Here is a 59,283-nt window from a genome sequence, read left to right on the forward strand (position 1 = left end):
ATATGAAAATCTTGAAAATGGACGGTCTAGATAATGTGTTGCATGATGCACTATTTTTGGGACTCAAAAAATATATATATATATATATATATATTTGGATATTCATACATCTCGATGTCGAGATGACCAATTAGAGGGTTTTTCAACACTAAAACAATATTTTTCGATGGATTTTTGAGATGCACATGTAATTCTACATTTTAAGGTTGCAATCTTATATAAACTTTTTCTTTTAAATATTACAACTACAAATATATAGTTATATTTATTTTAATATTATTTTAATATTATATATTAAATATTATTTAAATATCAATACTATTCATATCATGTCCGTGTCGGGTCTACATGGACCTGGGCCTAGACACGAATAGTATTCACGTCCAAGATTTGAACCAAAACCTGGCCTATTGAGTCAAAAATTTGAACTCATATCCGAACGTAGGTTGGGTATACCTATCGGGTGCCAAGTCGGGTCCGAGTCCCCGTCGACTAACTTAACAAAATTACTTTTATATGTCACGGCTATATTTTATTTTCTAGCCTCGTGTCATGACAATTCATCATGTTTCGATAAGAGGGACCCCTTTTTCTTTTTTTTTTCGATAAGAGGGACCCTTTTTTTTTTTTTTTTTTTTGAATACTATCCAACACTTCATTCATTTCTTGACAGTTCTTAATCTATGTTGAATCTTGAGAACAGCCAACCATACAAAAACAATATAAATTTTTAAGGATACGGTTTATACATACATCCAAACCCTATCGGAAGACGCAATTTGGGTGTAAAAATCCTTACAATGACATAAAATCAATTTCTACCCCGAATTAGGAAACTTAAAGATAAAAAAATAATGTATGTCAAGCTGATCTATAAAATTTTTAAAATCTTGAAAATTGACAGACTAACACAATGTGTTCAGCTACACCATTTTTAGGACTGAAATTTTTTCTTTTTTCGGTATCCATACATGTCGAGAAGAAGATAATCAATTTGAGGGTTTTCCAGTATTAAAACAGTAGTATCAAGTAGGTTATGAGGTATACCTTACCTTTATAATATAAAGATAACATGTTAAGTAAGTTTTTCAGTTTTTAGTGTATGATTAAAACAAAAGGAAATGTATATAATGATGCCATTTACTTTTAATACAAGGTGGTCACAATCATCATAGACTATTAAATTTAAAATCGGGTGGTCGAGGATGTATCATCGTTTATACACAAACTCCAAAATAAAATTTCTTGAATATTATGACACACTTTCATCAATTGGATTTCACATCCAATAGCTAAGAGTGATTGTGATATATTTGTATTAAAAATAAATGATCTCATAGTATACATGATACCAAAACAAAATTGGGGATATTTTTGCATTATCTCTCTATCACCTTCCAAACCACTTGTTGTGATTTATAAAAAGAACAAGTTTATACAAGGTGTTAACTTATACCATTGAAGTAGGATGCCCCACAAAAATAATCTAGAAGAAAGTGTTCCGGTATTGGAAAATCTTCTAATTTGATCATCTTGAACTCAATATATATTAATATAAATAAAATAAAAGATTTCAAATCCTATGAACAGTACATCTCGTCGCAAATTCTCTACACCATCTATTTTTAAGATTTTCAAGTATTGATAAGTCTACTTGATCTGTACCATCTTTAGAATTTCAATTTTGGATAAAAACATGTTTTCAAGCCATCATAAGTTTTTTGACATAAAAACTACATCTCTACACAACTATCATATGTTTCAGACATCAAAACTACATCTCCAGACTAAATTTATAGGTGCGCTTTATTTCCATACCTCATGAGGGTCTTATATGGACATAATAAAATTTCAGTATCAATTTTAGTTTTTTTAACAAAGACATTATATAAACTTTACCGTTTATAGAAAAAGTAAATTTATACATATCTATTAAATATCATATCTATTAAATATAATATTTTATTAGAAAATTATCAAAAATATCTTACGTCAAATTTTATTGAAAAAAACATTTTTTTAAAAAAAACCTTATTCGCTAACACCTTTCACGGTTTTGTAAGGACCGTGATCTTTTTCACTGTTCATTTATTTAAAAAACCATCATGGCACTAGTCGAAACGTGATGCTTTTAAACCACAAAGTGATCACAATTTTGTTAGAGTCATGATCGTTTTAAACTAAAAAGCCATTACAATTTTAACAGGACTGCGATCCTTTAGAACTTCACACTGCAATTTTTGTAAGTGGACGTTCCAGAGCATCATAGGCTATTTAAAATTTTTGAAAATGGACGATCTAGATAATGTGTTGCAAGATGCATTATTTATGAGATTTAAATTTTTTTTATATTTATACATCTCGATGATAAACTAAAGGGTTTTTCGGCATTAAAATAACCATTTTTGATAAAGTTTTGAGATGCATATTTAATTATACATTTTAAGATTGCAACCTTATATAAAGTTTGTCCTTATTTAAAATATGGGATTGTATGCAATGAGACCATTTAACTTTGTTATAGGGAGATCACAATTATTTATAACCATCCAATGTGAAATTTGAGAGATTAGGTATGTCACAAAGTTCGAGAAAATTTCTTTTGACTTTGAGCTTAGGCAATGAAATAAGTGCCACCCAATTTTACATCCAATGGTCAAGATTATTTGTACCAAAAGTTAATGGCCTCTTTATATATTTTCCCTTAAAATATGAAGACTTTCTATATGACCCCAACAACATATATATGGTATCCCACTTATCAATTGTTCCATCTAAATAGAACGGTTACGATTGTTCATACCATAATGTCAGACCAAATACTTATTTATTTATTTTTTATAAAATATTTTTTAATGAAATTTTGAGAAACCGATCATAAAATTAAGATGAACTGGAAAAAATAAATGATCAAAATACCTCTAAAATTTTAAGATGTATTCTGGTAATTTTTCATAATAAAAAATAATTTGTTTTTATTTTTATCCTGTGCTCTTGTCAGATCCATGCATATTCCAAAATTTTGGCTTAAAAATGACTTATATAATAAAAATTTAAAATAAAAACCTATGGATTGTCCGATTAAGATCTACCGGTTAAAAGCTAGCTTGTGAAATTGTAACTCAAGCCATCTACTCAGATCCGACGGCTGTGAGATGAGGGGTCATGGAAAAGCTAAATACCTCCCTGCGCTTGTCCGCGCCGATGTGGCATTAATTTATTATCTCCGATCCGAAATTTCGGTGTCATTTTGACATCTTGGGACTGTGCCCGAAATTTCGGTCATTCCGTGCAAGCTCTTCCAAAGTTTCAATTTCACGCTCGTCACCCTCGCTACTTCTCACCTCCAACCATGTCCACTCTTCGCACTCTCCTCATCCACCCCAAAACCAGTCAGCAAAACCCTAGAAATTTCTCCCGACCTACAAGAAATTTCCCCTCATGGAACCCCCACGCCCTAGAAAAATTGGGAAACCCTAGAAAAACCCTAATTCTCAAGGCCACTGCTATGTGTCTTCGAATTTCAAGCCATGGTCGAACCTGAAGTGAAAATTTCAGTGTGTGAATCTCAAAACCCTAGAAGAAGAGAGGATCTCTATCATCTCCAGCTCCAAACCCTGGAAGAGAACGTTCCTATTTATCTGCAACTCCAAACCTTAGAAAAACCCTGACAATGGAGGCCCTAGCAGTGAATTACCTAACTTTCTGATGGATTGCAATTCTCTGAATCTCTGGACCATAGGAGAACCCTTAGACAAGAGTTTCTTAGTGCTATGCTACTTCATACCCCTACAGGAAAGGGAATTGGCGAGTCCGATGGAGACCATGGATCCGTGGAGCTTTATACTGTGAAAAATCCAAACTCTGAGAAATCCATGTAAAGTAACAGCCTTTCATACCATGTTTGCAACTTAACAATCGCCATGAACAAAAAAAGCCCTAAACGTACATAGCTTTATACTCTGAAGCTCCAGACACTTTAGAAAATTCCTGCATAAGAGCATATAAATTCCCTTTCAACTCCAAAGTCTGAACCATAAAAATTACCATGAGCAAGCTCCACACTTTCTCTTCCAATACCCACCCCCAATTGCCCCCCTCAAAAACCCTAACCCATTTTCACCACTGCTTCTCCCTCTCTACTAGAGCACCAGGCCACAGAATCCTCTGCTCTCAAAACCCCCAACTGCAAACCGAAACCCAAACACTATCCCTAAGTTCCATTCTCACAGCGATTACAGGCTGGGCAGACCAGATCAAAGAGAGAGGAATGCGAAAAGAGCGACATTTATACACCCACAATGACTGGATTCAACATCGAAGCTCTCTCCGCCATGTTAGGCACCTTCTCTCGAGCCTTTCATCGAGAGTAGTTCTCTCTCTAGTTCCACCCGTATTGTTCTTCACAACTGTGGCTGCCGTTATAGCTTCATATAACACTGCGATTTTGATGAACTGGGTCCCGAGCTTTTTCCCTCTTCTTAGGGCTTCTTCATTGCCATATCAACTCACTGCACCAGCATTGGCCCTTCTTCTGGTTTTTAGGACCGAGGCTTCATATTCTCGGTTTGAGGAGGGGAGGAAGGCATGGGGTACGGTAATTACTGGGGCTAATGAGCTTGCGAGGCTTGTTGGGGTTTCAGTGAGAGAACCAGTTGATAGGAAGATGAAGAGCGTACTTATTCGGTATATCATGGCGTTTCCTGTTGCACTCAAGGTGAATACTCTCTCTCTTACACACATACACACACTCTCTCTCACACACACAGCTTTCTCTTTCTCACATTTTGTTTTCTAACCTCATGCTATTGAAGTATTCTCTCATTCTCTCTCACACACAAACCTCTCTCTCTCAAGATTGGGTTTTTATTTTGATTGAATTCTTTTCTGGTCATGCTCTCTCTCGTACTTTTGCACTGATGCCCTCTCGCTCCCTCTCTCTCATGCACAAAACTCTCTCTCAATATTGGGTTTTAATGTTATTGAATTGTTATTTGGGCCATGTTCTCTCTCTCCTCAAATCAGATTTGCTAACCTTATGCTATTGAGTCGTTTTATGGTCTGTGTATCTCTCCTCTCCTCTCTCTCTCTCTCTCGTTTATTCTGTCCCACTCTCTCACTGACAGACACACACGCTCTCTCTCTCTCTCTCTCTCTTTTTCTCACTGGGTTCTCTGGCCTTGTGGTATTGAATATCATTATCTGCTTTATGCCAAGTTACTTTTCTGATATTATTATGATTTCTGGGTTTTTTCTATTAATTAATTGGATTTTATTTTGTACCAAAATAAACCTTTTTTTGGTGGGTATATTGTTCCGGGATTATATAGAATGATATCATTTGTCTTTGATGCAAGGTGGTCAATTTCTTACGACCATCCAATGTAAAATTTGATAGCTTGGATGTGTTACAAAGTTCGAAAAAACTTAAGTCTGAGCTTGGTCGATAGAATAATTACAGCCAGCTAATTTCACATCTAATGGTCAAGATTAATGTGACGGTAAATGATCTTATTCTATACTTTCCTTATTGTTTTTAGGAAAATTACGTAAATATCCATTATATTTATCGTTATTACGAAAATACCTATGAGTTTTATTACACTTATATTTGTTTTTTCATCTTCGTAACATTTTAAAAAAGGACAAAAATGGTCAATTTTGGTTTTTCAAAAACAAAAAATAGACCCAATTCGATATTTGGAAAACCGAAATGTAGGGCCGTCCATTTACCTCCATCTTCCCTGTGTCTCTCTCGTCTCTACAATTTTTCGGCTCTCCCCTCTCTCCATTTCCGTGCCTCTCGCTCTCTCCTCTCTCACAAGAGATCCCATTCTAAAGCTTGGACTAATTAGTTTCAGTTATGCCCCACTTTCCTGAGGATCTAAGGCAAATTTGGTTAAACATGTGGTTTAAGGCATTAATAAGCGGATTCCTCGTTCGATTTCTTCCTCCTTTTTTTTCCTTCTTGTGGTTTAACTTTAAACCATCATGGAGAGGTACATGATGTTTCATTGAATTAGCTATATCTTCTGGCGGTAGCATCCCCACACCCAGTTACCACATCGTGGTTACCCCTAATTAACACTTTCAAAATGTAATTCCCTAATCAATTGAAAAAAAACGGATAGGGGCATGTCTTCCCCATTGAATTACCCAAAAAAAACTATATCTTTTGGTGTTGACTTACAATCCAAAAGTTATCATATTCCAACCTAACCAAACTTCAAGCAGAGGTCCACATGGCAATATGAGTGGTGAGAAGTGTTCAAAATGGTAACGAATGGCCTGTTAGCATACACCAACTTAACCAATCACAATCACCCATTACAATAATTGGCCATTCTATCTAAAACACGTTGAAACTGAGTTTTTGATTTTTCAAAACCAAAAATTTGAGATTTTAGGTTTTTGAAAAACTGAAAATCATGATTAATTTTTAGTAACTTACTGGAAATTGAAACTAAGTTTTCAGTTTTTCAGAAACCGAAAACGTGAGATATTCGGTTTTCACTATTTGAAAAATCGAAAATCATGGTTCATTTCCAGTAACTTACTGAAAATTGAAATTGAGTTGAAAACTGAAAAAGTGAGATTTTTGGTTTTTGAAAAATTGAAAATTTTAAAAAATTCAGTTTTTGAAAAATCGAAAATGGGCAATTATGTCTTTTTAATAAAAAAAAGTATTATGTAAGTTGAAAAAACAGATAGAGGTGTAATAATAGGAACTTAAAAGTATTTTCGTAATATTGGTAAATATAAGGGATATTTGCATAATTTTCCTTTGTTTTTGTTTTCATTTTTTCTCTTCATTGCTATTTGTTACAATCTATTCATCCACACACATCTGTCACACTGCACTATCTCGTTTTCTATGTCCACATGTTTTTTAATTAATTTATGGTCTATATCAAGCTAGTTTTCTAGTGTTCGGTTGTTCTTTGTCTTATATTTCTTCTTCTTTTTAACTAGGATACTTCTTTGAATTATTGTTGGGCATAATTCTGTCCTCTCTCTTATACTTTTTCTTCATTTGATTTATTGTTGGGTATATTTCTTTTATTCTCCTTTTTCTGTTTGTGACTGTTTATTTTTTCCTACATCCTATTCTTTCTATGTGGACCTTTTAATTTCCACATTTTCTTTAAGTTTGTGAAAATGTGCAAATTAGAAGGTCCACATAGGAATTGGGATAAGTCTTGGATGATGATGATGATGATTTTCTTTAGGTTTATGTTATGTCCAAGTGTGATTGGTCGTACATTGATCTGTTCATCTTCTTCTTTGTTGTTTTGTGAATTATGTATGTGCAATACACATTGCCCCACAGCATAAAATTGAGCAGATATCAATCCCTATAAAATTGTCTTAGGGATCAGTTGAGTGGCAAGTTTAATATGTGGCAGTTAGACATAGTTAGCATTCATAGCTGATTAATTAAATTTATAAATGGCCTGATGACTTTACTGAGTGTTCATCTAAGTGGAATAGTTCCCATAATACTGTATCATGATGGATGGTCTCTTGCAAAGCCAGTGTACATCTAACTGGTATAGTTCCCATAATACTGTATCATGATGGATGGTCTCTTGCAAAGCCAATTACACTGGTGCTACACTATCAATTCATAATAGATTAAATTATCCTACTTGATCAACACCTCCTAAGGTCGATTCTAGGTCATTTAATATGTACAATTGGTATCCATTACTTTTGGTTTTGCGGGGTGGGTGATGTTTTACTACTTCATACATTTACATTATTTTGCAGAGAATGGTGCCTATGGTTCTGATTGAGTCTCTGGAATTAGGTACTCGAGAGCTACAATACATATGTGAGCAACATAGAATGCCATTATGTTGCTTGTTTTTTATCCATTTAGTTTGAGTCTTATTGTGCATTTACACTTCATCACATGCCATCATAGATGGGGTGCACAAGAGCTACTGTCAACCATGTAGGTGTTGGTGAAGACCTTATAACTCATGCTGTTCTTTGGGTCTCTAAACTCCATATTCCAGTAACTAACTTCATTTATAGGACCAAAGGATGGCATTATGTCCAAGCAACTTTGGATTTAGTATAATTTTTGGGGATGATCCTTTGTATTTTCAATACCCCGTCTTACCTCGTATAAGAGTTATTTTACCCTTTCTTTTGAGAAATAACTTCTGTATATTGTACCCTCTTGTAAACAGCACCCAAAACCCTCCATTACCGTCCCCATGCATTCTTGACCTCCCAAAACCGATATCCAAAACCTTCTCTCTCTAACTAATATCCTCGTTTTCATCTCAAACCCACCACTTACATATCCTTTTGCATGCATTCTAATGCCCTCTTAAAGAAAAATTAAGGGAAAATTATATTTTTTAAAGATATTTTATTGATACTTTTTAGAGAGATTGAACCTTGAAGACAACACTTTCAAGACTGAACAAGAAAGGGAGCATGAGCTCAAGCGATAGAATTTTCAGGGAGTGTTTCATTGTTCTTTCTTATACCTGAGGTTCCTGGTATTAAAAACACACCTTGTTTCTTTAAAAACTAGTGAAGAAATGGACCTTCTCTTCCTTTCGCTGTTCTCAAATAAGCCTCCGCCTTATCCACTGCCCTGGAAAAAATGGTGAGTTGGGGTTTGGAGTTTTTTTATCTCTCTTCTTGAATCAACTTTGAGTTGGGTGTAGAATTTTCCACAACACCATTTCTCCCCCAAAAAATACTTGTCCACGGTAATCTGCTTGCCGCTTGCTGCCTCTTAACCTTGTTACCGAAGCAGAAAAGAGAAAGGTAAACACCCAACCTGCTTTTCCTCTTCTTCCAGGAGAGAGGCGAGAAGAGAGTATACCTTACCCTCAAGTATGGATTTTTATGGAGTCATAGGCGCCAAAATATGGAAATTGGGTTTTTCTTCCTTTAGTTGTTAGGGTTCTCACATTAGGACAGTTGCAATTCTTGCAGACATTTTCTCCCTTTATTTGTTTGCATGCTACAGGAGAGTTGTCAAACAATCGACTTTTGGGGTATTGAGTTTCACAAATTCGCATGTTGCGCAAATTATAGAGAACTTATAGGTTTGAAAGGTCTGTTAATGAAGCTTTCCTTTTTCCACCTTGTCATCATTTGCAGTGGTAGCAATGGCAATTCTCATGTTCTTCTTATGCTTGAATGGCATCACTGGAGCCAAACATGAATCATAATATGTGAGGCAAATTGAGAGATTCAAATAACGTCTAAGAATTATATATACAAGGTGACAGGGGTGACAGCGTGAGGGTTAATCACCATTGCTATGGAGAACACGGGAGACGGAGAGAGACGAGAGGGTGAAAGTGACACATAGAAAGGGGAAGGGTGAAAAAGTGTGGCTTTGAACTAGGAGATAGAGAAGGGCAAAGAAGTAAAAGATATTTCACTTTAAAAAGAAAAATTGATGAGCTCTCATTTCCTCGGGCTTGGAGATTTTTCAATGGGTGGAATTGACAGCCAAAAGTTCAATACACCTAAATATGGTGTATTAAAAATACATATGATCGTTCCCCTTTATTTTAAAGTTTACCCATTATCATTCCCCTTTGTTTTAAAGTTTAGCCATGATGATGATTACTTCTTCATCATTCATGTTTGTTGCTCTTTGCATAAATAATTTTCAAATGAAATGCAAATGTGAAGGCCTGGCACTTGGAAATTTATTTTTCCCTATTCCTCACATTTGGTCTTCACATTTTTTCACATTTTGTGAATTGCCTCTACTTCTACTTAACTTACTATTATATGGCAGCTACTACAAATGACAGTATTTCAATCTTCAAGAATTGTTTTCCCTTTATAATCAATTACTAGTTTTCCCTTTATAATCAATTACTCACTGAATTTGTTTTCTATGCAAATTCAAAGAGACAAAGAAGAGCTCGATTTTTTTTATTTTTTTATTTTATAAATTAGATTGAAAATGAAAAAGGAAACTGACAAGCCAAGCTTCAATGGCTCTGCAAATTCACTAGAATTATCAAAGAGCTATGTTCTTAAAACGATAAACAACTCTGAAAAAGAAATTAATGAAACTCCTATTTGTAGACTTCATTTGGACTCTGTAATCCTTATTCAATGTAACTAGAACTCCTAGTTAGAATTGAACCCTATTTCGACACTTTCCCCTTGAGTAAATATGGAATGAAAAAATCGTCCTGAGAAAACTCCTGAAAAGATACCCTGACTTCATGTGGGCATAACAAATCACTATTATGACCCCATTTCAGAAAGGGCAGCATAACTAGGCTGGAAAGCACATTTAAAGGCTTGAACATTGGCCCTGAAGTTTGCTTAGCAGACTAGGCTGGAAACTGCATCTGAAGGCGTTGGTCTTGAAGTTTGCTGCACATAGCTGGACTGCATGGAATTTATATTGCTATTATTTATGGACTCTCTCTTTTTTAGATGGCATTCACAAGCAAAGTTTTAAAACCCGGAATTGGGTCCTGGATTGGCCCTTCGATGAGCTGATCTGACCGGCAATTCCTATCCAGATTGGTTGATTCCCTGGTGTGAAAAAAGAAAAACAAAGTTATTCATTTAAAATGAAAAGTATTAAAAAAATTAATTTGGTGGGAATTGACCAGTTCTCCAACCTGGGTTGCTAATCACCTGGTTGATTGACTGAACCAGGCCAGTCTTTCCAAATTGGTCTGATTCCCTATTCGTAAAGGAACTAGTTCAGTGCCCTGGCCATCCTGATCTGGATCTGTGATTTTTAAATCCATGTTTGCAAGTTTGCTCCAATTTATTATTTGTTTCTGTTGGAGTTCCACTGAGAAATTTGATCGGCAGCTACTGAAATTACTGGATGTGACTAATATATTATTAAATGCTTATGGAACTTAAGGCAAGGATTCCTAATATCTTTGCAAAACCTTTGTGAAATTATGCACTAACTTGACCTTTTTTTCTTGCAGTGCCATGTTATTTATGGCTCTGATATCCATCAGGATTTGAGGGATTTGCTTGATGAAGGTGATCTAGAAGTTGTTCTAAGCTCGAAGCACCATCCTCGATGCATCATCGAATTCATTTCACAAAGTCTTCAACTGGTTCACTTGGATGAAGCAAAACGGAATATCCTGGTAAATTTTGGAAAATCCATAAATTTTTGGGTGAAAGATTGAAATTCAAGCAAATGGAAAATCCAATAATTGAATCAATGTGAATTCGATTTTTTTTTTCCAGAGGTAGCGTTCTGGAATACAATTCAACTCTTGAGAATTCAATAAAATGACCATTTAATTGTACCCTCACTTTTTCCCCTGGATTGTGATACTTGGGTGAGTCGATACAAAATACTTCTGGTTGTTAATCTAGGAGGTTACTTTTAAGAGTGAGGCAAATCCGATTTGTTATATGCAAATTTTAAGTGTTATTACTTATTACCAAGTATCCACTTATCATTGCTGTACTTAAAAATGATTCACACACAACCTCAGCATTGAAACTTGTTTGATTCATTAACAATCAACTTTTGGGGCATTCTATTTTTGCGTTATAACATAGGTCATGGATCTCTGCACACATTTATGGTCTATACTCCCAGGAACAACAAAATTTATATCTTTATGAAACATAGCTTTCGACAACTGTCTCTCTCTCCTCACACACACAGAAACAGAGTACCTTGAGGCTTGTGCCACACTGCTCTTTGGAAGGGCCCTTGCATCATTATCCCCCCCACTAATGACACATACATGCACACTAGAGAGAGAGAGAGAGAGAGAGAGAGAGAGAGAGTCTCCAAGTGATTTGTATATTTTTCATCTCGTTAAAAAATTTGCTGATGTAGTGGACGAGCACTGCTAGCTTTATTTTGACACCTGTGCTGATTTGGAGTTGTTTTGTGAAAGCATTATTATGTTGATGGTTCGCCCTTTAAATTTCCAATTTCCCATCTATTAATTAGTTCCTCTTTTATCTTTCTTATTTCTTTTTCTTTGGATAGTTTGTTTCATTGTCTTCTCATCTATACAGGAATCACATATTGCTTGCTTCACAGAAGGAATTGGTGTTTGTGATCGTCTAATGGGAATTCCTATCCCTCTTTCTTACACCCGTTTAACATCGAGATTTCTTGTTCTTTGGCACCTTACTCTTCCCATTATACTTTGGGATGACTGCAATTGGATTGTTGTTCCTGCCACTTTCATTAGTGCAGCATCTTTATTTTGCATTGAAGAAGTAAGTACAATGAAAGCCTTTCTTATGCCTTCTTTTCCCTTTTCTTTTCTACGTTGGTAACATAAGATACCAGATCCTCTATTTTCAAATTTAGGAATATTTGTTAGTCATATTTTCTTGTAGATCATTAGATTGTCTGAGAAATTTGTGATAAATACAGAAAATAATATTGTTCTGCATGCATATCTTCCTGTGTTTGTGTGTGTGTGTGTGTGTGTGTGTGAGAGAGAGAGAGAGAGAGAGAGAGAGAGAGAATGGTGGGAGTAACAGTGAAGTGCTTTTAAATTAGGTCATGGTAATTTTCTTCTTGTGAGAGAGAGAGAGAGAGAGAGAGAGAGAGAGAGAGATTGGTGGGAGTAACAGTGAAGTGCTTTTAAATTAGGTCATGGTAATTTTTTCTTTTGAGTTCAACGGGCATTACTTAAAAACGAAAAAATATCATTCATGATTTGTTGAATCCTATTGATTAAACTGTCACTAATCAGTGTATACTAATTTATGACCTTTCCTCTATGGTCATGAATTTTGCCTTTCATAGTATTATTAAGGAAAGTGTGCTATGATCCCCATGATAAAAAAATGTAATCATTATCCGACCAATGGATGAATGGTGGTGGAGATTGAGTGGAACAGAACATGACATGATCCAAGTGGGTTAGGTCCCACTTTTCCTCTGTCATTGTTCATCCATCAATTTGGTTGGTGATGACACTGTGCTCATAGATTTTCAATGATCAAATGGATTATTCCTTACTAAGTTGGCTATAAATTAATTGGAACTACCGGTGTTCAGAAACTCGACTCGGCCCTTGGCTGAGCCGATTGGACACAGCCAAGTCCTTCACTACCCAAAAAAAGGCAAACAGGAAAGTAAAAATTTCTTTTAAAAATAGTTAAAAATATGAAAAGACAAAAAAGATGATGTAGAAAAAACTCTATAAAAAAAAGGATTATTGAAAATTTTGATTTAGATCTTTGAATATTTCTGAAAATTTGGAATAGGGAGAAATATAAAAGTTCCCTAATCACCTTAAAAACTATAAAAATCATACAAAAAACTAATTGTAAATAATATGGTGGTGTATTTCAAGCTTTTTATTTTTTTACATTTTTCTATTTTTTTATATTTTTTCCTCCCTTGTAAGGGAACTCGCCCCTACTCGGCCTCGGTCATAGGGTGAATCCAAGTAACTTACCTGTGTCTGAGTGGACTCGGGCGAGTTACAAAATACTAGGAACTACTTATCTCTTAGCTTTTTATATGTTCGGCCAGATATTTACTATTATGTTTATTTTTGGGTATTGCACCAACAGGTTGGTGTTCTTATTGAGGAACCGTTCCCTATGCTCGCACTCAATAAATTATGTGACCAAGCCCATGAGAGCATCAGTGAAGTTGCAGCCCTTCAGGATTCGATTCTCGACAGACTCAAGGTTAAGGAGAGGCATTTGAGTGAGCACCCAACAAATGGTAGGCCTCGTTCTTAATTCCTCACAAGCCAAGACACGAGATTTTGAGGCAGGTACCATATCCTGAAGAAGAGATTGTGAGGCAGGTACCATATCCTGAATCATCTATTGTACATATGTAAATAGGTATAGATTTTTATGTATACATCCTGGTTAGAATAGCAATTCCATAACTGCAGTTCTATTGCAAGGCAGCAATGTGGCAAGCCCACCCATGTGTAATACTGGTTAAGAGTATTAATGCCATTACTGCAATCTTATTGAAAGACGACAATCTGCCACCTCCCTCCCCCCTTCTTCTCGTCTGCTAGAAGCAAAGTATAGTTGTTATGAGTAATGTTGCAGTTATTGCCTTCTCACTTGGAAGACCATCCCTCTAGCCAAATTTTCATACCGTCTTTGCAATTCATGTGGGTTAAGAATAGCAGTACCATTCCTCCCATCTCTCTCTCTCTCTGAGCATGGCCTCCCATATACTTCGACTAATTTCTCCTGCCAGGCATGTAGATTCAACAACCCAGCGTTTTAAAACTGGGTTGCCTCTGCTGAGTAACTCGGCCTCGGCCCATGGGTGAAGCGAGTTTTAGCCGAGTTAGTTGTACACAATATTTTTAAGTTTTAAGTATAATATTACTGTGAATTTTTAACACATGTTGGAATGGTCTATTGGGTAGCGCTTCCGACTAAAGTCCCTCCCAATGAGGGTTTGAATCCCATCCCCATTACCCTTTTTTTTAACACATCATTTTTTTCGGTGTCCAATGATTGTTCTTCAAAAAAACCAGCCTAGAATCAGGCAAGACCTCTTATAAAGAGGTCATTTAACACAAGGTGCGCTAACCAAAACGCTAACCTTTGTTTTGTTGATAAAAAAAGGCATTCGTATATGTATATATATATAATTTATTTTTTTTAAAAAAAATGAGATGGACTCGGGTGAGTTATTCGGATTCGCCCAAATAACTTGCCTCGACTAGGTCCTGAGTACCTTGATCGAGTCGATTTTTTTAACATTGCCACAACCTTTCTATAATGGGTCCATGTTGTATCATTGCAGCGTAAGTATTTGTAAAGATTGCTAACCATTACAATACCTGGTGCCATGATGGACCAGATGGCTTTTCATTTGGTTGTGATGGTACTTTGTACAGTTAGAGAATGCGTCTGTGTCTAGTTGTCTGGCTCGGGAATTGCCCGAGTCTGACAGGATTTGGAGGCTGGCATTTGGGGGCAAAAAACTTTGGAATCACTTGAGTCCCTTGATTTTCTGATATTTTTAATTTTTTTTTGTTCAATATACCCCAGTGTGACGAGGGTATTACCTAAATCCGGGGGAATCAGGATGTCTAATGAGTTTGATCCTGATTCCCATGTTTGAAGCATTGATGCGGAGTGCTTGGATTTATTTGTGCTTTGATGATGTCTGTATATTATGAAGCAGAGAGATAAATTGCAAATTGCAGGGTCTCCACCTATGTGTGATACTTGAATGTGTTTAACAAATGTTAGGTAAGAAAGCAGAGAGACAGAAAAACACATATGCTTGTGTGTTAAGACCCTGTTGTGTCAAGGAGAGGAGAGACAGAGAAGGTGTAGGGGTATGGCGTCAAAGGCATTGGTGGTTAAGGGCTAGGTGCCTCGACATATTATTGTAAGCTCGATTATCACCATTAACATTTCTAGAAAAAAAAGAAAAAAAAAAAAATGAAGAAGAAGAACAAGAAGAAGAGGAGAAGAAGGCTGTATAAATAAAAGGATGGTATACAATGAGACTTAGGTGTGTTTTACAAAGTTCGAAAATTTGATAGCTTGAGTATGTTACAAAGTTCGAAATTATTATTTTTTAACTTGGAGCTTGGTAATGAAATAAATGTCGGCACCCAACTTCACATCCAATGGTCAAATATTTAATGTGACTACCTTATATCAAAGGTTAATGGTCTCATTATATACTTTCGCATAAATAAAAAGGTGTGGTTCGCATAAAGTTGCAACCTTAAACAATCAAATTAAGGCGCATCTCAAAATTTTAGCATAAATGTAATTTTAGTGTCAAAATTTTTTAAGGATGACTTAAAAATCTACTTTTACCTTTAATTATAAAATTTTAAACTCTAAAAATGGTTTAAATAAGGTAGATTTATAAACACATAAAAATCTTGAAAATAGATGGTTCAGATAATTTATTGTAAGATAAACCATTTTTAGGATTTGAATTTTTTTTTTTTTATAGTCGTTAATCTTGATGTCGAGATGATCAATTAGAAGGTTTCCCAACATCAAAACAATATTTTATGATGGATTTTTGAGGTACACCGTACTTTTACATTTAAAGATTTGCAATATTATATAATTTTTTCCTAAATAAAAACCGGCCCCTTCTTCTTCCTTGACAAAGAGATGGACAAGGAGAGAGAAACTCAATGCTTATGCCCCTTACTCCTGGAGAGCGAAGAGAAAGGGGAGAAACTCAATGTGTGTTATTTGTTATAGAGAAATAGCGTGTGTGAGATTGAAAGAGGATACCATTTGTGAGAGAGAGAGGCACTTTTAGAGAAATATTTGATGCAATGTAATAATTTTTTAGGAAAGGTTTCTATGTTTTTTCTACAGTACAGAAATTCTATCCTCCCTCTACCATCCAACTGTTCAATTTTGATCAAGAGAGTCACTCACAATTTGATTTTAGATCCGACGTCTCAAAGTATTTTATTTTTAACTTTTTTTATACAAATTGTATGAATATGAAATTTGGTACGTGCCATCTTCTCATTGGGGCACACCTATAAAAAATATTAAAAATAATTATTTGATAAAATATAATGACCAAAATACCTCTTGAATCTTTCAAAAGTATTTTGGTTATTTTATTTATTGAAAATACTTTTTTTATACTTTTCGTCAGTGAGAGTTTAATAGAGGAATGGACGTCTAAATTTGATGTCAAAATAGTTTATAGAAAAAAAATAGTGTAGAGACGTGATATTTTGATTGGAACAATCTTAGTCCTCCATTCAAAATGAACGGTTGGATAAGGGGAAAGATAAAATTTATGTGCCGGAGGGGAAGCAAAAGCTTGGTATGGAGCTTAACTGAAACAAGAGAGAGAGAGAGTATAGCAACCGACAGAAAATGAAAGTTGGTAGTGGCAGTGGGAGAGAAAGAGGGGACAATGTATTTTTAGTCAAAAAATCCACATGCTCCCCTTCAATCATATCCCCTATAACCCTATTTTGAATTTTTTTTTTTTATGATCCTGAATTATTTATTAGGGACATGATGCCCTTGACCTAGCAACCAAGCTTAGTCAAGAATCCAAAAGATATTGTACCACACTAGCAAATATTGTACATTTACCCTCGGGCAAATCACTAACTTACTTGAGATGATTTTTATTGATCCGAAATTTCAGAAATTTATTGAGTATAGCACGATAGGTTGAGGAGGTTATATTCCCAAAACTTGCTGTCCTAAAAATACTCATAGATTGGGTTACATATAAGGGAGCAAATAGACAATATGCTCCCTCATGAGCATAAAATTTTTTGGTTTATCAAAGAGAGCTTGCCTCATTTCATAACTCATAGAAAATTATAATTCAGGCATTGAAAAAATTTTATATCAATCATCTTGACTCGAAACATTATGGTTTTTAAAATAAATTAGGATTTTAAGTTCTAAAAATAGTATATATTATCATAAGTTATCTAGACTGTCCATTTTACCCTAAAAATGAGTATTCATAGATCAACAAAATCTGTTCTATTTTTTAGTTTCAAAATTTATTATCAGTGTTAGAAATTGATTTTAGATCCATTATGGACTTTCCAAATGAGGATTTAAGTTGAAGCTTTATTTTATTTTCATAAACCCTAGGAGGCTTGATATAAGTGTACAAAGCTTCATATTTAAATTTGGATCCTTAAATAATCATAAGGATATTTTATTTTAAAAATTTAAAGTGAATTCTAAAATTTTAGATTGAAAAAAAAAGCTAAAAGATATACGATTCCTTTGGGAGTATACTATTCATTTACTCCTTCGAGTAAAACCCCACCTAAGATTAATTTTAGGACGCCAAATTTTGGGATATAACCTCTTTAAGACATGGATTAGTTTTAGCACCTTTTAAACACTTGAAAAAAAAAAAAAAAAAAAGTCTCAAAATCGAATAGAATCCGTTCAATTTTTAAGGGTTGAGATCTAAGTGTTAGAAGAGTTATAGTTTAATTGTTTTTGGTTGGGAATAGTCATCTAGTGATTCAAAGGTGGCTATCAAAATTTTAGATAATAAAAAATAAAAAAAAATCTTTCAAGTTACATCTAACCGAGGGAGTAGAAGTAAACTATGCTCCTGAGGGAACATAATATAAAAAATTATACAAAGAGACCATTCACTTTTAGTACAAGAGGGTTACATTCATTCTTATCTTTCAAATTTCAAATTGGATGGTTCTGAGTAACGTTGTTAACTAGACTCAAGTATTGTCAAAAAATTTCTTGAACTTCACCACACATCTCAAGCTATCCAATTTGACATTTAATCTTTAGGACTCATTATGACCTTATATGATTAAAAAATGGTCTTATAATATACAATCCCACATAGTATACATCTTCTAGAAAAAGAACCCCTTGTATTTTTGCAAGAGGGATTATTATAAAAAATATGAAATAATTTTTGAATTATTGAAAATAAATCTCAAACTTTTCAAAAGCTCATCCATACGCTCTCTTTATTTCTTTCTTTTTTTTTTTGTTTTTTTTTGTTTTTACTTTTTGAATTTTTTATAATCAAAATAGCATTTATGAAGTCTTAGAATTGCGAAGACATCACGGTAGACTCACTACCATGATGTTCATGGGTGGTTTTAATGTTTTGCCCTTAAACAGTCGTAAGGGTCATTAAGAGGCATCACGACACTTAAAAAGCCATGATGGTCGTTAAGGCACCACTACACTTAAAAAGCCATGATGCTTAGGTAAGAGTATAACAATTAAATTATAATTGTGATAGTCCAATAAACCTTCACAGTTCTTTAAGTGTCATGATGCTTCAAAACTACATTTCACTTACAACCCGACCTGATGATCACGGTTTTTAATAAACTATGATACCTTCAAAGTTCTAAAACTATCTTGAAGGCTATTTCCAATAATTCCAAAAGGGTGCAGTTTGTATAGAGTCGAGGATCTGAACAATCAAAGTAAAGCCCATCTTCAAATAGTATTGAAAATGTGGTTTCAATATGGGAAATCTTTGTGATAACCTTAAGATATATTTTAATTTAATTATAAAATTTAAAGCTTCAAAATTAGTATAAATTGAGTAGATCTATAAAAACTTGAAAATCTTGAAAATTGATGATCCAAAATGCATTACAGGATGCACTATTTTCAAAACTTAGAGGTGGGCTCATGTCCATGCATTTTGATATCCATGCATCTCGATATCCACTTCAAAACTTACAAGATGCACTATTTTTTTTTTTTCTCATATCCATGCAACTTGATATCCAATGATCAATTAGTGGATATTTGATCATCAAAATAACTTCTTCTAGTGAAATTTTTGATGTGGCTCTAATTTGATTTTAAAATCATTCAAGATATATTTTTTTAAGGAAAAAATTTATATAGAGCCTAGGCTCTAAACAATCAAATTAGAGCGTACATCAAAATTTTCATTAGAAAAGGTTGTTTTGATGCCCAAATATCCTCAAATTGATCATCTCGACATCAAGATACATGAACTTGGGAAAAAAATGGATTTCAAGTTTTGGAAGTAGTGCATTCTGTAACACATTTTTGGATTGTCAATTTTTAAGTTATTCAAGTTTTCATAGATCTACTCGATCTACACTATGTTTGAAGCTTTAAAATAATTAAATACAAAAATATATTTTAACGCTAATGAAGGATTTCTAGTATTGAAATCCCATTTCTTGATGCTATTTGAAGGTAGGTTCTAATTTGATTGTTTAAGGCCTAAGCTCTATACAAACCACACCTATTTTATAATTTTCTTTTATTTTAGGAAAATTATCGCTAATATACCTATATTTTACTATAATAGAAAAAAAAAACCTCTAATTTTTCAAAACCTCACCTAAACTTTTGTCTCACAATTTTCGATTTTTTTTTTACCAAATAACCTTCACGATTGTCTGTTTACCTTAAAGAACATTACGGTAATTTAAATACCGTAATAACTAGAAGGAGTATTACGGTAATTTAATTACCGTAATATTGCCCAAGCCTCATTAAAAGAAGACAAAAAATTTTCTACTGTCTCGAGAGTCTACTATCTATTTACTCCCTCGACAAAAATCCATGCTAGCTGTATTTTTCAAATATCAAATTTTTAAGATATAATCTCCATTACTTATAGAATAATTTCAGCAAAATAAAAGTTCCAAGTAAATTATTCTATATATTAGAAAAACCTAACACTTTAAGATTGAATAGAAACTATCCAATTTTCAAATAGCTAGATTTAAGTGTCACATAACTCACAATTCAATTCTTTCAAAAATAATTTAGTAGTTTTTATATGGTTATCAAAATTTTATAACAAAAAACATTATTAAATAGGTGTTTTTGTGTGAGGGAGTAGATACACATTGTGCTCCAATGGGAAAATGGATTTTTTTGCAAATATTCTTTCAATTTATTACGATATTTAAATTGCTGTAATGTTATTACGATAATTAAATTACCGTAACACTATTTTAAGGTATTACGGTATTTTAATTACCGTAATACTCTTTCAACTTATCATAGTATCTAAATTACTATAATGTTTTTTAAAGTAAAAAGACGATCGTGAAGGTTATTTTAGTAATAAAAAATAAAAAATTGTTTGAAATAGTGTAGATGAGGTTTTGAAAAATTGAGATCTTTTTTTAATTATAATAAAATGTAGATATATTAACAATAATTAACCTTTATTTTAAAGAAGACAAAAAAAATGAGAAGAGGACCCAGCAAACGTCATCACATCCAAAACACCGCAACCTATCGCTTTTGAACCACGCCGTGGAAAAGGGCGGGCCCACCGCCCCCCGACATGTGCCGAACCGCTCTTTCTCTCTCTACCCCTCTTTCTCTCTCTTCTCTGAAACTGAAGTGAGAGAATCTCATCATTGCCTTCCTCAATGCTGACCCACCGCTCACCAAAGATACTTCCCAATCTCTGCCCCATCCTTTTCACCAAATTCCACGAATCCCTCCTCCTCCTTCTAACCTCCTGACTTAGGTGTCTTTTACTTCTTTTATAAATGACTACTATGTCCTTCACATGTGAGGAGGGCTGGTTATATATCTCATCAATTTCTCTCTCTCTCTAAACTTTTTATTTTTTATTTTTTATGAGTAGTACAATGGGAAGGCACCATGTGTTTTAGGGTTGGCAATGGACTGAGAGGCTAGGCATGGCCCTTAATTAATTAATTAAAAAAAAAAAAAAAAAGGGAGTAGGGCTTTGGCTGCAAATTGTAGCTTAGTAGAGCTTTGGATGTAAATTATAGCTCAAGGGCTGGCCTTAATAGGACTAGGATTAGGACTGCCCCCTGCTTTTGGCCACTTTTATTGTAGATGAAGTGGGATTCAATATTGTTGTGTTGTGGTACCTTGTCCACCTAGCCTTGAACTTAGTCATAAACTTTTAGAAAAATGATTTGGATGCTAATTTTTATTCGGTACTTAGTGTTCTAAGTTGGATAGTCGATTTTTAAATATCAGGTATCACATAGTGAAAATAGAAAAAGTTTATGTAAATATAAAAAGGTGTGGTTTGTATAGAGCCGATGCTCTAAACAATCAAATAAAAACCCACCTTCAAATAGTATTGAGGAATGTAGTTTCAAATAAGAAAATACACCACAACCATTATGCCAAAGAGGTCAACACTCATTACCTCTGCCTTTTTTTTTCTCTCTCTTATTAATGGTTCAGGTGGGCTTCTAACCTTAATGGATTATGTGCAGGTAGTACACCTTAAACACTCAGCCCATGAAGCTCAATCTAAACATCAAAAGATTAGATAAAATCAAACAAATTTAAAAAACTCTAGTTGAGGCATATATCATAAATATCCCATTCAATCATATCTATATTTAAAAGGAAGAAAACATCTACTTTAAAGTAACAAGGAACAAAAAAAAAAGAAGAAAGAATTCTTGGCAGGGATATTTCCGGCATTTAAAAATGATGGGGGTTATTGGATTAATGATTTAGGTCCATTTTAGAAATTCATCAGAAAATCAGGGGCTCTTTGTCAGAGTACCCTTTCCGTTATATATTAACAGTGGCAAATCCCCACAAGGACCAGCTCCGTCTTCCATGACTTTCTGCCACTCACTCTTACTTCACAACAGAGTACCCAAAGGTGCATGGAAAACCTCTCCCTTTTCCATTTTATCTGTATTTTAATTGATTTATTTGAGTACTTTTGATTTAATTGAACCCATTCTACTTTTACTGTTTTCCTATCTGTTTTTATGATTTTTTTTCTAGTTTTTTTCATGCAAAATGATGGCATTTTATTGGATTTGTCTCCAATCTTGGCTCCACTGTTTGGGCTTCAAATGCAAGTTAAATAATTCGAGCAATTATTCTTGTATCACTGGATATAATGGGAAAAAAAAATGCATTTCTTTTTGTCTTTCCTTTCAATTCACTCCTTGCTTTCAAATCTGGTAAGGATTGGTTGAGGGGTTGGCACTTGTTGGGGCCTGAGTGATTGATTTTTACTAAAATGGGGTCATTTGTTCTTGGGTTTTTAGCAATGTGTTGGGTAATCAAGATCTGAGGTGACCTGGACATTTATTCACTGGTATTTTGGTTTTTGTTTTGTATACTCTGTATTTTCGTTTGAAGCGTTAGCCAATGTGTAGTCTTTTTGGTAAATACTGGGGTTTATAGTGTATTGCGCTGTCATTCAGAGTGACATGAATTTATACATTTATTCACAAGAAACAGAGCATTCGGTGTACTTTCCCTTCTATGAAGTGAAGAATTAGCAGGTTCTTGTTCTTGAGGTGATTTGAAAATTAGTTGCCAGAATCAGGTTTTTGTTATATAATTGGTCTTCTTCTCTAAGGGGCTATTTTTCAAGGTGATCTGAACTTTGCGGTTTCTACAATATTTGGTCTTCTTCAAATGACATTCAAGCTGGTAGTCTTTGAGCATGCGGAAAATCAGGTTTTTTTTTGGGCCTCAGGTTTTGAACAGAACCAAAATATGCCAGCTTGTTTTTGAGGTTATCTGAACCTTTGTTCACAATTGCCATTTCATATGAGTTATTGGATCTCCAAACTAAGATCAGTTGATATTCTTGAGGCGATCAGTACATGTTTTTCCAAAAGACTTTTGGCTTGTTGAATGTTGGGGTCCTCTCCTTATTGACAAATCATCTAGTATTTCTTGAGGTGATCTCGATATTGGGTCAGGGAAGTTGGGATTTGTGTGTTGAATCTTCTAAAAATTCACAGGTACTTTATGAATTGATTTATGTTATTGGTTTTGGGAACTTCTTTTGGTGAGATAAATTTGGGATTTGAATGCAAAATCAGAAGATCAAGATTGTTTTGAAGCCATTTGATTACATTTGTTGACCAAAAATAATTTGTGTTGACGGGGTTTTTCAACTCCCTATTGATCTGATCTTGTGACCCTTTCTACATGTCAAATTCATGTATATTAGTGACTTAAGATAGGTCAGGAATTAAAGTCAGTAGTGATGCCTTTTTCCAACACTGATTGCTGGATTTTTCTCCAATTCTTTTGTGGGTTGCTTTGCTACCAATAAAAGAATTATTGGTACTGATATATTTTTCCTTGTTTTTGACGTGCATATACCATTTAATGATATTTGCTGACCAATCGCTTGGTATTGCTTTGGTCATTCTGCAAGATAATTTAATATTGATACTTATAGTCCTTCTTAACTACCAAAATATCGTTTTGAAGTTTTGTTCTTTTCGGGATTCACTTCCGTTTATGACTAAATTATGATATCTTGAATGATATGAATTATTTTCCCCTTGAATGAATTCAAATTTTTCTCCGAATATCTTATCATTAAAAATGTCTCCCTTGAATACATATCATATAAAAATGGGATCAGCAGGGGCAATTAGTTTACATCAGGAACTGTAAAATGTTTTTAGTCCAAGACTTTGAGTGTCTCTATGAAGGATGATCCTGGTTTGAGCTGAAAAAGCTTGTGTTGTCTTATCCAAATGTTCACCTTGTATCAATTCCTGCTCCTTTGTCTGATGATTTTGATTGTGCTAGAACACACTGAATTTTATGTTCATATATTAGTGGCTTGAAACCTAGACATGTATTCCCTTGATAATTTATGAAAACTAACTTATCAAAGCATGATGTAATAGTCTTAGTTTCCAATGTGGGTTTGGGATGTATCTTGCTGCTTGTATGTGATCATTATGGAGATGCTTTTATAAGGTCATGTCCACCTAGCAAGAAGACTAAACCCAGATAAACAGGATCTGTAATTTATTTTGAGCTGGCTGCCAAACTTCTTGTTATGTGACTCATACATAATGACCTTTGACATGAACTTTCGTTGTGGCTGGAATAAAGGCGTGAATTTCACAATTGAATCAGCCTAGTGACTGCAAATATATAAATTGCACATTGTAGTTCCTTTTGCTATCATTCCATCTTGTTGTGTCTATATTTGCAAAATATTGGATTGCTTCATGTCTTACACATTTTGATTTCTTTGGAAGCTAGGAGATAAATTTAGAACTTTAGCTTGTCTCATTACATGATATATGTTCTCCGTGCTTTGCCCTGAAACCTTCCTTTTCATGTTGCATTTTCTTTTGCAAAATATGGTAAATATATTGGTAAATATATCGTTTTTAATTTTTGATAGCATGCTCTTGCTTCTTTTTATATAAACTTTAATATCAGCATCAAATACTTATTATCTCTTGCTCCTTGCAGCTTGGTCTGTCCATGGGGTTATCTGTAGCAGTAGAAGAATGTGATGTTCATCACAATATAAATTTGCGGAGTCCTATAAATAAGAGTCAGCGTGATCATTATCCTTTTATTGATTCCTTTGAACACCAAGAAAAACATAAAAAGGGGAAACTTTCAAGCCAAAAATATTCGAACAACCCTCATGATGATCGGTTCACAGAATTCACCTTCAATCGCTCACGAAGTCCCTCTGTCAAAGATGTTCCGGAGTCTAGACGTAGTTCGATATATAGAAGCTCAAAATTGTTGAGAAATATGAGGAATTCGGAAATTGTTAGGGGTAAATATAATCAGAGCCCAGTGCCCTTCATGGCTATCAAATCACCTCTTCCCTCTTGTAAGGTTGAAGGGGACCCTCTTTCTCAAAAGAAGAGGCCACCTTTGAATTCTTTAAGTTCCTATTTGAACGCTCCACCCATTAACACGATGGATGCCTCCTTGAAGTTCTTGAAAGAGTTCCATGAATTGACCATTCAGTCCAGACACCAAGACGACACTTTAGTTTCCCTTCCTAATGGTGATGATGGTTTCTTGGAGATTTTTCTCCCTTCCAAAGACATAGAGGGCCAAAGCCAACATATAATTTTGGAGCCAGCACGAAGGCGAAGCCCAGAAGATGAACCCAATATAAAGCTCTTCGCATGCAATGAAGAAGAAACACTTGCTGCCAGAACAAACAAAGAGTGTCCCTTGGAAAATGAAGAGTCTTTCATCTCACCCAAGTCCTCTTCTGCAGAATCAAGTATATCTGGTTTGCCCTTGAAAACTGATGCAATGTTCATGTCATCTAAGTGCTCTTCGGCAAAATCAAGTATGTCTGATTTGCCCTTGAAATTTGATGGGTTATTCAGCTCACCAATGTCGTCATCAGCAAACTCAGATATGTTTGGTTTGCCCTCTAAAATTGAAGGAGTATGTAGTTCACCCAGGTCCTCTGCAAAATCAAATAGATCTGATATGCCTGATGGGATATTCAGCTCACCCCTGTACTCATCAGCAAAGTCAAATATGCCTTATTTGCCCTCAAAAACTGAACAGGTTAGCTTGCTCATGTCCTCTTCGAGAAAATCAGATGTGTCGGATTTCCCCATGAAAACTGAAGGGTTATTCAGCTCACCCAAGTCCCCTTCGTCAAAGTCAAGTTCGTCGCCTTTGTCCTATGGGGCAGTATTCAGTTCGCCTACGCCTTTTAGTAAGCCAAGCACCATGGAACTGCCCCACGGGCCAGAGAATAAGGTTTCTTCATCAAGCCCGAAGCACCGAATGAGCTCATTCAGAAGGATTTTTGATCCGATAATGAAGTCCAAATCTCTAAGTAAACTTCCTGTTTCCATTGTGGCACCAAATGACCTCTCACTGTTGAGCTCTGCACATATCAAAAGGTCGAGATCCCTTCGAAAATCTTTGTTACAGGAGTTCTCGAAGGCCTCATTTAAGGTACATGGGCATGTAGATGGGGAGATCAAGGATATAAGTTCTTTGCCCACTCATCTACATGGTGTTCTCAAGCTGGTTCATAAACATGGGGTGCCATCTTTTGAATTCTCAGTCAAGGATCCTGAGGATTTTCTTGCAGCTAGGACATGGAAAGTGGGCAATGCTTTCAATTGGCTATATACATTTCATAGCAATAGCAGTGGAAAGGGCAGGAGTAGTGGAGGGTGGGGGAGGAAAGAGAGGAGCAAGCATTCAACAATTGTGGGTCAGATGAAAGTTTCATGTTATTTGTGCTCCAAGAGAGGCATCCGTGATTCCTTGGATTATTCCATGGTTACTGAATTTGTTTTATCTGACGCCACGCACATGAGGAGAGACTCTGAGAAAGAAGAAATTCCAAATACCTGCCCTAGTTTAAAATGCTCGGATCAATCTGTTAAGGCTCCTGAGAGCTTGGTTATCGGCTTTCCTTTTGAGCAGGGTTGTGGGTTTGAGACAAAGTGGGAACGGCCTTCAAGGCATGGTTTTGGCCTTGGGGATTCTGATGGCCTGGGGAAGTCTTTCGTTCCCCTAGGCTTTCAACCTCACCTTGAAGTTGCAGCTATGGTGATTGAGTCTCCTCTAGAGAAGCGAGAGAGCTTGAAGGGTAAGCTTGGGGATGAGAGAGAAGATGCTGAAGAGTGTATAAGCATGTCTGGTTCTTGTACTAGTGATGAAATTGCTAGTGTTATTCAAAACTCTAATCATGGTGCATCTATGAAGGTTGTGATTCCAAGTGGGGTGCATGGAATTCCAACCGATGATGCCTCTTGGCCTTCACCATTGCTGGACCGATGGAGATCAGGTGGAGCCTGTGACTGTGGAGGGTGGGACATGGCCTGCCCAATCAGGGTTTATGAAAATTCCTCTGTCAATAATGGGGCCAGGACTTCATTTGAGGGGAATCAGAGCCCATTGGAGCTTTTTATCGAGGTATACTTTTGATCTTGAGTGGGATACTGGCTTTCTTTCTTTTGGGAGGTATGTATAGTCCAATAGACCATGGAAACTAGTTTTTGGAGTCATCGCCATCCAATGAAGTGATGTATGGTGATGGACAGAGAGTAGGGAACCTACCAGAACAAGACATGGCATCAAAGAGGTCCCCACTTTTTCTCCATTACTGTGCGTCATTTCATTGAGTGGTGGTAACCTTTCCATGGACCAATTGGTGCATGTATTCTCTCTCTGTCCATTGGCCAAAAGGTTACTGGGTGCATTCCCGTAACCTTTTGAGGTTGCAAAATTCGGTGATGGGCTTGGGCCCAATTAGTAAAGGTATACTGGTTTTTATTTGGTGTTTTATATAAAGAAAAGGCTCATGAATTAAATTGGAATGAGTTTTTTGCTTTCATTATTCTTGATTGAGGATGTTCAGAGTATATTATGACAACTTTGGCTTGCTTAGGTTCCTTCCCGCTATGATAACCTATTGTGTCTATATTCCAATGTTTCATTACAGTATTCTCGCCAATGGAGTTATGATCTATTTTTAGAAGAGGGCAATCAGAATGGCCTTGAGTATCTTAGAATTTTGCTTTATTCTCCAAATTGATTAATATAACCCTAATCCCATGACATCATCCAAATACCATAATAGCCATCCAACTATTTTCACAGCAAACCTTTTAAGTTGATGAAAAATCTCAGTAATTTCACTGTTCATTACTAAGCATGAAGACAGCACTTACCAGCCTCACAAAATCAGGCTTATGCCCTATTTTGAAATTAGACTTATCGGTCTATTAATTTCAGGGAGGAAGAGAAAAGATTCCGGCATTAAGCATGAAACCTCTCGAGGAGGGAGTGTACGCCATTGACTTTCATGCACGATTCTCGGCTCTACAGGCCTTCTCTGTTTGTGTGGCAGTTCTTCATGCCAATGAGACCTCCACCATATCATCAAATGCAGGCAACCAGCATAAGCTCCAAGGCAGTAACTCACTCAAATTGCTATTAAAAGACGAATCAGGGAGCCCCATTGAAACTCTGGCAAATTTTGAGAGAGAGAAGATGGTGGGCATTGAAGCTGTAGCAAATAACGAGAGAGAAAAGGGGGTGAGAAAGATGGAGGAGAACCCATCGAGTTTCATACTTGATCCACCAGTTTCTCCCATTGGAAGAGTGTAGAGTTGAGCAATGTAGGGAAATTGGGGTGCTGCAAAATACCAAGTCAAGCAAATAACAGGGCGCTTGAATTGGGGGGTGTCAGTATACGAGAGAGGTAAATTGTGCTCCTTACTATGGAAGCACCACAAGGGGATGCTTCTTGAGGCTGAGAAGGATTGGAGTGTTTAAGGTGGTGAGACCTGGTTCTGCATCGATTTTGGATGGCTCGGCTAGATTTCGGTTCACACAATTCTTTGTATATTTTTTTTTTGCCCTTTTTTTGGGTCATTTTCTAGAGTACTTGTCATTTTAATCCATTGTTATGAAAAGAAAATGATTCCCATCTGTTACAAAATATTTCCAAGTTCCTGATCTCATGTTCTCAATTTTTGCTGGAGAGAGAGAGAGAGAGAGAGAGATCCAAATATTTCTTACAGTTTCAGCCATTCACTTGAATTAAACTACATCCTGGTGTCTTCTTCACTGTCCTCTCTCTCATCAGCCCTCTCGTCTTCATCACACCATCCCAATTCCCCTTTTCAGCATTGAAACTTGACAGAAGTACATAGCAATCTCCAGTTCTTGGACCCAAGTTTACAATCTCTCTCTCTAAACTTTGACCCTCATCAGTCTTGCCATGAATCTTACATCCCCCTAAGAAAGCCCCCCATACACTTGCATCCGCCTCTATTGGCATTCCTTGAATAAACCTTAAAGCTTCCTCTATGTGTCCTGCACGTCCTAGAAGATCTACCATGCAGGTATAGTGCTCCATTCTTGGCTCAATTCCAAATCCACGGGACATATAATCGAAAAACTTTTCCCCTTCTTTAACCAACCCACAATGGCTACTCGAAGCCAAAATACAGAGAAAAGTGACCCAATCTGGTTCGATATTTCTCTTCATCATACCGAAGAAAACCATGAGAGACGCTCTTCCGTAACCATGCATCCCAAGCCCTGATATCATTGCGCTCCATGAGTTAACATTTCCTCCGCTGATAGAATTGAACACTTTCGAAGCTGAATTCAAGCTTCCACATTTTGAATACATGTCTATCAAGAGCCCCTCTACCTTAGCATTCGACTCAAGCCCGAGCTTGATAATGTGCCCATGGGTAAATTTCCCCTGGTTAAGAGCTGCTAAATCAGCACAAGCTTGAAGAACTAACAAAACTGTAACTAAAGATAGCGGTACTCTCTCCAAGCACATCTCTCTAAGCAACTGGAGCACTTTCTCAGGCTTCTTAGTACCCAAATACCCACTCATCATAGCATTCCAAACCACCACATCCTTGACCAAAATACCATCAAATATTTCTCGAGCAGCTTCTAACATTCCACACTTGGCATACATATCTAAAATAGCAGTCTTTACTCCCAAATCTGATGATAAATTGGAAGCAATTGCATAAGCATGGATAGATTCTCCAAGCTTTAGACACTGAGACAGAGCACAAAGAGGGAAAATGATCTTTAAACCCACTCTATCATGCTTAAGGCCAAGAATTCTCATGAAATCACAGAGCTCCAAGGCTTCATACACAAAACCATTACGTTTATATCCAGAAACAAGGGAATAATAGGAAGTTAAGTTTCTCTCAGGCATTTTATCGAAAACGTTTTCTGCTTCTTCTAAGCATTCACATTTGGCATACATATCAATCAAAGAGTTTGCCACGTAGACATCTGTTTCAAATCCAACTTTTAAAATGTGGGTATGAACTGCTTGGCCGTCTTTAAGGGTGTTGAGATGGCCACATGCTTTGAGAACGAAGGGGAAAGTAAAATTGTCAGGTTTGAAACCTGAAAGTCGAAGAGTCACATAAATGTCAAGAACTTTCTCTGACAAACCAGATACCGAAAATTCTCTAATAGCCGAATTTAGAGAACGGACATTATTTTCGCTAACTAATGAAGTTAGTGACCGGTTTATAATCGATAAATTTAGCAAGCGGATGGGAAATTTGAAATGGGTTTTTAGTGGGGATGAAATCAGAGCAACAAAGAATGGCATTAAGGGTGAGGACCTTTCCGAAATCTATAGTCACTAAAAGTAATGGCTGGATATTATTTCCTGCAATAAACCCAGCAAATTATATAACTTTCCTCTAAGAAATTCAGCAACTAGATAACTTTGTTGAATGGGTTTTTTATCCTGGACAAAGAATCGCGTAAGGCCAAGGTTTTAAGGATGGAGGAGGATAGAGTCTTTTGGTGGGAAAATTTGAATCTCAAACGGTTTTTTAGCCGTTGGCCGATGGCGGGAAAATTTGAACATCTAAAAGTTTCGTGCCAGTTGGTGAGTGGAGAACAAATATTTCTAGGTAAGGGCAATCTAAAACTCTCCTACTTTTTTTAAATGTCAAGAATGACCCCTTTTTTTTTAGAACTGGCAAATATGAGTTTATTGTAATTTAATTGGCTTATAATGTCAGAAAAATGTTTTTATAAAAATCGTTGGCCCTTGACTTTGGATTATCTTAGTTTCTGGCAATTTGCATGGTTTAACAAAGCAGTCGATATCTCACGATCAAAGGTGTAGTGTTGGTAGCAGTGGCAGTCCTTATATATCACATTAATAATCAAAATATGGTCAAAAGAAGAAAATCTTTATTTAATGAGGCTTTTTCTTAGGAATTATAGATTCCATGCAATCCATAGAAAATAGTTGAAAGAATCTTGGCTCATTGTTTTGCTCCTTTATCTTTCTAAAAAGAAAAGGACCTATCAGAATTGTTTATGGATCCGAAAAAAAATGCTTAGGTTATCCCAATTACTAAAAAATGTATCATGCATGTATGTTGCATTTGCAGGAACCAGATAAAAAAAGGGAGATCCTAGTTAGTAAGATATCAAATGATTGAGAACCCATTCACAGGGAAAGATATTAAATACATGTAGTGAGAGATCAAATGTATGAAGTTTCTTTTTATATCCTACTGTTCCTACATAGACATAGATGATCCAATCCAACCATTATTCCTACAATCAAACTCCAAAAGGGCAAAAAATTCACATTCTAGAAATGTTCCATAAGAATTCCACCCCCGCGGTTCACATGCTAATATAATATTATTTATTTTGAATATAAGGAGGTTACAATTATTTTTAGCCATTGGATGCGAATCTGATGGTTGAAATGTGTCACAAAACTGAAAAATTTTATTTTAGACTTTGTACCAATTAGTGATACATCCAAAAGCACTCGATTCATATCTAATGATTGCGATCTCCTTATACTAAAAAGAAATGATATTATTATATTTTTTTCCTTCTAACAATGTGTTTTAGTCGTCTTATTTTATGGCAATAAACTTGCAAGCTTACTACATTAAGGAATATGTTTTCATTATTCTTATGAGGAAAAGATTAGCATAGGTGGTTCAAATATAGCAGGAAAAAGTTGTTAATATTATGAAACCATTTATTTTTCTTACACTGAGATCACAATTACTCCTAGCTATTATATATCAAATTGAATGACTTGAGGTGTGTCACAAAGTTCGAAAAAAAAATTTTGAACATTGAGTCCAGTTAAGGACATGCTCATAACTACCCGATTTGAAATCTAAAGGACCAAAGTAATTGTGATCCCCTTGTGCTAAAAATTAATGGTCTCTTTTTGTATTTTTCCTGACAAATATATATCCTAAAAGAAATAGATTTTTAAGTTTTGAAAATAGGGTACCATGTAACATATTATTTAGACTATTATCTATAGATATCTCATATAGCATTATTTTTTTGGCTTTCAAATTTTATAATAAGACGCACAAATAGATTTTAGACCATTATATGGGTATCTAGTGCCAAAAGCATTCCTAGGACTATGAGATGCAACTTACTATCATAAAGCTTTGGCTTTGTGCTAACCACACCCAGGTTAGCACAAGAAGGGGAAAAGAAAAAAGGATTGTATATTATGAGATTATTTATCTTTGTTACAAAGAGGTCGCAATTACTTCTAGTAATCAAATTTCAAATTGGATGGTTTCGGTATGTGTCACGAAGTTTGATAATTTTTTTTAACTTTGCGACTAGTAAATGGCACTGTTCCAACCACTAAATTTGAAATCAGATAGACAAAAGTGTTTGTGAAAAATAAATGATCTCTTCATATACTTTTCCAAAAAAAAATCAAAGTTACTAATGTCATTTTGATCATATAAAGTTTTTATCAAAATCGATCTTCAATAAATAATAGATCGTTGATTTCACCACCTACTTATTTATTGTGCAACCCCTAAAAAAAATAGCACTAGGGTTTATATCCATTCTTTATGTTTTTAGGAAAAAAAGTGGGCTGACCCCGTAATGCTAATTGGTTTTGGAAAATTGTTTCATGTGGCCAGATTGAGAGGTATAAAGCATCCATTTTAAAGATGGAAGCAAATTGGTACAAGTATAATTAACTATTCAAATGTTTTTTTAATATAATAATAATAATAATTATTATTATTTTTATATTATGATCTCTATATTAAAAGTTATATATCCTCTAAAAATTAAGATTGAATTATATTTAAAAGATATTTTTATTGCCAAACTCGCATTTCTACAATATGCGAACCGTGTGAATATCCGATTCCGAACATTCGTATTTTACGAGGACGCATCACAGTATCAGCAAGTACTAGTGTTTGAGGCCATAATATAATATAGGAAAGGTATGCCGTCCACATCATGTGGACCCGGAGATTTCAAATGGCCAATAATTAGTTTCATATATTTTTTATTTAAATAAAATATTTATTTGAGTTCTTTAATGTAGGTGTATTTTTATAAGGGTGCAGTTTGCATTCGGATGTATAAGTAGGTGTAGAGGTAAGGTGCACCTTCAAATTTTATCGTGATATATAATTTTGATATAAAATGTTTTTAGGATTATCTCAAAATCTATTTTTGTATCTAATTATAAAATTTTAAAATTAAAAAATAATTATAATAAAGTAGATCTATAAACATATGAAAATCTTGAAAATAGACGGTGTAGATAATATGTTGTAAAATGCACTATTTCTAAGACTTAAAATCTTTTTATTTTTCAAAGTCATACATCTCGATGTCCAGATGATCAATCAAAAGGTTTTTCAACATTAAAACTACCTATTTCGATCGATTTTTGAGGGGCATCCATAGTTCTACGTTATAAGGTAGCATCCTTATAAAAACTTTTTTCTTTTTATAAATATAACTAGATACAAATAATTGAGAAATATTTTAAATAACTAAAATATCCTAAAATTGTTTTGACCAATGTTTTATTGATTTTTTTTTTTATTCTTATAAATTACTTATAAAAATGAAGCTAAGGACCAAATTTGATATTGATATTATTAAAAACAAAAAATAAAATTCAATCTGAACCATTACAATATGCTTCGGCACCTTTTAAGTGACCACGGCCTGTGGATGCAATATCAACCCTACAACATATAGACCGAGACCGGACAAACTAAGTTTGAGCTATCACATTGCGAATACGTGCCTTGGCCGGTTTGTCTAAAGTAAAATTTGGGTTTGGATGAAAACTAGACAAAATTAATGTTTGACCAATTTTAGTTTGTTAGATCGGTCGGTTTTGATCAGTCAAATCAATTAAACAAAGCTGCGATTGAGGGCTTTTGGCTCTGATTCAGTAGGTTTTTCTCATGGGTGGCTACATTTTCATAATTTTGATTTTCTCAATTTAACTTGATTCTTATCAATTATTATCTTGAAATCTCATTTCTAAATCAGTTTTCTACCTTTTACAGGTTTTTGCATAAAGGCAAGATTTCTATGCTTTTTCTACAACATAAAACTTATATATTGCCCTGTATCCAACCAACCGTCCATTCTGGATGGGGGCTTAAGATTGCCCCAATCACAATGTCAGGTCTCTACACTTTTTTATTTTTAATTTTTTTTCTACAAACTATTTTAACACAAAATTTGGTATGTCCAATCCTCTATTAAACTAGCAATAGCAAAAAATATAAAAAAATATTCTCAATAATATAAAATGACCAAAATACCCTTGAAAGTTTCAATAGGTATTTTGGTCATTATATTTTATCAAAAAATTATTTTTAATATTTTTATAGGTGCGCCCCAATGAGAAGATGACACGTACCAAATTTCATATTTATACAATTTGTATAAAAAAACTTAAAATAAAATACTTTGAGACATCGGATCTAAGAGCAAATGGTGAGCGGAAATCTTGATCAAAATTGGACGGCTGGATGGTAAGGGACGCATAGATCTTTTATGTTGGATAATTTATTCCGTTTTTACAATTTATGGGAGACTTTCTAAACATTTCTTGATGGTTGGGACCGTATTCATAAGACCATGGGCTATGGGAATGGTAATCTAGGTGCACTAAGATAACATGGCTTCTAGGGGTTTATTAGGCATTCCTAAAACAATTTTTCGGGATTTACAGTTAGGAAAAATAGAGAAAAATAACTAATTTCAAAATAGGGTGTCTACAAGGTTAAATGATGTTATGTTATTAATTTTGAATAAGGTTCCATTTATGGTAATTAGTCTAACGTTTCAAAATTCATTTGGAATATTTTGGATTAACAACTCAATATTTTTTTTATCTCGACCACCATGATCATGAATGAACAAAATATATAAAGGGTGCGGTTAGTATAAAGCTGAGGCTCTAAGCAATCAAATTGGAACCTACCTTCAAATAGTGTCAAGAAATGTGGTTTTAATACTGGAAATCTTTGTGATAGCCTTAAAATACATTTTCATATTTATTTATAAATTTTAAAGCTTCACAAATAGTGTAGATTGACAGATCTATGAAAACTTGAAAATGTTGAAAATTGATGGTCCAAAAATGCGTTATAAAATACACTATTTCCAAAACTTCAAATCCATTTTTTTTTTCATGTCTAGGCATCTTGATGTTGAGATGATCAATTTGAAGATATTTGAGCATCAAAACAACCTCTTCTAGTGAAATTTTTGAAGAACAAATTTGATTGTTTAGACCTTTAGCTCTAAATAAAATTTTCCCATATATAAATTTCAAATATTAAAATTGATTCACTTTGTATTTTTTTTTTTGTTTTTTTTGAACTGTTCATTTTAGTTTTCCGAAGATCACTGCACTATTTTTAGAGCTCTAAACACGAGGTGGAAATTTGGAATGTGTTTCACGTCCTAAAACCCATGAAAACCAAGGACATAAGAGTCGAGGACTCGCAAAAAAAAAAAAAAAAACCTCATTAAAGTTTTAAAATTCTGTAGTACACCTTCGCATGGCAGCCTCCTATATTAGCTATTACTATAAAACCTATTATTTTTTCTATACAGAGTTTGTAATCACTACTAGATATCAAATATGAAACCTGATAGCTTTTAATGTGTAAAAAAACTTGAAAGTATTTTTTTTTTTTTTAACTTTGGGCCTTCCCAATATTACATCCAACGGTGGATGCCTATTGTAACCTCCTTGTAGAAAAGATAAATTATTTTAGTGTATACTTTTCCATTCGCTATTGTGAAGCAACTCTATTGGTTGTAGATAGATGTGGGCTGAGTGATATATTTCTTGGAGAAAAAAATTAAGAAGAATCAAATTTAAATAAACAAATTCATAGCCATTTTAGATGAGACTAATTAGATAAAAGTGAGGAGGGGGAATTAGGAAGAATCAAATTTAAATAAACAAATTCGTATAGCCATTTTACATGGGACTAATTATATTAAGAAAGATAACATAATTGGCAAACAAAAGGGCCCAACCGGGATCGAACCGGTGACCTCTTGATCTGCAGTCAATTGCTACTACCACTGAGCTGTGGACCCAAATGATGCTACCATTTTCCACAATACCCTTCTAAAGATGCTACAATTTTCCACAATACCCTTCTAAAATTTATAAATAGTAGGAGCCAATTGTTTCCCCACTCTCCCTCTCTCTCTCTCTCTCTTTTTCTCTCTCCTTGGATTTATAGAGGTTATATTTAAATTTAATGGTTAAATTTAAGTCCATGAATTTATAGTTGAAATTAGTTTTCTGTAATGGAGTACAAAGAAAATTTCCTCTTTCAAAGAGCACACTCACCATTTTACAAATATCTCACAAAAGCTTCATCCTTTATTAACACCAAAAAACCATACACAATAAATATCCAATATTGGAATTCCATGCATACCCTGAAAAACAACATGAGAGAATAAAAAGGAAACTGTACCACTCCCAAAATACATAGAAATTTTATATATAAGATTTTTCCTAGAAGGGAGAAGGGAGATCAAACAAATTCATGGAGGCAGAGAGAGTGAGAGGGAGGAAAAGAAATAACATAAACCCATGAGAGAGTGAGAGAGATCAACCCACCATCACAACCACAATTGGTGCTCAGTTCTCCCCAAGCTCCTCATCACCATACTCCTCCACATCCTCCTCCGCAGCAGTGGCCTCCTGATACTGCTGATACTCAGAAACCAAATCATTCATATTGCTCTCTGCCTCTGTAAACTCCATCTCATCCATTCCCTCTCCTGTGTACCAATGCAAGAAAGCCTTCCTCCTAAACATAACAGTGAACTGCTCACTAACCCTCCTAAACATCTCTTGTATCGAAGTCGAATTCCCCATAAAAGTAGAAGACATGGCCAACCCAGTTGGTGGAATATCACATACACTCGACTTGACATTATTCGGGATCCATTCGACAAAGTAAGACGAGTTCTTGTTTTGGACATTGATCATTTGTTCGTCGACTTCTTTTGTCGACATTTTGCCTCTAAACATAGCAGAGGCAGTCAGATAGCGGCCATGGCGAGGGTCGGCAGCGCACATCATGTTTTTCGCATCCCACATTTGTTGGGTGAGTTCAGGAATGGATAGAGCACGGTAATTTTGGGATCCACGAGAGGTCAGGGGGGCAAAACCGACCATGAAAAAGTGGAGGCGAGGAAAGGGGATGAGGTTTACGGCGAGCTTTCTGAGGTCAGAGTTGAGTTGGCCAGGGAAACGGAGGCAACAGGTGACGCCAGACATGGTGGTGGAGATGAGGTGGTTGAGATCACCAACTGCAACAATAGGTGCAAGGGAGGGAAAAAAAAGTTAGCAAAACCCATAATTTAAATCCTTTGACTCGGCTCAAGACTCAACATAGTACTGACTCAAGTGGACTCCATTGGACATAACCATCAGCATCATCATCAAAGCTTTTTTTCAATTAATTGGGGTTGGGTATACGAATCCTGATCCACCTACTCACTGTAGGATTAAGATTCATGATAAATTTTGACAAAAGTTTTATGTTGGTTGCCTACCTAACACAACCCATCCTTTTTACTCATATATGAGACGAGTAAAGGGAAAGTCCTCACCCTTCTTAGACCCATTGGACTCAACCGAGTCCTAAAATGATTTGCTGAGCATGTTCATAGATAAGGGAAAGTGAACTTGAACTAGACTCGGGCACGATTCTTTACTTATATGAAGGTGAATGGGAACTTTAAGGAATTTGTTTTTCTCCTCATTTTCAGTTCTTGTGTGAACTTTTTCTCTAGAGAAGAGATAACTCTAGTGCTCTCGATCTTGAGATATTTGTTGCTTTTTTTACAACCAAAATATTTATCAATCTTCTTTAGTATGCCCAAGACAAATTTGCCTAGAGAATTTAGATATACAACTAATTCCTATCAGCAAAGGACAAACATTATCTTGTAATAGCGAACTTTTTGTGCTTGGAAACAAAAAGATTGAAGTTCCTTCTTTAGTTCACAAGAAAGTTTTCTCTCCTTATTTTGCCCCGTCTCACCCACAATCTATAGGATAAGCTGCATGTACCACAGTTATGGTCTCATCCAATGTTCTAAAACTTGCCGAGTCTAACTTAGAGTCACACAAGTCACTAAGACGTGAGAGGGTGCTGAGACCGAGTAAAAACCTTGGGAATTGGCAAGGGTCTCGCAGGTTCTCAAGGTACTTTATTATACTTTTAGAGACCCAAGTCCGACTCCCTGAGTCGGATCCCGGGCCTCTCCATTCCAGGAGAGTGTTCACAGCCTCGCATCATATGTCTTATCTATTTTCTATTCACTTCTGAGCCACATACACACAAAGGCACCCCTAATCCCTAAACTTCACTATGTTCAATAAAGAAAAAAAATCACTACAACTTCTTTATTATCCCAATCCACAACATTCAATATCAGAAAGAGAGAGAGCCTTACAACTTGGGTTTGTGAGCTTGAGGGTCCTGAAGCATATGTCATAGAGGGCCTCATTGTCCAAGACCATGCACTCATCTGCATTCTCAACAAGTTGGTGCACAGAGAGGGTAGCATTGTAGGGCTCCACCACTGTGTCTGAGACCTTAGGTGAAGGGAAGACAGAGAAAGTGAGCATCATCCTGTCTGGATACTCCTCCCTTATCTTTGAGATTAAGAGGGTACCCATGCCTGAGCCAGTGCCACCTCCTAGAGAGTGGCATATTTGGAATCCTAGAGAGATAAAGAACAGAGTTAGAGTGTATATATCAAATAAGATGTTCATGGAGTAAGTGAAGATGTGTGTTTGTTCCTTTCTTTTGTGGATTGGTAGAAACATTTTGTTTTGTGCTAATGTAATTGCATGAAGAAAAAATAGAAAAAGTAGTCATATCTCTTGGGTGTTAGCTTGTGTTTCACTTCTAGAAGTGTGATATAAAGAAACAGTTTTAGAAACGCAAATAAGAGATTGTATACTATGAGACCATTTACCTTTAATACAACGAGGTCATAATTACTTATAATTATCCGATATGAAATCTGACAGTTTGGGTTAGTCATAAAGTTCAAAAAAGTTTCTTTTGTACAGTGAGCCTGGTCAATGGAACAAATGCAACTATTCAATTCCACATCTAAGGATTAAGATCAATTGTGACCTCCATATACCATATATAAATAGTCTTTTCCCTACAAATAAATAATTATAGAAGGGTGACGAACAGATTATTGGAGCAGCCAAAAACACTCTTACCTTTTTCTCTTTTTATCTTTTGGTTACATGATTTCGTTCCTTGGTTTTTTCCAAAAACAGAAAACCTAAAAAATGATTTTCTTTGATAAAAGTATGTCATCCATTTTAAGAAAAGAGAATGACATTCAATTGAAGCCTTGAGGGAGCTTGTTAACCCAATTTTTTAGATTGCCTAGCCAGGAGCATATGAACAGCTGAGAAAAGTCATATATAAGAATACCCTAACAAAACCTATATAAAAAAGGGTATTGTTTGTATAAGGCTGTAGCCCCAAACAATCAATATAAGGTGCACCTTGAAATAGTATCGAAATATATTATTTGAGTTCTGGAAATTTTTGTGATGACCTGAAAATTTATTTTCATATCTAATTATAAAATTTAAAGCTCAAAAAATAGTGTAGATCGAGCAGATCTATGACCACTTGATGATCTTGAAAATTGACGATCAAGAAAATGCATTATAAAATGCACTATTCTCAATACTTGATATACTCAAGTTCATACATCTTGAAGTTGAGATTATCGATTTGAGGATTTTTGAGCATCAAAACTACCTATTCTAGTGAATTTTTGAGGTGTGTCTTAATTTGATTGTTTAGGGCCTCAGCCTTATATAAACTTTTTCCTATTAAAAAATATGAATCATGAGAGAGAGAGATCTTCAAAAAGGTAAGTGCCTTTTAGGGAGCACAACAAGACGATGGTGAGAGAAGAGATCACCAAGATATGGAGAGAAAGAGATCGCCAAAAAAGGGAGGAGAGAGAGAGAGAGAGAGAGGTTAAAGTGTATGTGCCTTATAGTGAGCCCAGCAAGAACAGATCGCCACATGACTAATGTTATACACCATAAAACTCTTTCATAACTAACAAGCTATACAAAAACAAACAGGGTGCGGTTTTCACACAGGCGAGTCTCTGAATAATCAAAAGAAAGCCCACCTTCAAATAGTGTCGAGAAATGTGGTTTTAAATCTGAAAATCTTTGTGATAGCCTTAAAATATGTTTTTAACTTTAATTATAAAATTTAAAGCTTCAAAAATAATGTAGATCTAGCATATCTATGAAAGCTTGAAAATCCTGAAAATCGACGGTCTACAAATGCCTTACAAGATGCACTATTTACAAAACTCAAAATCCATTTTTTTTCTAATGTGCATGCATCTCGATGTCGAGATGATCCATTGAGGATATTTGGACATCAAAGTAACCTCTTCTTGTGAAATTTTTGAAGTGGGCTCTAATTTGATTTTTATCGTTTAGAGCCTTGGCTCTATATAAACTTTTTCCAAACAATATATGCCAAAAGACACAAAACGCCAATGAAATCTACAATAAATCCCACAATGTGTATATGAGAGAGAGATCAATCTACAATGTGTATATGAGAGAGAGATCAATCTACAATGTGTATGTGACAGAGAGAGATCAATCTACAATGTGTATATGAGAGAGAGATCAATCAATAATAGATCCTACAATGTCAATTATTCTAAGAGAGAAAGAGGGAGAGAAGTTTATAATAGATCCTACAATGTCAATTATTCTAAGAGAGATCTATATGAGAGAGATAAATCCACAATAGATCCTACAATGTCAATTATTCAGAGAGAGAGAGAGAGAGAGAGAGAGAAATAAATCCTACAATGTAAATTATTCAGAGAGACAAATCCAAACCTTGGAGGCAATCACAATTCTCAGCCTCCCTCCTGACCACATCGAGCACAGCATCAATGAGCTCTGCCCCCTCTGTGTAATGCCCCTTGGCCCAGTTGTTCCCTGCTCCATTTTGCCCAAAAACAAAGTTATCGGGCCTGAAAATTCGACCGTAAGGCCCTGTTCTCAGGCTATCCATGGTGCCTGGTTCGAGGTCCATTAACACAGCTCTTGGAACGAAGCGGCCACCGCTCGCTTCATTGTAATAAACATTCACTCTCTCTAACTGCAATGAAGAGTCCCCTTTGTATGAACCGGTGGTGTCGATGCCATGTTCATCGCAGACAACCTCCCAAAACTTGCCACCAATTTGGTTTCCACATTGCCCTGCTTGGATATGGAGGATTTCTCTCATTTTCGGGATCTGGGGTGAGAAAGAAACCCACAAAAGATTTGGGTTTTAGAGAGAGAATGAGAGGGAGCTCTCCCCTTCTAGAAAAAACACAGGAAAGACTGACTCTTTTCCAAAAGAAGCTCTCCCTCTCTGTAGCACTTGAAAAGAGGGCCTTTTGTGAATCTCTCTCTCTCTCTCTCTCTCTCTAAAATACAGGATTGGGTCTTTGTAGAGATTCTCACTATTGCTTTCTTGTTCCCTGAAATTGAGAAATGCCGAAGAGTGATTGGATTTTTGGAGTAGGACTGATTCTTTCTCTCTCCAGGAAAATTGAGAGAAATGGGAAGAGAGAGAGAGAGAGAGAGAGGCGGAGCAAATGGTGGTCTGTATGAGATGGTTTGTGGGGTTTATGTAGAGGAGAGAGAAGGGGATATATTTGAGTAGATGCAGTCGTTGTGGAGATGGTCGTGAGCTTCTTTCTCTCTCTCTTTCTATTTTTTTTTTCTCTCTCTCTCTCTGTAATAGTTTTTCTCTCACTTTCATATTTCAATCCATCTCTTGATTTCATGTATTTATTTCTTAGTTTTCTTTTAATTATTGGGATTATTTCATTTATAAATTGGCCCCATCATTGTTTTATTTCCATTAAACCTCCCATATCGCCCCTTTCTGTTGAGGGAAATTTATTAAAGCAATAGTGTTCGGTGAGTTGACCGACTCACATGATTTCGTGGAGTCTCCTTACAAAATATATCTCAAACATCTATTTTTTATCCAAAATTTTAGGGTTTGATAATTTCAACCATAACAATGATCTAAATTTAGAATTTTTATTTTTTAAAAAATAAAAATATTATTTTTTGAATTCTTTTCTTCACTGTCAATTTTAACTTTTAGTGGAGGTAATATTTTTTGACATCCATCTTAGAGATGGATGATAGATAAACAAGGGACCGCACTGTAATAAGTGAGTCGACTGACCAAAACCATGTCCTTCATTAAAATAATCAAAAGAGATTAACGGTTTAATAAGGGTGTAATTCAATAAGGTAGCAACCTTAAACAATCCAATTAAAGCACACCTCTAAATTTTATCATAACATGTAACTTTGGTGTAAAATATTCTCTATATTATCTAAAAATCTGCTTTTCATACTTTATTATAAGATTTTAAACTTCAAAAATGGTTAAAATCAAGTAGATCTATAAACATACAAAAATCTTGAAAATGGATGGTCTAGGACTCTAGATAATGTGTTGCAAGATGCACTATTCTTGAGACTCAAAACTTTTTATTTTTATTTTTTGATATTCATACATCATGTTGAGATGATCAATTAGAGCGCCTTTTAACATTAAAACAGCCTATTTTGATGAATATTTGAGGTGCATCTTTAATACTACATTTTAATGATGCAATCTTATATAAACTTTTTCTATTTAGTAATGGGTGAGGTTTGTATAAGTTGTCAACTTTATACTATTGAAATAAGGTATACCTCAAAACTATGCACAAAAAAATGCAGTTACCGCAAAGCGTTGCAATGATATGAAAATCTTGAAAATGGATGGTTTAGATAATGTGTTAAAAGATGAACATTTTTTTGTATTAGAAATCACCCTTTTTTCATGTCTATGAATCCCAATTTGAGGGTTTTCCTAAACAAGAACAACTCTCTAGTGGCTTTTTTAGTTGCACCTTACTTGTACAGTATAAGGTTGACACCTTATATAAACTTTTTCCTTTAATAATTACCATTTTGTAACAATTGCAACTCAAGACAATGTGTTATTTTATGGGTATTTTTTAAAAAATTAAAAACTATGGGTAACGTGTAAAATTGTTAATCTTTCACGGGCAATTTGATAAATTTCCCTTCCATTTATCAACTCAACATGGTTTGATTAACTAAAGGGGACGGTAAGGCTGCATTTTTTCGAAGAAAATTAAAGCGCAAATGACAAGGAATGCAATTAAGTTCTCGAAACTCATATGCTGGCTTGGAAATTGTTTTCAATTCTAATTATGAAATCTCATGCTCCAAAAATGGCGTGTATCGGGTGAAATTACCCTTGAAATGAACAATAAAAAAGATATGTTGCAAGATGGACTAGTTTTTATTGGAAAATTTATCGAAAACTATTTAACACTTTGCGCATTTTTTGATTTAATTTTAAAAACCTCTCAAAATACACATGATCATGAGTTGGAACAGTTGAGTTGTTAAATTAGGCATATCTTGATATTTTCTTTTTACTATTTCAAATTTTTCGTTTTTATGTCCATATTTGTCATGGGTGATATCATTGATACACATATCTTTCCCGCATAAAAAAATTGCATGGATATTCATCAAATTATCTATTAGAGATTTAACAATTTAACACTTTTATCTATATCGTTTTATTTAATTTCAAATATATGCAAAAAAAACATATGGTATTGAGTCAGAATAGTTTTAAGTGTGCGAAATGTTAAATAATTCATCTTGTACAAGTATCTCGATAAGAAAATGTATACGATGAGACCGTTTACTTTTGATAAAAAAAGGTCACAATCATTATTGGATGTGAAATCAAACAATTGAAGATACGTTGTTAATCGGGTACAAAGTCATTTGATAAATCTCCCAAAATTAACTTTTCTTGCGAGATATGAATGTGGATTTAAATTGTAAAATACTTACCCTTTACTATTTCACCACCTATTGATTTCAATAAACTTCTTGTTCAAAATTTCAAAAGAACTCAATAAAAAGGAAAATTTCCATTTACAAAATAACCTCAATATTCCCTATTTATTTAACGGTGGTATTAAATACTCACATAGACCATAGGCATTTTTGTCAACTTAACAAGTGGTTTTGGGCATGCAATGGAAATCATTCAAAGATGGGGTTAATTTAGTTATTGACCATCTCATATTTATATTTTATTATATAATTTATTTATTTCTCCTCCTATTCTTAATATTCCTACTTTTTGAATAAATAAGTTGTTGGGTTGATGCACAAGAGGACAGCAGGTCCCATGAGCTGGCCACGATATGAGAGCCCTACTGTCCTAGTGGGTGGACTGTGTACTTCTTGTTTTTTATTTATTAATATTATTATTATTATTTCGATTATTATTATTATTATTATTATTTATTACTATTATTATTACTATTATCTTTTCTTTTGTTGAAATTTGTTTTGCTCTTTCTCCCTTGGTCTTTTCCCTTGGGTTTATTTTTAATTTTACAGGGGCAAAAGGTTTTTCCCCAATCAATAATTGTAGAGAGAGGGACCTCCATTTCATTATTTTCCTCCCTGTAATGTAGCCGTATATTAGTGTTTTTTGGTGACCTCATGCACAAGGGGTGCCGGGTAACAAGATGAGAATCCAATGCTTTCCCCATGTGAGTATTCTGGTGACCGGAATTTGGTTTCTGACTGCCGGAATTTGGTTTTTCAGGCACCAGATCCTATCACTTAAAATATAAGAGAGAAAAAGGGAATGGATTATAATTTGAGTATACAAATCTTGCTTCATTTTTAAAATTTAAAAATAGTTCTATATATTTCATAATTTAAATTTAAGTCCTATTTTTTGATTGCATGTATTTTAGCTTTATCTCTTTCTACAACATATCAATTAAACTCAAATTTGATATGTTGTATATTTTACTATCACAAATAAATCGAGCGCATCACATGTGAAATCTGACTACTAAAATGTGTTCTTTTTTCAAGCCTGCATATGTAATAATGCATACCTCTTAATAGATCCATTTTTTAGATGGATTTTAGGATTTAATTTTTAAAGGCATGTAATCTCTAACATGTAGATCATGAATATAAATAAATAAATAAAATTTTAAAATTAAAAATAACAATTCTAGTAAAAAAACATTTAGACCGTTAGTTTCCATGGTTTTTAGATAGAATACCTACTCGCAAAAATAGATGCCTTACACTTTTAAGACAGCATATGTAGAAATGTGGTCTAGCCTGCATGAAACAATGTTCCTTTTTTTTTTTTAACTTTAACTTAAATTTGCACACAGATGATTGTATAGTTTTCAATTTATAACTATCCCTTTCTCATGTAATGTGAAAGAATGATGAAAATAGCTGGTGTTAGTAAATATTTCTCCTTATATAATTCTTCCTCTCAAAGTATTGTGGCATATTAGTCCTTTGCTTTGGAAACAAAAATTGGGAAAATTGATACAAATAACCAAAGTTTTAAGATTCCATTTGCTTGGGTTCGATTAGCGGTGGCAATGGACCTAGACCCGACTCGGGACCTGAGGCGTAGATCCGATTCGGGTCCAATTATGGGTTGAAAATTGAACGTAGCGGGTCAGGTATGGATCCAAATCTTGGATCCAAATATTATTCGGATTTGGGTCTGATCGGGTCCAGTTAGGTCCGGATCCGGCAATAATTTTCTGGTCCCATATATTTAAATATAGTTAAATATATAGGTATTTTAATTTTTGGGTTGGGTCAAGGTCTGGGTCCGTCCGGACCCATACCTGACCTGACCTGTTGACACCCCTAGGTTCGATCCCAGCAATGGCATTCAGCTAAGAGAAAATAAAAGAAAATGGAAAAGAACACAATTTCTATGTATAAAACCCTTGTCAATAAGGCCTTGTTTGGATGAATTGGAAATTTAAAGGAAAATTCTATTTTATTTTTTAAAATTTAAAATTAGTTTCATATTTTCTACATTTTATATTTAAGTCATTTTTTTGAGAATATAAAGCATATTTTAAATTTATTCATTGTTTTATACATCGGATTAAACTTAAATTTGGTAGATTTATACTTATCACCACGCACACCTTTAAAAGTATTTAAAAAAATAAAATAATAATAATGACCAAAATAATCTTAAAATTTTAAAAGTAATTTGGTAATTTTATTTTTAAAATTAATTTTTTGAATAACTTTTTTGTAGGTATGTGATGAAGATAGAAGTATCAACGTAACAAGTTTGAGCTCACTCCTATGCATATAAAGAATACAAAATTAATAAACTATATACTTTAAAAATGGAAATTAAATATGTAAAATATGAGATATAACTTCTATATAAAATTCCCTTCGGATTTGCAGCCTTCATTGATGATTTTGCTGCCCCATTATTGATCATAGACATAGTAAAAAAATAAGTCTACCTTTTCCCTTATTTTCTCTCATACAAGATCACTCTATTTATAAGCAAGTGGCTATTGAACTAGTGTGGGAAGTATGGTTAAGTTAAAATTGCTCCGACTACCGAGCGTATGGGATGGACCGGATTTAGAAGAAAAATGGAATAAAAATGAAACAATCTTTTTAAAAAATATATATTACAAAAATAGGTCTTAGGCCACAAGATGTGACCCGAGGGCTGGACCAAGCAAGGCCTGGGTAAGGGTTACGTTATAGGGCCGGCCCATTTTGACCTGGCCCAACCTTTCTTTCTTACTCTTTTTTCTTTTTCTTCATTTTCTTAGATTGTATTTGGCTAGCCCTGCTCGTGATACGAGTAGGACCGGGCCTAGGCCAAGCGTTCTTTGGCCTGGTTCAGATTGGGCCAAGCTTGGGTGGGCCGTGCAAGGACTAGCTCTAGGCTAGGGCCAAAGCTAGCCCAACCTTATCTACCCCAAGAGAAACAAATCCGTAATACAACTTTGTGGGTACAAATATATGTGGATATTTTAAGCAAATACAACATGCATATTTACAGGTTTTTTAAAGGGATTGTCGACAAATAGACAATTTATCATTTGTGTATGGAGGTCACAAATGTTCCCACTCATTAGATGTCAAATTGGATGATTTGGAGTGAGTCACAATGTTTGAGAATTTTTTTTTTTTTTGAAACTTTGTGTCTATTTAATGACACTCTTACAACCACCTATTTTGAAACTTGTGACCTTTATGTATAAAAAATGAAGTAAGATATAACGAGACCATCTACTTTTGGTATAAGGTAGTTACAATTAATCTTGATATTTGAATTGTAAAATTGGGTGGCAGCATTTATTTCATTGATCAAGCTCAAAGTTCATAACAAATTTTCTCGAACTTTGAGATACACTCAAGCCGGATGGTTATAAATAATTATGACCTCCAATACTAAAAGTAAATTGTCTCTTTGTATATAATCTCAAAAAGTAAATGGTCTTTTTGTAGACAAATGTTAATTTCTCTTAAAAAAACATGTTGGAGATTATTAAAGATGATATGAGAGTTTGTTGGTCAAACGAATCTCATTAACACTGTTTTTGGGGATGAGGTCGAATTGCAACTAGGTCCCGGGAGACCATCAAATCTGTTTTCAAAAGGATCAAATCAATCAATAAATCTAAACAATGCCTTCAAATAAATACCACTTGACATGGTAGTTTGGGAGATGGAACTAAATGTGCAATTAGGGTCCCACGGGACCACCAAGTTGGTTTATCAAAGAATTAAAATAAATCAATAAATCAAAATAGCCCCTCTTAATTAAATCACTTGGACCCCAAAACCTTCCAAAAAGAGGAATGGTGTTTAGGTTTCCATTTCTACTGACACAGTAAAAAAACCAGTAGCTATTTCTAAAATGGGCAGGGGCATGTATTCCCCACTTATCTATAAAAAAAAAATAAAAATTTTATAAAAATAATTAAAAAAAGAAAAAGAAAAAGAAAAAAGAGTGAGAGGTGAGCTTTAGTAGGTTCAAGTTTAGATCTCATTTTCGGAGGACAAGCATTATTTGAGCTTAACTCGGGTAAGAATCATCCAGCTTGAAATAAACCCCTAAACAAATCAAGCCCAAGCCATAAACACTTTAAAAACAGCATAGATTAAGCAAATTTATAAGTATTTTAGATTTTTAAAATAGACGGTTCAGATAATGTGGTACAAGATACATAGTTAGAGCTTGGAATTATTATTTTTATTATATATCCATACATTTTGATGCCAAAATGTTTAAGTAAAGGGTTTTCCAATATCGATAAAGGGTTTTCCAATATCAAACAACATTTTTGGATAGATTTTTGAGTACACTTTATTTTTATAGTATAAAGTTGCCACCTCATATGAACTTTTTCCATTAAAAATTGGACAACTACCCAATTCGTACATGATTGTCAGGGGTGCATAGCTTTTTGATTTACTATTTGGCTGGGGCAATTTGTTCAGATCAATTTTTAGAAAATTATCTCAGCTTAGGTAGTCGGCCTGAATAACTTGGTTGAGGAGTTTATTCCTATAAAAAAAAAAAAAAAAAAAAAAAAAAAAAAAGAAAAAGAAAAAAGGAGACCTTGGTTGAGTCTATGTGTGGGACTTGGCAGAATCATGTACACCCACAAAAATTCTAAAAAATAAAAACAAAAAGAAAGTCGTGAAAAATAGTTAAAAATCAGAAAAGGTTAAAAGAGGTAATACAGGGTATTGGAATACTAGAGAACATAAAAGAAATTATAAAAAAAGATTATTAAAAAACTATATTTAAACATTGAATATAAAATAAAATATATATAAAAATTCCCAAATCATCTTAAAAGCTATTAAAATCATCTAAAAGCATATTATTTACAAACAATATTTAAACATGGAAAATAAATTAAAAGATATATAAAAGTTCTGAAATCATCTTAACCACCATCAATATCATCTAAAACCATGTTATTTACGCATAGACATTTCCTTTTTTTTTTTTTTTAATATACATGCTTGAACTTCTTTTTTTTGCCACTCTGATTGTAATATTCAGTTGTATTGTTTATGACTTGGGCAAATATTTCTTATGATTCAAGTTGTTTTATAATTAAAAAATATATTTTGAGCCTATTATTAATAATTTCATCTCTTTCTAGAATGTTCAAATATGTGCTGTATTGCAAATAGTTTGGTAGAGTAAAATGTTTATCCACGGAGGCATTGATTGTTAGAGTCCCATTGTTAATAGTTGAAGGATCACTATCACAGTCTCATTTGCATGTGCTTTTAATACAATACTAGCTTCAAAACCATGAAGATCAATTATTGGGTTTGTATACAACTGAGGCCTTAAACAATCAAAGTAAGACACACCTTCACATATTATCGAAAGATGCTGTTTCCATACTAGAAATCTTTATTGTGGCCTAAAACTTTATTTCATCTCTAACGATAAAATTTAAAGCATTTAACATAATATAAATCAAGTAGATTTATGACCACTTAAAAAATCTTGAAAATCAAACAGTCCAGAAAATGTATTACAAGATACACTATTTTCGACACTTGAAATCTATTTTTTCTCATGTCTATACATACTTAGATCGAGATGATCGATTTGAGGATTTTTGAGATATAAAATAACCTCTTCTAGTATATTTGTGAGGTGTGCCTTAATTTATTTATTTAGAGCCTCACACTTATATAAATTTTTTCCTTAGTTATTGCTACTGTTTTTGAGTATTTTTGAAGAAGTAGGATGAGAGAGAGATGGCCATGAGAGAGAGATCACCATCTTGTGAGCTGCTGCCAGTAGGCACCTAAAGTGTCGATTGAGATACTTTATCTCTCTATGCCCATAGAGAGAGAGAGGTCACCATCTTGTCCAGTGTTGACAGTAAGCACCTGACGAGTCAATTGATATGTTTTATCTCTAAATAAATAAATAATAATAATAATTTATCTCCCTATTTCATGTTGGGAATATTGGGTGCAGTATATTTGTTTTGATGGAGATACTTGAAAGTAAATATTTTGGTTTTTACGCACGTCAATATATTGTTTTAAGACAATATTTGCTTTTTACTGAAAAAAATCAGATTTTTAAAGTAAATTTATCTTTGAGTTACTTCAAACAAAAGATAAAATACTTATATTTTCTATTTGTTTCATGAGAATAACAAGATCTCGTAGCATTAGAGTTGTCTTTTCTTTATAGAGAAAACAAATTAGGAGTCAGATAACATGTAAAAATTGTATCTTGGGAGTGAAAATGAGGCCTTATTTATAGAGACAAGGTGGTATTTTCGAGTCACGGTTCTAAGGTTTTGATGCTGATCATAACTGTTTTGAGCTACTTCATTGTTGTAAGGGAAAAGTTTATATAGAGCTTAGGCTCTAAACGATCAAATTAGAGCTTATATAAAAAATTTCATTAGAAGTGGTTGTTTCGATGCCAAAATATCTTCAAATTGATCATCTCGACATCAAGATGCATGGACTTGAGAAAAAAAAGATTTCAAGTTTTGGAAATAGGCATCTTGTAACGTATTTTTGGACCATCAATATTTAAATTATTCAAGTTTTCATAGATCTACCCGATGAACACTATTTTGAAACTTTAAATTTTATAATTAAATATAAGAATATATTTTAAGGCTAGTCAAAGATTTCCAATATTGAGACCACCATTCTCGACATTATTTGAAGATGGACTCTAATTTGATTGTTTAGAGCCTTGGCTCTATACAAACCATACCCTTGTTTTAACCATCGGTTGAAAACTAGGCGGTCTAAATTGGGAATCACCGATCCAAAATGGGAGTTGGACAAGACCGACCTGGTTCACTTGGAATTTGAAATCAGTTTTGACTCCCCTGGAATTATCCGGTTCTATCAAGGAATTGGGAATTCTTGATAGGCCCCGATCACCCGGTTCCCGCACAATCTACTAATTTTATTTTTCCTTTTTTATTTTTACAGACCACTTCTCACACTGAAGAATAGGTCCGATTCACCCATTCTAGACCAGTGATTTACAGGTACAAACTAGATTTTCATAGGCTGGTTTACCCAGCCGATCTAGATTCGTGAACACTAGATTCACTGGATCATAATCAGTTTGTCAACAATTGCAATAGTTCAAGATGAACCATGCACCAATAGGGAGGGCAAGGTGGGGGGCAGGTGGGGCCGGCCTGATTCGGCCCCAGCCCAGCCTTGACCCTAAGGCAATATTTTGTGGCCCAAGCCCTAATTTTTCACGGTCTGCCGACCTTGCCAGCTAGTTGGAGGGGGAATTCAATTTTGAAGTGCTATTAGAATTGGAATCTCATATATATACAACACAAATTTATTTGAATCTTTGAGTGAAGAAATGGGCCTCAGCCATAGAGTGAGAAAATTAATGAGACAAATGTTTAGGGGATAGAATATGAGAAATAGAGTGAAAAAATTAATGAGATAGTTGGGAAAGCAACACATCACCTCACCTCCCCTCCCCCTTGTTTAGCACTCACCGCCTCATACTTTGAAATTTGTATAGTAAGACAAGCAAGATCATGGGTCCCACATGAATGTGAATAATTTAGAGAGAGAAAGAGAGTTCACGTGAATAATTTAGAGAGAGAGAGAAAGAGAGAGGTGTTAATAATGATCACCAAGTTTGTAAATGGAAGCTTTTTTGGGGAGTTGGTTGTTTGGGATCCTGGTTATACTTGGGTAATTGACAAAAGTTATGCCTAGGAATGGACAATTTGTTGTTCATTTGCACCTTTTTCTTTTGTTTTGTTTATTCGCTTTAGGGTAAGCTTGGTTTGTTACTTTGTAGCTTTCCATATGGGTCGCCCGTTTGGACTTCAGTTCCAATCTCTAAGCTTCTGGGTAAGGGGACACATGCATCCCCCTCATTATCAACTGCTCATTTTAAGATAAAGCCAAAAAAAGGGTATTCCACACAATAAAAAATGAATGGTACAAAAAAAAAAAAAAAAATAATAATAATAAAAAAAAAGTACATGTGCATATGTTATTTTTAAGATAAAGCCAAAAAAAGGGTATTCCACACAATAAAAAATGAATGGTACAAAAAAAAAAAAAAATCAAAAAAATTACATGTACATATGTTATTTTTAGCATTACTATGGGAATATTGTAAAGTTTATATTATGGGAAAGGTTTATATGCTTCTTTTAAAGCATATAAGTTCTATCCTCTTCCTACCATCCAGCCGTCCAATTTTGATCAAGAGAACCACTCACTGTTTGATCTTAGATCCGATGTCTTAAAGTATTTTATTTTTAGTTTTTTCTATACAAATTGTATGAATATGAATTTTGGTACGTATCATCGTCTCATTGGGGTGCACTTACAAAAAAATATTAAAAATTATTTTTGGATACAATATAATGACCAAAATACCCCTTAAAATTTTCAGGAGTATTTTGGTCATTTTATTTTATTGAAAATATTTTTTTTATATTTTCTCTAGTGCGAGTTTAATAGAGGAATGAACGTCCAAAATTTGGTGTCAAAATAGTTTATAAAAAAAATAAAAAATAAAATAGTGTAGGGACGTGACATTGTGATTGGGGGACAATCTTAGCCTTCCATTCAGAATGGACGGTTGGATAAGAGGCAGGATATAACTTCTATGCTGTAGGGGAAGTACAAAAAGCTTGCCCTTATGTTATTACATCTATACTCATTTTTTTAGGGGTGGCAATGGACCCGACGGGTAGACCCGACCTCGGGTCTGGGTATGAGTTCAAATTTTTGACCCGAAAAGGTTTGGAACCGACCTGAAAAATATGGGTATATGTGGGTTTTCATAAATGTTGTTAATACGTTTGTTTATTAGGAATTTCCAGTTATTACGTAAAACAGTAAAGAATGTGGGTTCATGTAATAGGTGGGTATTTGTAATATTGTAAATGTTGTCAATAATATGAGTATATTATAGTAAAAAAAAAGGCAAAGAAGAAAAAAAAAAGCTCATAATCATAGGGTGGCAATGGACCCGACTAGACCCGATGGGTAGACCCAACCTCATGTCTGGGTATGGATCTAAATTTTGGATCCGAAAGGGCGGGTCCGGGTTGAGTAGAACCCGATCGGGATTCGACCTCTTGCCACCCATAGGTTATTTTTCCTTCATAACATTTTTTTAAAAATGATAGAACTACCCTTTTCCATTTTTCAATAACCAAATAGTTCAAATTATTGAATTTTTAAGAACCGAATTAATTAAATTTTTGGTATTTCAATGACCGAAAATATTAATTTTTTGGATTTTGAAAATTTGAATTTCCGGTTTCCAGTTCTTTAATGTTCAAAATTATATTTTTGGTAATTGACTGTCTGAGAAATTTTCATGCTAATCTTCTCGTGAAACAATGCTATCATCATAGACGATATTATTGATCTTTAAATACTTCGTTTTGAAATCTATTTTAAGATGAATTTTGGAAGGGAACGCACATAAATATACGAGTCAACATACTCAGGGCCGTTTGGGTACCTGAAAATATATTGCAGGGAAATAGATTATTAGGAAATATGACATTTACACTGTTTGGGTACAATTTTTGCGATATTCTTAAAATTAAGGCATATTAGCAATAATTTCCCTTATTAGTAAGGAAATAAAAATAGATTACATAATATTTCCCCAAATATCGTGAAATCTATTACACGCGGGGAGGGTTGGGAAATTATTTACGTGCGTGATGGGTAACCTACTGCTAGCGTCTAAAAAACTATTTTCTCTCTCTCATGCATACATCATCTTCTCCCTCTCAAGCTCCCTTCTCCCTCTCTACCGGGTAAGCCTACTACTTTCCTCTCTCTCACGCTCTCCTTTACCAGATACTATTTTTAAATCATGTTATCAATTTCTCTCATCCCATCATTTTGCTCGAATCCACTCTCTCCTCTTCCTTGCTTAACCTTTTTTCCCTGTTCATCAGTCACTGTGTTCATGGAAACTAAATGTAACATTTCTCTCTCTTCATCAGTCACTGCGTTCATAGAAACCAAATGTTCTATGTTTGCCCTTCTGATATAATCAGTCCTCTTTACTCAGGCTCTCTTCTCTGTCACTCTTCCAGCCTTCCCTCTTCGAGCCTCTGTTCCTTTTTTGTGCTTTCTCTACAAGCGAGCCATCCGGGTAAATTATAATATTTTTTGGGATTACGGTTTAGATACAGATAAAGAAGTGATAAATTACTTACACATTCACCTCTTCTAATATCTCAATCTAATTTTTAAAATACTTTACCGTTTTACAGTAATTTTTTTAAAAAATACATCACCATTTACTATTTAAACTACAAATTAACGATATTTAAAGGTTGTGATAAAATAGTTCACTAAATGTTTATGATCAATATTAATTCACACTATTAAGTTACTATTCTTTGAGGCATGACAAGCATGGTATAGTCATATTATCTATACATATGCATTAGAATATTAAATAGGATGTCTACGTAGAGGCCATTTATCTTTTGTAAATGGAGGTCACAATCATTCTCAAATATTAGATGTCAAATTAGATGGCTTGAGGTGAGTCATTAAGTGAATTTCTTTTTTTGAAATTTTGTATTTATTCAATGATACTAGTACAACCACCCTTTTTGAAATTTAAATGACAAGAATGATTGTGCGTACAAAAGATAAATGGTTAGACAATTTCATAATCGCTATGTCTAGTAAGAGCAATGTAAGAGAAAATTTAATGTAGACAATTACATATTAATCCGTGTCAAGTAAGAGCAATGTATTTCCCAGGTTACATCGAAATACTAACCAAACAGTAACAAGCCATTTGCATGTAAGGTATTGCGTACTAATGTATTACGGCAGTAATGTATTTGATCGACAATATATTTCCAGGTATCCAAACAACCCCTAAAACGTAATCCAAAGATGACCACTTGATTTCTTTAAATGCTTATGCATTGGAGCCACCAATGCTCAACTCGCTAAGAACCATATATATGAATAGGAAAAGGAAAAAGTTTATATGAAATTTCTATTTATAGGGATTGTATACAATGAAACAATTTATCTTTGATATAAGGTGATCACAATTATTTACACCCATCCCGATGTGAAGTTTGATAGCTTAGATGTGTAACAAGTTATAGAAAATTTCTTTTGAAGTTTGAGCTTGGTCAATGGAATAATTGCAGCCATCCAATTTCACATCCAATAGTCAAGATTAATGTCTGACCTTATATCAAAGGTAAACGATCTTATTCAAAACTTTCCCCTATTTATACTTTTAAAGTAAGGTGTACATTAAAAATCCCCTAAAGGAGAAAAATCCTCCAATTTGATCATATAGACATCAAGATATACAGAAAAAAAGAACCTCAAGTCCTAAGACAAGCAAATCTTGCAACAAATTATCTAGACTATCTATTTTAAGATTTACAAGTATTTATAGATTTGCTTGATTTGTACCACTTTTGAAATTTTAAATTTTATAATTAGAGATAAAAAAAAAGTTTCAAGCTATCATAAAGTTTTCGACAGTGTCTCTAAATATTATTTAGACGTGAACAATTGTTTCATGCAGGCTGGACCGCATTTGTATAATATATGGTCTAAAGGTATAAAGCATCCATCTTAAATATGGATACAAATAGGTGGTCCATCTAAAAACAATTGTAATTAATGGTCCAAATGTTTTCTTAATATAATTATTATTTCTAGTTTTCAAAATTTATTTATTTTTCATATTCATGATCTCCATGTTAACTATTATATATTCTCTAAAAATTAAGATCAAATTATATTTAAAAAATATATTTATTACCAAGCCTGCATTTGTACATGTGCGGACTTGGCCGCATGCTGACCGTCCTTTAGAGGTAGGCCTTACTTATACAGTAAACGGAGAGCACCTTATACGAATTTCACTCGTAGGATATTGTTGGTGCTAAAACATTAGTGAGGATAGCTCGACTTTTGTTGAGGGTTAAGGGCGGAAACGGGTGGGAACCCAGACCCGAAAAACAATATGGGACCCAGATCCGAAGTTATCAGGCCCGGATCCAAATTGGACTTGGAACAGGACTTGGACCCAACCAAACCAATATATAGGAAAAAGATATGGTGCGCAGCCTAATGTAGATAAGCTAAATGCGTCAACGGCCCAGATTGAATCTAGGTCGATCTGACGATCATGAGTGCCTGATAGTGTCCAATAGTATTTAATTTTATTTTTTTTTACAACTCCAAATCGCTTGAAATTTTAGGCGTGTGTCTTTAAAAAATAGATGAATCTAGGAAAAATATTAAAAAAAAATTTACATGAAAAAAATTGACCAAAATACCGCCTCAAAGTTTTGGAGGTATTTTGGTCAAATTTTTTCATGTAAAATATATTTTTAATATATTTTTTGTAGATTTGCCTATCTTTTCAGAGCATACGCCTAAAATTTCAAGTGATTTAAATTTATAGAAAAAAATTAAAATTCAAACACTAATGGGCATCTGTGATCGTCAGATCGGTATAGATTCAATCTGAACGTTGGTGCATTTAGCTTATCTACACTAGGCTACACACTTTATCTTTTTTCCATATATATATATATATATATATATATATATATATATATATATATATAACTAAAAATATATAGTTATATTTATTTAAATATTATATATTAAATATTCTTCATATAATAGCATTATTTGGGTCGGGTCCGATATTTGGATTCGAACCTGACCCACCAAGTCCAATTCTTGGATCATACCCAGACCCAGGTCCGGTATGGATGTCATGTCCTGGGTCGATTGCTACCCCTAATGAGTCTGCGACAACTTTGATCAAGCTAGTACTCAAAATCATCCCGAAAAATTAGTTGTGACATTGTGAGACATTTTGAAGTTATGTAAATCCATTTTGCCTTTGAATATAGAATTTGAAGATCCAAAATAAGTTCGAAACATCAACATTTCAAATAAATATGATGTTTGGAATGGATCAATCTTAGGGTTTGATGCTTTTTTATTTTTATTTTTTCTTGAGATACATGATTATCGAGGTGGTGATGATTTATTTGGAATTGTTTTGACATTGTCCAATGAGATTTGAGATGCAGATTTATGACACATTTGTCCTTTTCTATATATGTACAGACCTGCCTTGAGCTACAATGATGACTAAAGAAGGGCGTATACAAACACTGAAACCTATGGACGGCTAAGATGTTAGATCCGTGCCCCTACTATAAAGGTCCAGATTGAACCAAAGAAATTGATGACTATAAATAGCGGATGATGATGGATGATGAAGTGGCCTGAATTATAGAAAGGACCCCACAAGGTGTCATTTGTATTTGTGTGAAAGACGAGAACATTGGCAGATTCCCACCAAGTCTCTAATATGCCAGGTCTGAAGGGCCGGCAATGGACTCGGACTCGACCCAAGATACGATCCAGGTCTGAGTATGGGTTTAAAAATTAGATACCGTAGGTTGAGTCAGGGTCTAAATCTTGGACTCAAGCACTGTTCGAGTCTGAGGTCTAGGTCTAGGTCTGATCGGGTAAGGATCCCGTATTATATTTTTAGGTCCAGATCCGGTCGGACCTAAACTTGACCCGACCCATTACCACCCCTACTAGTATGCCACCCTATCTCTCTCCCCCCATCCCCAAATGTCCGAATCTCTACACTTTCTTCCTATATGGTACACTGGTTGCTCTTACCCCAAATTGAACCTTCTCCTTGCATAGTAACAAGTCCTAGGGGGGACCCTTCCTATATTGTACGCACTTCTCCTAATACCCAATCCAATACTCCCCATTTACCCTAACTCCCTATAATTACCCCCCATTCCCACTGCTACTTCCCCCATATCCCAATTGCCTACTTCCCCTCTTACCCCTTACTGAAAGAGAAGTTTCCATTTATTGTCCTAAATGAGCATCCAAAAAAAAAAAAAAAGGCCCCAGATGTCAACTTATAACTAGGGTTGGCAATAGCCTAAGCGGCACGAATCAAACTTGAGATGTAGCGTTACAAACATCAACTACAAACCAATTTTACCCAAAGATGGGTGCGGTTTATATAGAGCCTATGCTCTAAACAATCAAATTATAGCCTACCTTCAAATAGTGTCGAGAAATATGGTTTCAATACTAAAAATCTTTGTTATCGCCTTAATATATATTTCTATTTTTATTTATAAAGACTAAAGCTTTAAAAATAGTGTAGATTGACAGATCTATGAAATCTTGAAAATCTTGAAAATTGACGGTCAAAAAATGTATTATAAAATACCTTATTTTCAAAACTTTAAATCTATTTTTCTTCTCATGTCCATGCATATTGATGTCGAGATGATCAATTTGAGGATATTTGGGCATCAAAACAACCTCTTCTAGTGAAATTTTTTAGGTAGGCTCTAATTTGATTGTTTAAAGATATATAAACTTTTCCATTTAAAACTATTGCTACGTGTGATCACGTGTATTTTCATGGGATCAATTAAAATAAATAAAAAATATTCATAGAATAGTGAATAGTCAAAATTTTAGGTGCGTTTTGATAAATTCTCTTTCTAAAAAATAGAAAGCCCTAGAGACCCCAAATTGGCACACACGTTTTGTACAAAAAAATTGGGATAACGTAAAATCATTGTTTTTGGTTTCGAAAAAGGGTGCGGTTTCTATAAAGTTGCAACTTTAAACAATTCAATTAAGTCATAACATGTAATTTTGATGAAAAAATTCTTAGGATCATCTTAAAATCTATTTTCATATCTAATTATAAAATTTTAAATTCTAAAAATGGTTAAAATCAAGTAAATCTATAAACAATTGAAAATCTTGAAAATAGACGGTCTAGATAATTTATTGCAAGATGCACAATTTTTTAAACTCAAAATCCTTTTTTTTTTTTACATATTCAAATATCTTGATGTCGAGATGATCAATTAGAAGTTTTTTCGACATTAAAACAACTTTTTCCCATGGATTTTGGAAGTACATATGTAATTCTACATTTTAAAGTTGAAACCTTATATAAACCTTTTCCTTTGAAAAATACTGATGTTGCATTTCAAAATAATATAATATTTCCTCAATATTTAATATAGAGAGTGAAGTGAATTTTTAGTCTCATTGAGAAATGCAAAAATGAAAGTGAGGTATTTATATGAAAATACCTTTGAGCTTTATGTTCATGGAGCAAAAGCGAAAACACAGAGGGTTGGGAAGAGCACAAAGGCGCCCCCATGCACAGA

General features: G+C 34.4%; 3 protein-coding genes, 1 long non-coding RNA gene, 1 other non-coding gene and 1 pseudogene across 9 annotated transcripts; 3 read left to right on the forward strand and 3 right to left on the reverse strand.

The window, feature by feature from the left end:
- Window positions 1–3,391: 3,391 nt before the first annotated feature.
- LOC18422891 (voltage-dependent chloride channel 1, chloroplastic) lies at window positions 3,392–13,958 on the forward strand. The gene is made up of 4 exons (XM_088871418.1): window positions 3,392–4,717; window positions 10,953–11,120; window positions 12,016–12,222; window positions 13,537–13,958. Exons 1-4 carry the CDS (start codon window positions 4,049–4,051, stop codon window positions 13,708–13,710), a joined length of 1,218 nt encoding a protein of 405 aa, XP_088727544.1. The 5' UTR covers window positions 3,392–4,048; the 3' UTR covers window positions 13,711–13,958.
- LOC148781432 (uncharacterized) lies at window positions 6,359–10,563 on the forward strand. Its single transcript, XR_016058983.1, has 2 exons — window positions 6,359–6,876; window positions 7,175–10,563. It is a non-coding gene; the product is annotated as an uncharacterized LOC148781432 (long non-coding RNA).
- An 8,057-nt stretch (window positions 13,959–22,015) lies between the features above and the next one.
- LOC18423032 (uncharacterized) lies at window positions 22,016–28,651 on the forward strand. Of its 5 annotated transcripts, none has more exons than XM_006827595.4 (3): window positions 22,016–22,081; window positions 24,673–27,120; window positions 27,943–28,651. In XM_006827595.4, exons 2-3 carry the CDS (start codon window positions 24,685–24,687, stop codon window positions 28,315–28,317), a joined length of 2,811 nt encoding a protein of 936 aa, XP_006827658.3. In that variant the 5' UTR covers window positions 22,016–22,081; window positions 24,673–24,684; the 3' UTR covers window positions 28,318–28,651. The 5 variants fall into 5 exon arrangements, with proteins under 5 accessions (XP_006827658.3, XP_020526199.1, XP_020526204.1 ...); XM_020670540.2 differs by lacking the exon at window positions 22,016–22,081 and adding an exon at window positions 22,380–23,186; XM_020670545.2 differs by lacking the exon at window positions 22,016–22,081 and adding an exon at window positions 22,380–22,896.
- Window positions 28,652–28,735: 84 nt separating this feature from the next.
- On the reverse strand, window positions 28,736–30,313 carry LOC105421220 (putative pentatricopeptide repeat-containing protein At3g11460, mitochondrial pseudogene; annotated as a pseudogene).
- A 5,728-nt stretch (window positions 30,314–36,041) lies between these two features.
- TRNAC-GCA (transfer RNA cysteine (anticodon GCA)) lies at window positions 36,042–36,114 on the reverse strand. Its single transcript has one exon. It is a non-coding gene; the product is annotated as a tRNA-Cys (tRNA).
- Window positions 36,115–36,388: 274 nt separating this feature from the next.
- On the reverse strand, window positions 36,389–41,650 carry LOC18423034 (tubulin beta-6 chain). The gene is made up of 3 exons (XM_006827596.4): window positions 40,964–41,650; window positions 38,500–38,769; window positions 36,389–37,347 (listed from the first exon to the last, which is right to left on the reverse strand). The coding sequence occupies exons 1-3, from the start codon at window positions 41,355–41,357 to the stop codon at window positions 36,671–36,673; spliced, it is 1,341 nt and encodes a 446-aa protein (XP_006827659.1). The 5' UTR covers window positions 41,358–41,650; the 3' UTR covers window positions 36,389–36,670.
- Between the last annotated feature and the right edge of the window lie 17,633 nt (window positions 41,651–59,283).

Source organism: Amborella trichopoda, chromosome 7 (assembly GCF_054954075.1).
Source record: "Amborella trichopoda isolate Santa Cruz 75 chromosome 7, AtrichopodaSantaCruz75HAP2 v2.0, whole genome shotgun sequence".
In the NCBI taxonomy this organism is placed as follows: domain Eukaryota; kingdom Viridiplantae; phylum Streptophyta; class Magnoliopsida; order Amborellales; family Amborellaceae; genus Amborella; species Amborella trichopoda.

Excerpts from the sequence above, each read along its gene's own strand:
- LOC18423032 (XM_020670540.2), top strand. The coding sequence starts at position 23,046 with ATGTTTTTCCAAAAGACTTTTGGCTTGTTGAATGTTGGGGTCCTCTCC. Across the intron at positions 23,187-24,672 it reads AATCTTCTAAAAATTCACAG|CTTGGTCTGTCCATGGGGTT; the intron begins GTACTTTATGAA and ends TGCTCCTTGCAG. Across the intron at positions 27,121-27,942 it reads CATTGGAGCTTTTTATCGAG|GGAGGAAGAGAAAAGATTCC; the intron begins GTATACTTTTGA and ends TATTAATTTCAG.
- LOC18422891 (XM_088871418.1), top strand. The coding sequence starts at position 4,049 with ATGAGCAAGCTCCACACTTTCTCTTCCAATACCCACCCCCAATTGCCC. Across the intron at positions 4,718-10,952 it reads CGTTTCCTGTTGCACTCAAG|TGCCATGTTATTTATGGCTC; the intron begins GTGAATACTCTC and ends TTTTTCTTGCAG. Across the intron at positions 12,223-13,536 it reads CTTTATTTTGCATTGAAGAA|GTTGGTGTTCTTATTGAGGA; the intron begins GTAAGTACAATG and ends TTGCACCAACAG.
- LOC18423034 (XM_006827596.4), bottom strand. The coding sequence starts at position 41,357 with ATGAGAGAAATCCTCCATATCCAAGCAGGGCAATGTGGAAACCAAATT. Across the intron at positions 38,770-40,963 it reads GAATTGTGATTGCCTCCAAG|GATTCCAAATATGCCACTCT; the intron begins GTTTGGATTTGT and ends TTATCTCTCTAG. Across the intron at positions 37,348-38,499 it reads CAAGCTCACAAACCCAAGTT|TTGGTGATCTCAACCACCTC; the intron begins GTAAGGCTCTCT and ends CTATTGTTGCAG.